The sequence below is a fragment of the Quercus suber genome, unplaced genomic scaffold (genome assembly GCF_002906115.3).
Source record: "Quercus suber isolate HL8 unplaced genomic scaffold, Cork oak 2.0 scaffold_42, whole genome shotgun sequence".
Taxonomy (NCBI): Eukaryota; Viridiplantae; Streptophyta; class Magnoliopsida; order Fagales; family Fagaceae; genus Quercus; species Quercus suber.
Window position 1 is genome coordinate 473,276 of NW_027069507.1, and position 72,089 is coordinate 545,364.

Below are 72,089 nucleotides of genomic sequence, written 5' to 3' on the forward strand. Positions count from 1 at the left end.
ACGCCTCCTTAAGCTATATCCAATTTCCAGTTCAGATACAACTTGGCGGAGTCTTTCCGCTAACATGAAGGTTACCTTCACCTCGGACTTTGGTGTCCTCGGACGTGTGTTATGCCGCTGTATATAATATCTATTCGTTTCTTTCATATTACCCATTTGATAAGAATAAAACTTTTTTAGGCTGTCCTCGGATAACTACGTGTTCTCGGATTGGGCCTTTGGGCCTCGAGCCCACTTCTGAGGACTACTATACCTTTTTAACTAACAGGCCCCACAGGTATAATGCCTAAAAATAAAAAAACCTTAAACATATCTTATAAGCTAGATAATTGAGTGAATGTTTTTGTCTAATTTTGTCACGTAAGTAAGAATTATAATGGTAAAGTTATGGAAGGATGATACGTTTACAGTTTTTTAAGAAGTAAACATAAATTTTTCAAGTTAAGAGTCTTGTAGTTCAACTAACATTTTAAAATGTTTTTAATAAAGACATTCAAGGTTCAAATCCTCCCTCCCATATTGTAACTATTGAATTATCAAGAAAAAATAAATAAATTTCAAGAATTAAAATAAAATCCAACCCAAATTTGAGGGACTTAATGCTTATTCTTTTTGGTTTTCAAAAGCACTTTGTAAGGTTTTAATTAATGTAATCTAATTGCAGAGTGTAGACAGTATTATAATCCAATTTTATTTCATTTTTTTAGGTTTTTTTAATTAATTCAATCTTTATGCAAACAGAAATTTAATTTAACTGTAATATTTATGTAACCTATTTCTATGGTAATTTAATGTAAGAAGATGATATCAGAGTTACGTTGACACTTGACACAGTAATATCATTTTTATAAAGTTTTCAAATAATAGACGAATTCAATAATCTTGTAATTCAAATGATTGACACTTTTTGATGTCTCCAGTCAAAAACATATAAGGTTCAAATATCCTGTTTGGTTGTAACTATAGAATTTAGGACCCACCAAAAAAACACAAAATCCCACCCAAAAAAAAATCTATAGAATTTAGGGAAAAAAAAAAACAAATAATTGCTGAAATTACCAAAAGCCTTGTATATTCTTGTACTTGTACCTCAATATTTCTAATGGAAATGTCTAGAATTTAAGTCTCACTCTTAGTATTGTAACTAATTTATCAAAGGAAAAAATTTAACAAATAAAAAGATGGACTGAAATTAATTCAGTCCACCCATGCCCAACCCACATAATAATTTCTTCAACAAAAGATCACATGAGATGACCGTTGGTAATGAATTTTGTCACCAAATGATGACATTGCGACGAGAACCGAAATTTGTTGAAAAATTCACTAAAACCTGATTTTAAGGGAAATGAAAAGGTCAAGATTGGATGCTCAGGTTTGACAACTGACAGATTAAGAACTCCCACCATAACTACACACATGTAATTATGTAAATAACTCCAAAAATAATTGAGGGTATGATTGATATGAAATTGTCACAACAAACCTGCAGATGACAATTACTCTGCAGAAATAGTGTGTTTTGATATGGAAATTGTCACAACAAACTACAGATTAAAATTACACTCCTCAAGAAGTGCGGTTTGATATGAAATTACTCTCCTGAAAAAGTGTGGTATGATATGAAATTGTTATAACAAACTACAGATTGCAATTACTCTACTCAAAAAGTACTGTGGTTTAAATTATAGGGTTCTACAAACTGTAGGCCATTTTTTTTTTTTTTTTTTTTTTTTTTTTTGGTGGTCTTCTTAAATTCTCATCCAAGGTATTATGCTTATCACACATCATAATTTTTTTTTTTTTTTTGATGAACTTATCACACAATATAATGAACATAGCGCCAATAGGAAAGAAAATGTTCCGAGCATATATATTTATATATCCCTATTTTGTGTGGCAATTTTTGAGCCAACATTGGTTGGCCCCACAAGAGCAAATGGAACATTAGTTGGGGACCACACTTATATCGACCCCTTTTCTTTTTTTGGGCCTCACTTGGATTAAGATATAAAATAAACCTATGGTTGTCTTGCAAAATCAAAATAATCTAAGATGATTGAAATTTTTTGGTCACTATTGTCACGGACACCATGCAAGAACCATATAGTTTACATGGCACACTTGTGATTTCCAAAGGGACTAAAAGTTTTCTCCTTTATAATAAATTGAACTTGTGGAAATTTAAACTTCAAAATTCATTATGTGTATGTATATGTAATATATTGTTCTATGATTTTGTCCTGATCATTCAGCTAATACTTCACACACACTATATATGGAATCCGTTAAAATAAAATAGAACTCCATGAGACTAAAGTGACCCACTTACTCAACAAGTTGAAGAATAAGTTCTTGATTCAAGATTCAAGAATCAAGAATCAAGAATCAAGAATCATAATTGTCTGTGAATATTTGAAACATAAAATGAATGAGAAATGGAAATATGGAAGAATCTTAAATGCCTGGAAGAAAAACTTATTAATATCTTTATTATTTACTTCTACATATATATATATATATATATATATTTATGTTTGATTAATTTGTATTGAAAAGGAGAAATGGAAGGAAAACAACTTGTGATTGACGGTGAACTATTACAGGTAATAGCAACAAGGAATACCCGTGATCGCAGTAATAGGCTTGAGAATATGTGCTGGCGTATTTGGCATCTCGCTCGCAAGAAGAAACAGGTGAGAGAGAATAAATGAAATTCCAAGTCTGGTTTTATAAAGCTCATAAGGATTATCACGCCAATTTATCACTAATCTTGTCGAGTTGAGTACTTTTGAGTATTGCCTCATCTTCACGTTACTTTTGTTAAAAGAAGAGAGGTGGTAATTAATGGGAAAATGACTCTGGTATTACGACTCTCTTACATAAGGTGGATCAAATGTTCAAGACTAACATGGGAAGAAGACACGTAGTATATATATTTGAATGTACCAAATAATTTCACATTTATAAAATGGGTCTACTATTGCAAGTAATAACGATGATTGATGGCTAATTGCTACCTAAGTAATTATTTTATTCTTAAAAAAAGAAATTTAAGTAATTATATAGTACTCAACAAAATGGTATTTACTCCTCTCACATAAACAATAAGTTATATTAAGTCAATTTATGGTGGGATCACCATCCATATAAGAGAGAAAATACCATGTCCCTAATGCTACTTGAATATTGGAATTTTACCTTTTTTGTACAAAATATCTACTTTAAACATTACCCTACTACCCAACTACAAACTGCATCCACTTGTGAAGGAATTGGCAACAAAAAAGCAGGGGTTTTGGGTGATCATATCCATAGTATATCTTAATTAAATTGTTAAACATGTTAATTTCTCCATACTACACATTCCCTCAATTTCTTCAATTTTTTTATTAGACATGAGACAAAAAATATTTATTTGATTTTATGTAGTTTATATAGACTTTTTAAGTCCATTAAATACTAGAAATGTCACGTATCTCATATCTAGTTAAAAAGTAAATAGAATTGAAAGATTTTAAATCGGAGGAGAGCCTCTTCCAAAAATAAAATATTAAGAATTCTATGAATTTGAAGTAAATGTATTTTCCATGTGTAGATAGCATGGGACGATGCAAAAAAGCTAGCAAAGCGGCGTATAGAACGAGAACAAGGCCGTAATGATGCAGCAGATGACCTTTCAGAGCTCTCAGAAGGTGAGAAGGAGAAAAGTGATACCAATGTCTCAGAATCAACCAAGGATTTTTCTAGGATCAACTCTGTTATGCATCTTTGGTCAGAGGATGATAAGTCTAGGAGACTTTACATTGTCCTCATCAGGTATCTAGCAATCTCAGTTAAGCTTGTTTAATTCTAATTAATATTGTAGTTGTACACATGCAGTCAATTTAGTGCCAATAAGTTATTTCCATCAATGATCTTCAAAATAAAAATAAAAAGCAAGTTGATTTGAGGAAAATAATATATAGAAAAGATTGTATAATTTGGTTGTAGGGAATAACTTTTTCAAATTTTCATATTGTATTTGTTGCTCTTGTAGTATTCATGGGTTGATACGGGGAGAAAATATGGAACTTGGAAGAGATTCTGATACTGGTGGTCAGGTAATCTCAACTCTAAACTCAAAAAGGGTAAAAAAAAAACCTTTAGCAATTTTATTTTATTCCTGAGGGGGTCTAAGTCTAACATCGGTTTGTGTTTTTACATGATAAATTTAGGTGAAATATGTTGTTGAACTTGCTCGAGCACTGGCCAACACAAAAGGGGTCCATCGTGTTGATCTCTTAACTAGACAAATCACCTCACCAGATATAGACTTTAGCTATGGTGAGCCCATTGAGATGATATCATGCCCATTTGACGGAAGTGGTAGCTGTGGAGCCTACATTATTCGCCTACCTTGTGGGCCTCGTGATAAGTAATTGCAATTTTTTTTTTGGGTTTAATTCAACATTCCTAGTGAGTTAGGGATAGTTTGGTATAGCGTTTTAAGTAACAGTTTTCAGTTTTTAAGTAACGTACTTATTTTCACACACTTTTTCACCTATACGTATTTTTAAAAAATACAAACAATGTTACTATAACAACATTATTAAACGGACTCTTAATTTTTGAAACATACTAATCCAACCCATACAATTATACAAAAGAAAAAAGAACGGTAATTGTTGGAACATTTATACGTGGCAGGTACATACCAAAAGAGTCACTTTGGCCTTATATACCTGAATTTGTTGATGGGGCTCTAAACCATGTAGTGAACATGGCAAGAGCTCTAGGTGAACAAGTGGGTGGGGGAAAGCCAACATGGCCTTATGTGATTCATGGCCACTATGCTGATGCTGGAGAGGTGGCCACTCATTTATCCGGGGCCTTGAACGTCCCGATGGTGCTAACAGGTCACTCATTGGGTCGGAACAAGTTTGAGCAATTGCTTAAACAAGGGAGGCTTTCTAGGGGGGACATAAATTCAACCTACAAAATTATGAGGAGGATTGAAGCTGAGGAACTGAGTCTGGATGCGGCTGAAATGGTGGTGACTAGCACAAGGCAAGAGATTGAAGAGCAATGGGGATTGTACGATGGCTTCGATCTCAAGCTCGAGAGGAAGCTTAGGGTTAGGAGACGGCGTGGAGTGAGTTGCCATGGACGAAACATGCCAAGGATGGTGGTATGCACATTCTCTTATTGCTTGTGTTTCTCCCACAATTGAAGGAATTGACTTCATTTGCAACTCATTTATAGTCATATCATAAACCAAGTACTGGAAAATGTATATGTGCCTGCTTCTTTCAAGAATGATAGTGAAATGTGGTTATAACATACTTAAAAATGGGTCTACACATCCATACTACTAATGTCAATGTGGCATTAGGTTATACCACCGGGAATGGACTTCAGCTATGTCACAACTCAAGATTCATTGGAAGGTGATGGTGATCTAAAGTCATTGCTTGGCCCTGACAGATCCCATCAAGGCAAAAGGCATCTACCTCCAATATGGTCAGAGGTTGTGATTCTTCTCCTAATCTCCCTTACTAGTATTCAAATATTTGTATGCCTTCCTTTAGTTCTGGATGTTACAGTCTAGACTAGAGTACAGAATGCAAATAACCATTTTTATGCATGGGTTGGGGCATTTCGTTGAACTGAATTTTGCAATGCAGGTCATGAGATTTTTCACAAACCCTCACAAACCCATGATACTTGCATTGTCACGTCCTGACCCCAAGAAAAATGTCACCACATTGCTCAAGGCTTTTGGGGAATGCCAACAACTCCGAGAGCTAGCTAACTTGGTAAATTCTCCTTTTCATTTCAGCTAATTTTGTAGTGATTTAAACATGGCTTCATTACTATCAGCATAATAATTTGAGCTAATAGTTCTTTCTGGTTGCATATTACTCTTCCAGACGCTGATACTCGGCAACAGAGACGACATTGAAGAAATGCCTAATAGCAGCTCGGTTGTTCTCACAACAGTACTCAAGCTCATTGACAAGTACGATATGTATGGCCAGGTTGCCTATCCCAAGCATCACAAGCAATCAGAAGTTCCTGATATTTATCGTCTGGCTGCAAAAACAAAGGTAAATTCTGCGTTATAGACATATCTAATGAACACCTGGGATGGTCATGGACAAGGATTTTGTTTACACTTAAATTGTTTTCCACCTTGGCTGTGATGAATGGTGGGCTCTGATTGACCCCTCAAATAGCCTATAATATGGCTTTCACAGTTTATATATCACAGATGGCCTATCAAACCTTATGGCAAAGGCCATCCAATGGCATAGATAGAGCCTAAACTAGTGTTTAAAATCTGCCACACCTTAACCTCTCATGTTCTTCTTGCAAGTTGCAACATTAAATTTGCTAACAGTAAGACTTGGCGGATTTGTCTCTTGAAGGGAGTTTTCATCAACCCAGCTCTCGTGGAACCTTTTGGTCTCACACTAATTGAGGTAAGCCTTGGTCTATATACTTGAGTTATAGCAAGCTTTCACTAACTGCAGTAACATCAATTATATGCTGCAAGATTTTGATCCTAAAACACATTAACTACATAAATATATTACTTATGTTTTCTGCTATACACTATCCTGCAGGCAACTGCTTATGGTTTACCAGTGGTCGCCACCAAAAACGGAGGGCCTGTTGATATTCTGAAGGTAATGAACCACCATATGTCCTATTTCCGAACCTACTGGAACTATATAGATACACAATTGTGTTTCTTATTCCAAGTTGGCTTATAAAATTTTTCATTATTACAATTTTACACCCTAAACTCGAAACTAGAATACTTATTTTTAATGAAAACCTTTACAAAACGTGGGAGAAGAAGAGTACCCCAAGGTTGCCCAAAAATGGTAATCATGAACAAAATGTGGGATGCAGATTACAAGCATCTTCATCTCTGTCTCAATCAGATAGCATGTAGTCAAACCTAATCTGTTAATTCTCTGAAGTTCCTATTTATGATTAGAATTCCATGACACTATGGAATGTATTTGCTTAGGTCTTTGGCTTATGAATTATGATCATTTCACCAAAAAATATAAGGCTTTTTTCTGCCAGGTATTAAATAATGGCCTCCTAGTTGACCCACATGATCAGAAAGCCCTATCAGATGCGCTACTAAAGCTTGTTGCAGACAAAAACCTCTGGCTTGAATGCCGGAAGAATGGCCTAAAGAATATCCACCATTTTTCATGGCCAGAACATTGCCGTAACTACCTCTCACATGTTGATCACTGTCGGAATCGCCACCCCACTGCTCGTCTTGAGATAATGCCAATTCCTGAAGAACCGATGAGTGACTCTTTGAAGGAAGTGGAGGACCTTTCTTTGAGATTCTCCATAGAAGGAGACACAAAGATCAACGGAGAACTTGATGCAGCAACCAGACAAAAGGAACTCATTGAAGCCATAACCAGAATGGCTTCCTCTAAGGGTAATAATCCCAGTGTCAATTACTACCCTGGTAGAAGGCAGTGGCTATTTGTAATAGCCACAGATTGTTATAATAGCACTGGAGATTGCACTGAAACCTTGTCGGCAACTATGAAGAATGTTATGAAAGCTGCAAGCTCGGGTATAGGCTTGGGTCGGATAGGCTTTGTATTATCAACCAGTTTGAATTTACAAGAGACCATAGAAGCCTTGAAATGCTGCCAAGTAAATATAGAAGACTTTGATGCATTGGTGTGTAAAAGTGGAAGTGAAATGTATTACCCATGGAGAGATACGGTTGCTGATGCAGACTATGAAGCCCACGTGGAGTACAGATGGCCTGGTGACAATGTTAGGTCTATGGTGACAAGGCTTGCCAGGATAGAAGGTGAGGCTGAGGATGACATCATGGAGAATGTGAGTGCAGGAGGCTCTAGGTGCTACTCTTATAGTGTGAAACCAGGAGCCAAGGTGAGAGACCCTTTTTTTTTTCTTTTTTCTTTTTTTTTTTCAAAAAAAAAAAAAAAAAAAAATTTTTTTTTTTTTTTGAGAATAAACGGCAAGGTGAGAAACTTGAGATAATAGAAAACAGAAAACTAATGTATAGAAGGTGGTCCCTTAAATGACACATTTTGTTAAACCACAACATTTCTAACTATAATTCTAATTATAAATGGCAGACCCGAAAGATAGATGACCTCCGCCAGAGGCTAAGGATGAGAGGCTTCCGATGCAACCTTGTCTACACACGTGCCGCATCAAGGTTAAATGTGGTGCCCTTGTTTGCATCAAGAATTCAAGCACTAAGGTCAGGTCCTCTTTGCTTACTATATAATGTAGACAATAAATTTATGCATGCATGCAATGCGAGAGCTTTTTATGTATTATATACAAAAATCTGCATAACAAAAAAATTGCAGTACCAAAGAAAAATTAAAAGAGAAGTTTCCTGTCATGTTTGTGTGATATACAGGTACCTTTCAATTATATGGGGAATTGACCTTTCCAAAGTGGCGGTGTTTGTGGGGGAAAAGGGGGATACAGATTATGAAGACCTGCTTGCTGGCCTCCACAAGACAATTATTCTAAGAGGCTCAGTGGAGCATGGCAGTGAGAAGCTTCTTCGCAGTGAAGACAGTTTTAAAAGAGAAGATGTAGTTCCACAAGATAGCCCTAATATCACCTTCATAGAGGAGAGTTATGAAGCCCATGATATCTCGGCAGCCTTAGAAGCTGTGGGGATCAAGTGAATAAATTTTCCCTTTGTTTCTCCCTTCTCAAAGGATTATTGTGACTACTATCGGCTTTAGGGCCTTTTGAAGAATACAGTTATATAGATATAACCCAAAGGCAAGAATGTAGATACAGTATGCAAGAAGAATATAAATATCAACTTCTTGTGAAAAATCCAAATTTGTATAAGAATAAACATCTAAGCTTTTCAGAAATTTCATCATCTTGTTCATTTGACATGATCATTGTTTTGATTCATAGATACAACAAAAAAGGCACCTGTAAATCAAATATTATCCTTTAGACATTTAAATGAATTCTGGCTGCACATTTGCATGTAAAGTTTTGTGCCCATTTTGTGCTTGAATGTAAGATGTATTATGCATAATCTTTCATAATCTAGAATCATAATAATAGGATAACTAATGTGTAGTGTTGGCAATGTTCTGTATTCCACAAAAGAGAGATCAAAACTTTCCTTGGTCATGTATCGGTATACTTAGTAGAACCCATATTTCACTTCACCAAAGTTAAAAAAACAAGCAACCTTATGATATGAAAGCATTTTAATGAATTGAATTATTGATATGTTTTAACCGGCAATATTTACCATTTCAAAGAAGGCATTCCATTGTTTATTTTCACAAAGAAACTACTCAAACTACTTAAACTCACTCTTCGACAACAATAACAGGTTTATCACAGTTGACTTGCAGTAGAGAATCAAATTCCATTCTGTTAGAATTACCTATACAGCAAGTCACATATTCTAGTGGTCTACTGATTTCTTTTCTTAGCCTTTACAGTTCTCCAATGTTCAAGCCGTTCTTGTTTTGTCATACACAACAGTCCACACCCACCTTGTATTCCTTTCCACATGCACATGTAATGATATGAGAAATTCCCTGCAGAAGGCAAAGGCTTCCATGAAAGAAAGGGGACAATTTCATATTGAAAATGCAAAATTGAGTCTATTAATAAAGTAGAAATGGAATCATCATCCGGAAAACGTATATTTTTTTTTTTTTAAACCTTGTAAATGGTGGTGACTAAACTGACTATCAATATCAACATTCCTTTCTTTTGATATTATTCATTGATTTTCAGAGCCTTGACATTACCAAGCAAACACTAACTCTAAATTTATTCAGAAAACAAAAAAAGGCGCACTCCCATACACAGGAAGTAGAAGCACACACTATCTGCTAAATGAGTCCTATCTTTACCCATCAAATCAAAATAGAATCCTTTCATCTTTGGACCTAGCTTTGGCAATATTTATAGGCCATTTTACCAAATGATCAAGTTGTAACAAATTTTTGACTATTTTCAGTAGAGTAAAAAAGCACCTTCAGTGTTTCAATTTGGCTTGGTAGAGTCTGCAAGTACTCAATTACTCCAGCTTTGTCCAATAAAAGGGCGTTGTGTTCCTCTTCCAAAGTCTTTATATCCATTGTTCTTAGCTCTGGCTGTATCCATCCATACATTAATAAAATATGAGCATACGTGAAGTACCACTGCTCAGAGAGCAAATATTTTGGCATTGAATAGGCAAATTCCACAAACATTTCTGAGACCATGAACAAAAGTGCAACGCAGCCCCATTTGTCCCAAGTAAACAACTAACCTCAAAATCATTTGCCTTGAACTTCACTTGCTCAAGAAGCTGCTTCATCTGAAACACAAAAAAAATGCATGTGTTTAGGTTGCCTCTGATATGTTCTACCTGCTATTCTTTTTATTTTTTCTTATTTTGTTTTAGGGGGCACAGGGGGAGTTGGAGGGTGAGGGAGAGAAACTGCACAATGCTAAAATTTTACTGGAAACTCCATCTATTTATGGAAATTATACGTATTTTATTCCACTAGAAGGCAGAAATTACTTACAGTCTTACACTACGAAGAATTATCTTTATTGTTCAAGAAAATTATTAAAACTAAAATTAGGAAATTAGAAATAGTCACAACTTAAATTATAAAGAAGCACCCTCATCTAAGTGCTCTTTGAATGTTAGAAGTAGGGGACAGTTCAACTAACAAAATTTGATACCCATTTATTTCAATTTGAATTGAATGAATATACAACACAATATACTCATTACAAAATTCAAATCAAATTCACTTGATAGGCTTCAAACCTCCCACATGCTACACCCAAACTAATTAATTGTCTCTTAAATCTGCAAAATATGGAATCAGTTTTCCTTTTTTTTTTTTAAATGATTAAGAGTAGATTTTACTTTTTTGCTAAGCAATTAACCAGATGTGAGAAACAAAGATAAATTAGAGTACATTCCAATCAACTTGAGTCAACTAATTTAAACTAACAGACAGCTCATTCCCTTGAAGCAGAATTAATGATTTTTTTTTTTTTGGGGGGGGCACTTTTCTCATATCCTCCCCCACACAACACCACCCCCNTCCAACCCCTTAGCAATTTTTTTTTTTAATAAAAACAACTTAACACAATTTTATTCTACTTAATTAAATTATCCATCTCTTACAAGGAATAAAAAAATATATAATTAAAATCCTTCAAAGATATTCAACTTTACTTCAAAAATTAATCATAAATTTTAATGTTTTCATGGTTATTATTTTATTAAATTTCTTATTTAATTATTAAATATATGTTTGAGAATCATTAAATCTCCCTCACATATATAGATATATTAGTCAATTCTGCTAGTTTTATAAATTTAATATCTATATTTAGGCTTTAATTAATTATTAAATTAATTATGACATCATCACGGTTCGACCTTGGTTCAACCTCGGTTCGACCTTAAAAACCTTGAATCTCTCCCTTTTACGATTCAATAAACGGTCCAAGTTTCAAAATCTTGCAAATTAGGTGACATCTTATATAATTACATACACATACACACTCTATCTACCGTTTGCTTTTTGTTCTTTTGGTTTTTCTTTTGAAATAAATAAAAATATTTTTTAATGTAAATTATGAATACAACTTAAAAATATATTTATTTATAATATCTACAAATTTATGGGGAAGAACACCATTATATATAGGTAAATTGTAAGGAGAGCTCATCATTTTAAGCCACTCATTTTAATTATGGAAAACCTATTTTATCTCTTTTTCCTTTTTCATCCGTCGTCTTTTCACCTCAAATAAACATATCATTAGAGCATAAATAGTCATCTCAAAGATAGGCTCCATGCTTGTTTGCCACAAATTTAAACTTAAACACATGATAGTCAAAATGGTTATTGAAGCAAATTTTGACGGTCAACAATCATCATTTTAAGCCACTCATTCTAACTATAAAAAACATTTTATTTAATCTTTTTATTTTCATCCTTCCTCTTTTAACCCCAAATAAACATAACATTAGAGCAAAGATAGTCATCTCAAAGATAGGCTTAATGCTTGTCTGCCACAAGTATAAACCTAAGAGTAAGACTTAGGTACAGTACTTATGTGCTATTCTTTAGGTTCCCTTTTAAGATTCTGCCATATAGATTTTTTTTTTTTTTTTTCATGGGATGGAAGTATATTTTTTAGTGAATTAGCCACATGGCAAAATCTTAAGAGGAAAATCTAAAGAATAATATCTAACGTACTATACCTAAATTTTGTCCTAAACCTAAACACATGATAGTTAGGAATGGTGATTGAAGCAAATTTTTTGATATATAGCCAAAAATGACAAGAGACCACTGGATAAGGATACTAATAATTTACCATCATAATTGTACTAGGGACAAGGAAGAGCCATAAATTTGGTTTTTAATTTCAACCATATAACAATTTAGAAAAAGTTTTTGCTAATAATGGACTTGGGCCATTAATGACAATTTCTATTGAAGGCCTATTCTAAAGAGAACCGGAAAATATATGGACTAGGGTATAAAAATACGTACAAATGTGAATACGTTGTATTGTAACTCAAATTCACCCTACAATTTTCATTCTAAAGTATGATAACTTTTAAAGGAATGTGGATATGTTAATACACACAACACACTCTCTTATGCAATATCAATATAAAATATTGACTTTTATTTCACCTCATAATAATGCATAGGATGGTTAAAAATTATTAAATACCTTCACTATAATGAATACTACAATTAGTTAAAAATGAACAAATATCAATATTTATAACATGAAGCAAAAACACACTTATCTTGAGAAAATAACCATCTCACGTCTTTTTGAGTGTTCATCTTTATCTAGGGATGATATGGTTATTGGCAATCGTTCTACATTTTGTTGGATTTTAATTTTTTTAATAAAGTTTGTGGAGGTTACGATGCACAAAACAATAACTAAGGTATAATTATGATATGTTGATGAAATGATATTCAATTATTATTATGTTGCATGCTCTTTTTTATGGGAATTATGTTACGAATTATGCACGAATCGTGTTATTGCCTAAAAACACAAGCCAAAAAGATTAATGAAGGCTAAGAGCATCCATAGCAATGGAGCTAAAAATTTAGCTATTTAGCTCCACCAAAAGTTACTTTATCTATTTTACCTACACACATGCTACAGCAGTGGATCTATTTTAGCTTTCAACACAATAAAATAATATAAATATCACAATAAAATAATATATCTACTACAATAAAATAATACATCCTAGTATCCTACTATCAAAAAAACACCACAAACAACACAATCCACAAACACTACCAACCAAGAACAACCACCCACAACCACCCCCACAACAACTAGCAAGCCAAGACCACTCACAACCATTGCCAAAAATCCAACGGGTGTTGTGTCATGGAGGTTAGCAGTAGCACCCCTCCCTTGCAACAATTGGCAAACTGCTTGTTATAAGGTGCTCCTGGCATAAGACCAATTATCACTGGCTGCTTTTTACAACAATGAGGAAGTACTCCACCTTTAAATCTTAAGCAATTTCCCTGTTGGGTGGCTTCTGCTCCCCACATATCCCATATTGACTCGCCGCCTTGCCATATCCAACTCAATTTCCAACCAGGCATCTCCACATGTCGGAATAGTTGGAAGTTGTAGAGTGATACCCTTACCTGCAAATCAATAAGTTGACATCTGATCCGCGAGCCAAAAAAAAATGATTTTGTTCATGCAATCTATATACTAGGATTAAGTTTTGGTTTATCAGAATAATAGCTTAAATTTTTCGGTACAGTACTATATATATTTTTTTTGTCCTCATAGAAATACATGTAACATAAGATTGTAGAGGCTTGAAACACTTCGACTCTGGTACCCTAACCATTCATAATGTGACACCTTAAGAGTTGACATTAAGAAGAAAATCATAGTATTCAATTTATTTTTATTAATTTAACAGGACAACATTGGTATTGGAGTGGGAAAACCTAATTCTTATGAATGGGCTTCCAGCCAAGTAATTGAAAAAACATCTAACCTTTCAGCAGCCTGACCTAATTAAGATAAAACATATGATCAAATCATAAATATATATATTAAAAAAAAATGAAGAACTTACATCATACTTTGCTTCATTGTCATTATCAACCATGAGATCCCATGTAATTGTCATATTGGCATTAGGATCCAATAAATCATATCCATCTGCATTTCAATATAATTTGGCCCAAAAAAAAATTTAAAAAAAAAAAAAAAAAAAAGTGAAGATAGCTGCTTACAAGAAGGTGAGATGGAACAAGCGAGAAAGAAGAAGATCAAAATCAAGACCATACTCAATTGATCTTTGTTCACCCAAACAAAAACGGGTTCACTTCCAAAGCCCAATATATAAATTGTATTTCTCCCTCTTCAAATCTGTGCTAAATCATAAATGGCACAGTGCTCCACATATATAAGACAGGTGATATGTGTGGAAAATTGTCACTCTTTTTATCAATAAATGTTTGTATCACACTATCACCACTAAAAAAAGAAAGTGAAATATGGTACTGAGACCACAGGAGACAACAAAACCAGAAAAGTAATGCGGCGGGGTATATACTGTACTGTTCATCTATCAGTCTCTCTCTCCTTCTATGGAAAACGTGTTACTCTTCCTAAAACAAAACAAATTAGGAAGTAAATAACAATTAATGCTGTCATGGGATGTTGCCAATTTTGGGTGTTTAGAATTAAGTATATGAATTGACTTTTATGAGTGGGTACGCATTCAAAGCTAACACATATCAGTGATCCGAGGGATTTTAACCGTTTTGAATCTCTCTCTCCCCAAGTAGTATATTATGAATTTATGATCGTAAGATAAAAGAAAAGAATGAGGAAGACTCAAACCATTTTTTTTAGAAGATACTCAAACCAAATTAATCTGCCTAAATAGATTTAGAGAACAAACTGATAGCAAGAATCAAAACCAAAAATATAATAGTTTCCCTCTCTCCTGTACGTTGGAAATTTATTTTGGTAGCTCGTATTCCCCATAGTTTATTTGCTAAACATAAGAGAAAAGATAAACATTAATTTATTTAAAAATAAAAACAACTGATTCTATTGTCTTTTTGAAAAAATGTTTGACAAAAAACAGACAAATTTTCCAATCATAACTTGTTATATTAAGCATTTTACACCATATTTTATATGTATGTTAGCATTTTATACCGATGCCCATTCCAAATTCCTTGTTGGATGGGTCCTTAAAACACCAAGGTAAGGTTGGTTGGGAGACTTATTAAGGGGCTGCACCAAGCTGAGGTGGACATTATTGACGAAGCAATGTTATAAACAAAACTATTTTACGTTTTTTTTTTTTTTTTTAAGTTGCACACTACTATATATTATTGGTGCGATAGTCACTTCACAAGTATAAATATTTGTGAGGTATGAAAGGTAATAGCTGGAGTTCAAATCTTCAAGAGGGAGTTTTATACACACATATATATATATATTTAAATTATGTTAAAATAGAATTTTTATGTTGTAAAAAAAAAAAAAAAAAAAAAAAGTTGCACCAAGCTGGTGGACATTATTGATGAAGCAATGTTAGAAACAAAACTATTTTACGTTCTTTTAAGTTGGTAATTGGTGACTAGTGCATCACTTTCATAAGATGTTAAGTTGTGACTAGTACAACATCATTATCATAAAAATTTATTATTGACACCTTTATTATTTTGTAAAGGTTAAAGTTTTGCTACAAATTTAGTTGTAATTTAAGACTACAACTTTCTTCTTATAAAAATAAAAAATAAAATAAAATAAAAATAAAAATAAAAAAGACTACAACTTTCTTTAAAAAAAATTAATATTGCTACATAATTTGAAAATCTAACTATTAGATTGCATATTCTTTACACTTTTAACATACATGTCAAATTTTGTGCAAATTAGATCTTATTTATTATATGATCCATAAGCTTATTTTATATATAATTTTATATTACAAAAATCTGCAAATTAAATAATTGATTGATGGTATAGTTATTGATTTTTGATCTTCTGGAAATTTTGCAAGCATAAAGGATATAAAAAGAAAATGTAATCCAATAATAGATTTGTCAAAATTCACATCCAATAAAAATATATTAAGTAAAGTTATAATTTTATACTTCAATCAACTTTGTAAGTAAGCTTTGTAACAACTCTTTTACCATGGATTTCCTCTAATATGGTATCATTCTTAAAATTTTTTTGTTTTTTTTCAATAATGTCCACCAGCTTGGTGCAACTTTTTTTTTTTTTTTTTTTTTTTACAACATAAAAATTCTATTTTAACATAATTTAAATATATATATATATGTGTGTATAAAACTCCCTCTTGAAGATTTGAACTCCAGCTATTACCTTTCATACCTCACAAATATTTATACTTGTGAAGTGACTATCGCACCAATAATATATAGTAGTGTGCAACTTAAAAAAAAAAAAAAAAACGTAAAATAGTTTTGTTTATAACATTGCTTCGTCAATAATGTCCACCTCAGCTTGGTGCAGCCCCTTAATAAGTCTCCCAACCAACCTTACCTTGGTGTTTTAAGGACCCATCCAACAAGGAATTTGGAATGGGCATCGGTATAAAATGCTAACATACATATAAAATATGGTGTAAAATGCTTAATATAACAAGTTATGATTGGAAAATTTGTCTGTTTTTTGTCAAACATTTTTTCAAAAAGACAATAGAATCAGTTGTTTTTATTTTTAAATAAATTAATGTTTATCTTTTCTCTTATGTTTAGCAAATAAACTATGGGGAATACGAGCTACCAAAATAAATTTCCAACGTACAGGAGAGAGGGAAACTATTATATTTTTGGTTTTGATTCTTGCTATCAGTTTGTTCTCTAAATCTATTTAGGCAGATTAATTTGGTTTGAGTATCTTCTAAAAAAAATGGTTTGAGTCTTCCTCATTCTTTTCTTTTATCTTACGATCATAAATTCATAATATACTACTTGGGGAGAGAGAGATTCAAAACGGTTAAAATCCCTCGGATCACTGATATGTGTTAGCTTTGAATGCGTACCCACTCATAAAAGTCAATTCATATACTTAATTCTAAACACCCAAAATTGGCAACATCCCATGACAGCATTAATTGTTATTTACTTCCTAATTTGTTTTGTTTTAGGAAGAGTAACACGTTTTCCATAGAAGGAGAGAGAGACTGATAGATGAACAGTACAGTATATACCCCGCCGCATTACTTTTCTGGTTTTGTTGTCTCCTGTGGTCTCAGTACCATATTTCACTTTCTTTTTTTAGTGGTGATAGTGTGATACAAACATTTATTGATAAAAAGAGTGACAATTTTCCACACATATCACCTGTCTTATATATGTGGAGCACTGTGCCATTTATGATTTAGCACAGATTTGAAGAGGGAGAAATACAATTTATATATTGGGCTTTGGAAGTGAACCCGTTTTTGTTTGGGTGAACAAAGATCAATTGAGTATGGTCTTGATTTTGATCTTCTTCTTTCTCGCTTGTTCCATCTCACCTTCTTGTAAGCAGCTATCTTCACTTTTTTTTTTTTTTTTTTTTAAATTTTTTTTTGGGCCAAATTATATTGAAATGCAGATGGATATGATTTATTGGATCCTAATGCCAATATGACAATTACATGGGATCTCATGGTTGATAATGACAATGAAGCAAAGTATGATGTAAGTTCTTCATTTTTTTTTAATATATATATTTATGATTTGATCATATGTTTTATCTTAATTAGGTCAGGCTGCTGAAAGGTTAGATGTTTTTTCAATTACTTGGCTGGAAGCCCATTCATAAGAATTAGGTTTTCCCACTCCAATACCAATGTTGTCCTGTTAAATTAATAAAAATAAATTGAATACTATGATTTTCTTCTTAATGTCAACTCTTAAGGTGTCACATTATGAATGGTTAGGGTACCAGAGTCGAAGTGTTTCAAGCCTCTACAATCTTATGTTACATGTATTTCTATGAGGACAAAAAAAATATATATAGTACTGTACCGAAAAATTTAAGCTATTATTCTGATAAACCAAAACTTAATCCTAGTATATAGATTGCATGAACAAAATCATTTTTTTTTGGCTCGCGGATCAGATGTCAACTTATTGATTTGCAGGTAAGGGTATCACTCTACAACTTCCAACTATTCCGACATGTGGAGATGCCTGGTTGGAAATTGAGTTGGATATGGCAAGGCGGCGAGTCAATATGGGATATGTGGGGAGCAGAAGCCACCCAACAGGGAAATTGCTTAAGATTTAAAGGTGGAGTACTTCCTCATTGTTGTAAAAAGCAGCCAGTGATAATTGGTCTTATGCCAGGAGCACCTTATAACAAGCAGTTTGCCAATTGTTGCAAGGGAGGGGTGCTACTGCTAACCTCCATGACACAACACCCGTTGGATTTTTGGCAATGGTTGTGAGTGGTCTTGGCTTGCTAGTTGTTGTGGGGGTGGTTGTGGGTGGTTGTTCTTGGTTGGTAGTGTTTGTGGATTGTGTTGTTTGTGGTGTTTTTTTGATAGTAGGATACTAGGATGTATTATTTTATTGTAGTAGATATATTATTTTATTGTGATATTTATATTATTTTATTGTGTTGAAAGCTAAAATAGATCCACTGCTGTAGCATGTGTGTAGGTAAAATAGATAAAGTAACTTTTGGTGGAGCTAAATAGCTAAATTTTTAGCTCCATTGCTATGGATGCTCTTAGCCTTCATTAATCTTTTTGGCTTGTGTTTTTAGGCAATAACACGATTCGTGCATAATTCGTAACATAATTCCCATAAAAAAGAGCATGCAACATAATAATAATTGAATATCATTTCATCAACATATCATAATTATACCTTAGTTATTGTTTTGTGCATCGTAACCTCCACAAACTTTATTAAAAAAATTAAAATCCAACAAAATGTAGAACGATTGCCAATAACCATATCATCCCTAGATAAAGATGAACACTCAAAAAGACGTGAGATGGTTATTTTCTCAAGATAAGTGTGTTTTTGCTTCATGTTATAAATATTGATATTTGTTCATTTTTAACTAATTGTAGTATTCATTATAGTGAAGGTATTTAATAATTTTTAACCATCCTATGCATTATTATGAGGTGAAATAAAAGTCAATATTTTATATTGATATTGCATAAGAGAGTGTGTTGTGTGTATTAACATATCCACATTCCTTTAAAAGTTATCATACTTTAGAATGAAAATTGTAGGGTGAATTTGAGTTACAATACAACGTATTCACATTTGTACGTATTTTTATACCCTAGTCCATATATTTTCCGGTTCTCTTTAGAATAGGCCTTCAATAGAAATTGTCATTAATGGCCCAAGTCCATTATTAGCAAAAACTTTTTCTAAATTGTTATATGGTTGAAATTAAAAACCAAATTTATGGCTCTTCCTTGTCCCTAGTACAATTATGATGGTAAATTATTAGTATCCTTATCCAGTGGTCTCTTGTCATTTTTGGCTATATATCAAAAAATTTGCTTCAATCACCATTCCTAACTATCATGTGTTTAGGTTTAGGACAAAATTTAGGTATAGTACGTTAGATATTATTCTTTAGATTTTCCTCTTAAGATTTTGCCATGTGGCTAATTCACTAAAAAATATACTTCCATCCCATGAAAAAAAAAAAAAAAAATCTATATGGCAGAATCTTAAAAGGGAACCTAAAGAATAGCACATAAGTACTGTACCTAAGTCTTACTCTTAGGTTTATACTTGTGGCAGACAAGCATTAAGCCTATCTTTGAGATGACTATCTTTGCTCTAATGTTATGTTTATTTGGGGTTAAAAGAGGAAGGATGAAAATAAAAAGATTAAATAAAATGTTTTTTATAGTTAGAATGAGTGGCTTAAAATGATGATTGTTGACCGTCAAAATTTGCTTCAATAACCATTTTGACTATCATGTGTTTAAGTTTAAATTTGTGGCAAACAAGCATGGAGCCTATCTTTGAGATGACTATTTATGCTCTAATGATATGTTTATTTGAGGTGAAAAGACGACGGATGAAAAAGGAAAAAGAGATAAAATAGGTTTTCCATAATTAAAATGAGTGGCTTAAAATGATGAGCTCTCCTTACAATTTACCTATATATAATGGTGTTCTTCCCCATAAATTTGTAGATATTATAAATAAATATATTTTTAAGTTGTATTCATAATTTACATTAAAAAATATTTTTATTTATTTCAAAAGAAAAACCAAAAGAACAAAAAGCAAACGGTAGATAGAGTGTGTATGTGTATGTAATTATATAAGATGTCACCTAATTTGCAAGATTTTGAAACTTGGACCGTTTATTGAATCGTAAAAGGGAGAGATTCAAGGTTTTTAAGGTCGAACCGAGGTTGAACCAAGGTCGAACCGTGATGATGTCATAATTAATTTAATAATTAATTAAAGCCTAAATATAGATATTAAATTTATAAAACTAGCAGAATTGACTAATATATCTATATATGTGAGGGAGATTTAATGATTCTCAAACATATATTTAATAATTAAATAAGAAATTTAATAAAATAATAACCATGAAAACATTAAAATTTATGATTAATTTTTGAAGTAAAGTTGAATATCTTTGAAGGATTTTAATTATATATTTTTTTATTCCTTGTAAGAGATGGATAATTTAATTAAGTAGAATAAAATTGTGTTAAGTTGTTTTTATTAAAAAAAAAAATTGCTAAGGGGTTGGACCACACGGTTCATGTAGAACTGGTGGCAAGAACCGTGAGGTCCAACCCCGATTTTAGGGGTTCATGGAATTGCCACATATGGTTGGTTCTCTATGTTTAAAAAACCGGATTTCAATCCAGTTCCTGGTTTTCCCAGTCCAACCTCCCGGTCCGGTCTAGGTTTGAAAACAGTGCTAATTTGATGTCTTCTCCCACCCTTCATATTAGCAAGCATTATTATGCAATAGAAGGAATGATACAACACACCCGTAGTTAATAATATGTTATACAAAAGAGATTAAATTCTATAAGGATGGGGTGTAAAACCTATGTTTTACACCATCCAATAAGTGATTGTCACATCAGCATTTTACTTAAAATTTATTAATATTCAATACATCCTACCACACTTAATAATATCTCGATAGATTCCCAATTTGGTTGGATTTATATATGGGTATTGGAATTGATCGAGTGTGATTGAGTTTATTTTTAAATATGTGATAAGATGATGTGGCATGTTGGGATTGGAGGGGTAAAACATGGGTTTTACACCACGTCCTTATAGAATTTAATCTCTATACAAAATCTAAAGTATAATGCTATAGTTTAGTGATTTTGTTAATTAGTTTCTCAAAAAGAAAAAGATTATGTTAATTATTTCATTTTTTTTTCCTTTTATGTCCATCTTTTAATATTTGCTTTCTATGTTTGCTATTGATGATTCATTCATTTTCCTAGAAATTATTTTGAGTATCATTTTCAAATTTTAATCTTGACTTATTTGATGAACCATGATATTATGTGCTCATTTATTTCCTTGGTTAAATAATTAAGCGAAATAATTTGTTTGATTGTGATAACCATACGTTACAGAGATTTCATTGAAATGCTCAATCCCCATAAGTCATATAATTGGTAATAAGATATTCTTGATATGTTGGAGAACTTATATAATTTATTTTGCGTCACTATCTAAATAATATAAAGATAGTCTTCAAAATAATATCATAATCAAGTGCTCATTTGCTAGAATAATATCACAACTAAATGCTCATTTCCTAGAATCAACTATCAAGCAACATATTTATTGATTAAAATATGAGAAAAACATTGTTGGCTACAATTCTATATATCTATATATATAATAATAATAGAAAAAGCTGAGAAAAAATTCAATTAAATTTTAAATTGGAATTCAATTAGAGTCTAATTTTGCGCCACATGTCCCATCTAATCTAAGTTTTAAATTTTTGTGCCAAGTAAGTTAATTCAATGTAAAAATTAGATTTTAATTAGAGTTTAATTTTGCAACATGTGTCCCATCTAATCTAAATTTTCTAATTTTTGTACCAAATGAATTAATTTAGTATAAAAAACGAGGAGTCCAATATAAGTAAACTATAAAAAAAACATAATTTTTGAATGGTTTTATATTTATGAGCCTTTTTTTTTTTTTTTGTAGAACTAAAAACAATTCAAGTTTATAAGCCATCTATCTCTCTATCTATGAAATATATATATATAATATATATATGAGTGAGTAAAGCTGAGAGAAAATCCAATTAAATTTTAAATTGAAATTCAATTAGAGTCTAATTTTGTGCCATGTGTCTCATCTAATCAAAATTTTTAAGTTTTTGAACCAACTTAATTTAAAATAAAATGACAAAAAAAAAAAATCCTCTTGTAATAAAGATTCTTTTTATCCAAATTAGATTCTTATTTATCTTCGTCATTTTCCTTCATCGTTCTTCATTTTGCCATCAACATCCCCTTCTTCATTAGTACTTGCCTCAGACCCAATCAATCTGCATTGTAGTATAGGACATTAGATTCATTATTTATCTAATACTTTTAGGTGAAGATGATCATAAAGTTACATGAGGATATTATGCTGTCAAAAACATCTGTTTCTTATACGTATGGAAAACTGCTGCCACAATATCAACTGCCACCACAACTCTATAAGATATTGGATTGGCATGTAATTTTAATTTGGCATCATATTAGATTTTTTATAAATTTTTTTTTTTATATGTGTTAAAATTTTCCATTATACTTGCTTTTCATTTCTTTTAGTTTTTGGTACTTCTCTTTCAATCTCTTCATCCACGAAGACTACGATTTTTTTTCATCCTGCTTGAATATATACTATAGAATTATAAATAGACTACGTAAAAGAGTGTGTTGTGTGTATTGACATATTGTACACTCTTTTAAAAGTTATCATGATTTTAAGTGAAAATTGTAGCGTGATTTTGTGTTAAAATCTCAATGTTTAAATAACATTACACGTATTTCCAAACATTTTTTCACATTACGTATTTTTACAATCTCTCACACTTGTGTGTACTTTTATACCCAACTCCATATATGTTTCGGTTCCCTTTAGAATAGGCCTTCAATAGGTATTGTCAATAATGGCCCAAGCCCATTATCAGTCAAGACTTTTTCTAAATCGTTATATGGTTGAAATTAGAAACCAAATTTATAGCTCTTCCTTGTCTCTAGTATAATGATGGTGGTAAACTATTAGTATCCTAATCTAGTGGTCGCTTGTCATTTTTTGGCTTTCAAAATTTGCTTCAATAACCATTCCTGACTATCATGTGTCTAGGTTTATAGTTGTGGCAGATAAGCATGAAGCATATCTTTAAGATGACTATCTTTGCTTTGATATGCTTTTTTGGGGTGAAAAGAGGAATAATGAAAAAGGAAAATGGTTAAATAAATGTTTTTCATAGTTAAAATGAAGGACTTAAAATGATGATTCTTGGCTGTCAAAATTTGCTTCAATAATCATTTTTGGTTATCATGTGTTTAAGTTTAAAATTGTGGCAGAAAAACATGGAGCCTAACTTTGAGATGACTATTTTTGCTTTATTGCTATGTTTATTTGAGTTGATAGGACGAAAGATGAAAAAGGAAAAGGTAGAGGTTTTCCATAGTTAAAATGAGTGGCTTAAAATGATGAACTCTCCTTGCAATTTACCTATATATAATGGTGTTCTTCCCCCTTCATGCATACATGTCACTTACACTGGATCAAGCTAGTTTTATTTTCTACCAATGGAATCCTCTTCCTCCAAAATGAACTCTGCTCCAAAAAGTATTGAGAAAGAAGAGAATATGTTTGATCTAGAACCTGATAATAAATTCAAACAGATCTTGCCAACCATCCCAATAAAAAAGGGTTCTTGGTCGCTAGATCTCTACCAGTATGAAGGTTTTTGGTACTCTTTATCCCATCTACCAGGAATGTTGTTTGCTCAAGAACATTTCAAGCCTCAACCCAACCAGGTGATCTTGAGTACTTTTCCAAAATGTGGCACAACTTGGCTTAAGGCATTGGCTTTTGCCATAATGACACGATCCTATGAAAGCGAGCCTACAAATCCTTTACTCTCAAGACTGTCACATGATTGTGTACCCTTTATTGAGTTTAATATTCGCTCAAGCCAACAAAGATTGAGTCTAGATGTTCCACTTGTGTCTACACACATTCCCTACACTTCCCTACCAAAATCCATCATAAAATCTAGTTGTAAAATTGTTTATTTATGCAGGGATCCAAAGGATGTATTTGTGTCTATATGGCACTTTTACAACAGGAATGTTACTAGGGTACTTGAGAGCGAGCTTGGAAGCGAGCTTGGAATCACCAGAGAGAAGGCTGTACTTGAGGAGGATGTACTTGAGTCATTTTGTCAAGGATTACTTTCTTGTGGACCATTTTGGGATCATATATTAGGGTATTGGAGAGTAAGTTTGGAATCACCAGAGAAGATATTGTTTATAAAGTATGAAGATTTGACAAATGAAACTGTATATTGGGTAAAGAAATTAGCTCAATTTATCGGTTATCCTTTCTCTTTGGAGGAAGAAGATCAAGGTATTGTGCAAAAGATTATAGATTTATGCAGTTTTGAAAATATGTCCAATTTAGAGGTAAATAAAAATGGAGTGGTGACAGTGGAGATTGGAATCAAGAAAGATGAAGTCAGCACGTACGAGCTCAAAAACAATATGTATTTTAGGAAAGGTAAGGTTGGAGACTGGAAAAATCATCTTACACCTGCGATGGCAATACAAATTGATCAAATAACTGAGAAAAAGCTAAGTAGTTATGGCTTGACATGGAATGTTTGACCTAATGGATGAACAAGGAGTCCAAGCCACATTTATGGCTTCCATCATAATATAATGCAGCACCGAGATTTCCTGTAGTATGTCAACCGAGATTCCATCACCAACATATTATATATTTATGAGTCTTTTAGTAGTTTTTCCTTTGCTTGGGTTAAAAGAGAATGTAATAGAGCAGCCCATAAGGCAACTAGATTGTCTTTTGCGTCCCTATAATGTTTTTATTTCAATAATCACAGTCTGCCTGTCGCCTTATTGTCTGTTTGTAAAGCTGACTGCTGTCTAGTTTAATTCAATAAAGATTGAAGATTATCAACAACAACCAAAAAAAAAAAAAAGGATAAAACTACTCAAGATATCTAATTTAACGCCTACAGCAAAAGAGGAGAGAAAGGAAAATATCAAAATTGCGGGTATTTTTTCAAAGAAACCTACACTTGTTAAAAATGATATCCCACGCTAATATTTGTGCAGCAGATCTACTTATTTGGCCCAATATTTTTGATTGTAGAGGTTTTTGCCGAAAGGTTCTTTGGAAACTTTATCATATGGGCTAGTAGATGTGATCATAAATAATTTGAGAAACCATGTAAATAGAACATGAAGGAATATCAGTTGGTTTTTGACAATTAAAGAGGCTTCAATAAGCATCAATCTCATTTACATGGCTCATAAAAGAAAGAAAGTGATTTGTTGTTTAATGTATCATTGTATTGTAAGCAAGGAAATATTACTCCTGAGACGGATATGCATTTGTCAACAAAAATGAGGATCCTTTTTTTTTTTCTTTCCCTAGTAAGTCATTGTTTTTCTATTAGTTCACCGATGTTGCATAAGTTTTATATGTTTCATATCATACTTTATTATAATTATCAGAATAACCACCTTTCCCATCATTCTAAGAGCTCTAAATATGAATTGCAAAATTCTTGATTTGGTTGTTCAAATTATCATGAAAAGCAAATTGTTTTTATACTTGTGTAGCATTATTCCTTCTATTTGTAAATTATCAACTAAGAAAAAAAATTCTAACATAGGCTACTGTAAGGTTGAATTTAATCAACCATTTAATTGGCTTTATTCCGTGACCAATTTGCTTGTAATTTAGCACTTAGCAACCCTGTATTTAGGTGGGAAAATTGTAAGGGTAGTATGTAAGAAGATGTGAAGAAAAGCTTAAGAGTGTGCAAGAAAAACAGAGGCTCGCGGCTAGAGCTTACGGGTGGATCGCGACTGGCAAGTCGCCAAAGTCTGGCACATGAGAGGCACACTGGGAAGCTGAAGGGTTGCGCCAGCTGTCACGCTACAGGACAAAAGTTCCAGTTTGGCCAGGCCGTTACGTCGCGACTTGAACTCGCGACTTGGACAAGCCGCGAGACCAAGTCGCCAGCTTGCCCTGTTTGGCAAAAACTGACGTTTTGCATTCCCTTCTCACCCTACTACATATACACCCTTATACCCATCATATTGAGAGAGCTTCTAGAGAGAATTTTAAAAGAGAAAACCCTAGAGAAAAACAAGATTGCCTCATCCCCAATCTTCATCTAAAGAGACTCTACAAATTCCTCTACTCTCTTCCTCTCCATTGTCATACTCTTGAGAGGTCATTTACCAAACCCTTATCTCACCACACCCACGTCTGTGAGAAGGTCCATTTGGTGCTTAGGGAAGCAGTTTGGGAAGGAACCAATATACATTGGTTGATGCTATGATCAAGTAGCAGAATTCGGGAAGCTAAAGAAGAAATAGGTTCGGCGTAACATCGTTGAAGCAAGAAGCTTGGAGGGTTTAGGTACTTGGGTAGATTAGGCTTGGAGGATCTTCTACTATTCATGTATCCCAACTATATTCTTTAGTGGATTTTATCACCGCTTGGAGGGCGGCGAAGAGGTTTTACGCCGAGGACTTCGGTTTCCTCTTCGATAACACATCGTATGTTGTCCGTGTGTTTGCATCTCTCTTTCCTTTATCTTTGCCTTATATTTACTGCTGTGGATGTGTCTATATTTGGCTTTGATTGTTTTATCAATTCTGTTATAAGCTTGTTATCATATTTCGCACATTAATTGTTTGATATAAAGCTTGAATTGGTATTTTTGCATCTGGGGGTCTAAACGTTCAAGGGTGTTTCATACCTATATTGAACTTTCAGCTACTATGGGTAAGATAACATTCTACAAGAGGAGCCAACCATTTTTAAGTTTAAATTGAGCTACAAAAGTAGCAACAAGCACTAATAAGTGATAATTCAACTTGTATCGCCAATGTATATATAGGGAAAATAATGCATACGTGGTAGGTTCTTCAAAGAAAAGTTTTTAACCTAAGAGGTATTTATGTGTGGAAGCAAAACATATCTCTATCTATGATTCTATATATATATATATATATATATTTCACTATTGTAAATTTCAAAGTTTTTGTTTTAATATAAAAATATTAAAAATCAACTCATCCCCTCCGATAAGGCTTGGGGTCTCCCATCAGAATCTTAACCCATCAACATCTCTTAACTCCAAAAATCTAATTCTAAGAAAATTATTATAAAAAAAAAAAAAAAAAAAAAACCCACAGCTATTATATATATATATATATATTTCACTATTGTAAATTTCAAAGTTTTTGTTTTAATATAAAAATATTAAAAATCAAAATGAGTACACTTGCTGCAAAGCCACTTCAAATTCCCTAAATATATGACATGAGCCCTGCTATTTCATCCCCTTCGATAAGTCTTGGGGTCTCCCATCGGAATCTTAGCCCATTAACATCTCTAACTCCAAAAATCTAATTCTAAGAAGAAAAAAAATCCACAACTATTGAATTTAAGATTTTAAAGAACACACACACACACACATATATATATATATATACACTATTCAATGATGATAATTATGTTGTTTACTTTATGTAGCAATTATTCAAGATACTATTCAATGATGATAATTAAATAAATAAATAAAAGTACAAAAGTGATAAATTGAAACACAAAATACTATACTATCCAATAGACATTGCAACTTTAAAAGAAAAATATGTAATAAATTGAAAGAGAAAAATTGCTTTTATTCTCTGTAATTGCATATGGTAATTAATTATATATATATATATATTTCACTATTGTAAATTTCAAAGTTTTTGTTTTAATATAAAAATATTAAAAATCAAAATGAGTACACTTGCTGCAAAGCCACTTCAAATTCCCTAAATATATGACATGAGCCCTGCTATTTCATCCCCTTCGATAAGTCTTGGGGTCTCCCATCGGAATCTTAGCCCATTAACATCTCTAACTCCAAAAATCTAATTCTAAGAAGAAAAAAAATCCACAACTATTGAATTTAAGATTTTAAAGAACACACACACACACACACATATATATATATATACACTATTCAATGATGATAATTATGTTGTTTACTTTATGTAGCAATTATTCAAGATACTATTCAATGATGATAATTAAATAAATAAATAAAAGTACAAAAGTGATAAATTGAAACACAAAATACTATACTATCCAATAGACATTGCAACTTTAAAAGAAAAATATGTAATAAATTGAAAGAGAAAAATTGCTTTTATTCTCTGTAATTGCATATGGTAATTAATTACAATAATTTCTAGGCTCTATATCATCTAATTCTTTAATTTTTTTTTTGAACACCCATATTGGTCGTATTGCACAACGAGAGGCTGCCATGGGTGGTTTCACCGCTTATACTTCTTCTTCTCCACCGGCTTTAGAGGATGAGAGTGATGATGGCTCCAGCAGTGATGATGCTGATGAGGATGATGGTGCTAGCTCACCTAGTAATGATGAGATGTCTACTTGATTTACTTACTCTTTGTCACTCGTGAGAACAAGGGGAAGTAGTTTTGATATGAGAGTAGTCATATATATAGGGGGAGAGTTAGTATAGGAGATTTTTGTGATAGGGAGAGTGTTTATACTTTGAGGGATGTAGTCAGGACTTATGTATTTTTCTCTTTTCTTATTTTAGAGCTACATTGTTCTTACATTGTTATAGCAAACCTTGTACTTATGATGTTATATATATGATGAGGTTGTTATTACAGTTCTTTCACCTATCTTTACATGTGTTGTTTCTTTTCTCTCTTTATGCACATGCTTCTTTTATATTGTATGCGATCTTTTATTTCTGTTTTACACTAAGATGCAGTGATGAGTTTTGTTTAAAGTGTTTCAGAAATACAAGTTGTCAAAGTCTTTCTTACCATGAACTCTCTTCTTGTAAAGTTTTTCAAGAGTTTGTGTTAGAATAGATTTTATTGTATTCAACAAGTGAGTATAAGTTGAGTGATTTATGACTTCTCTCATATGTGCATTTGTTTGTTGTGGTTTTGTCACGGATTGCTAAAGGGGGAGATTGTTAAGACATATATGAATTATGTTAGGAACATATGTCCATATAGAATTGGCTAATCCTTTGACAAAACGCATTTTACTTGTAATTAGATAGATCTAGGATATGTTTAATGCTTCAAGGAATAAGGTTTTAAGTTCAAGTGTTAAAGTTAAAGCCATGCAAGTCTATCTAAGAATCAAGTGAAGTAGTGCTGGATTTTAAAACTCAACAGCTAGCTCGGCAGCTAGTATCTATCGAGGTTTAAAAAGCTGTTTCAGCCCGATGCTCAACAGCTGCTCAATAGATAGGGTATCTATCCAGGTTTAAGAAAATTAGTTTTTAGATCTGATTTCACTCCAATCCATGAATAGATGTTTGAGCTTTCTTTTCTCATAACCCTAAACATATATAAGGATTTTTTTTAAAGGCCGACACAGCTGATGCAACTCAATGCAAAAGTTTTTCACAATCATATTGTGAACCAGAGACATATGCCCTAATTCATCTTTCTCTTCAAGAAGATGTTGTGCTTGTACACAATAGGGTTTTGTAACTAAGGAGCTTTGTGATCTTCATCGTGTTGATGAACTGAAGAACTTTGCAACCAACATCTTTCTCAAGTTGGTGAGTAAAGCCGCGTACTGAGATCCACGTATTGAATTGGTTAGTCACGTACTGGGAGCTGTGCATTGAAAGGAGAGATTGTTACTACAGAATAAGTCCAATTGGGCATTGGAGTAAGGGTTCAACTATAAGTTTGTATAAAGTATTGTGATTCCTTTACTTGTAATTGCTTGTTGTGATAATAGTGAATTCTCGGGAGTGGTGACCTTAAAATCAACCGATGGGGTTTTTATCATATAGGTTTTTCCCATTCATAAATAAATTACCGTGTCAATTTATTTTCCGCTGCACTTTAACTTAGTTGGTGATTTGTTTATGCTACCACGTGTATTGGATGCCAATTGAATTAATTAATTAACTTGGCTAATTAATTAGTTAATTCATCACAAAGGGTCAATACATTCTTGGCCTTTCACTTGAGAATAGTTTCTTCCCAACATTATTTTAAAAATAAGAAGTGTTACATTCACAATATTTTCAAAATATTTTTACAACAAATCATAGGTGGTTTGTTGTTATTAGTTCAAATTTGAATTTACCACTGAAATTACTTTGTTGCCCCAATAATAACAACTAATAACAACCTGCTATTTATTATTTGTTATGAAAATATTGTGTACATAGTATTTCTATTTTAAAAGTTATACATAATAATATTATTTTTCTAAGAAACCCCACTTTGCAAGCCATATAGGCTTAATTATAACTTGGTTAGGCCTAAAACCCAACAAAGTTGGATTATCTGCGGACTTATTAAAACAAACGGGCCTAAGATGTGGGTTAGCATGGTTTACAAAGTTGACTCATATGGGCCATATCCAAGTAATAAAATACGAACTGTCCATTGGCAATAATAAAAATTTACGTTTTAGCCTCAAGTGTTTCATAAGCAATCAAGGATATATCACAATAAAACTTTAGTTTTCACTCTTGACAACCCTAGTAGCTGTGACTTCAAGAAAAAAAAAAAGGAAAAAGAAGATGAAGAAGGGGAAATGTTAGTATGAATTCTAGACACTGATATATAAAAAATAAAAATAAAAAGAAAAGAAAAAAAAGAGAGAGAAAGATAGGTATATAAATCTAAGCAAGTAAGTATAAATTCATTTCATTATCTACTTGCTTGTTCTCATGATTTTTCTTAGATTCACTTTCTTCTGTGTTGGAGAAGGTTTTTATGTTTTGGCACAATGAGATAATAATCCTATATATCTTAGGTGTGTTTGAAACCAAAAATGAATTCTTATTATTGTAACTATTGATGGTTGCTTTTGAAAATCTATTTAAATGCATGTATGTTTTTCTTTTACCTTTCGTAAACAGTGGGTTGATTTGGACATGTTTAGGAAAAGAAAGGGACAAAGAAGGTGGGGGGGAGTTTTTCTTTTACCTTTCGTAAACAGTGGGTTGATTTGGACATGTTTAGGAAAAGAAAGGGACAAAGAAGGTGGGGGGGGGGGGGAATGTTAGTATGAAGTCTAGATATAAGCAATAATAAATAAATAAATAAAGATAAAAGAAAAGGGAAAGATAGGTATATAAATCTAAACAAGCAAGCATAAATGATTGCCTGTGCTTATTTCTCATGCTCTTTGTTTGTTTCACTTTCTTTTGTGTTGGAGAAGATTTTTCTTTTTTGGCATAAGGACATAATAATTCTAGATATAGTAGAAGTTATAGATGAGCTCTACATGAACTTAGTTTTAATAAAACTAAAATTAAGGCTAACTTGGAAAATTCCCTATGTATGTTTTCAAGCCAAAATTGGATTCTTCTTGCTAAAGTACTGATAATATATTTTTTTGAAATATAATATTGCTAAATGAGTTTAGTTCTTGGTGCATTTAATGTAACTCTGATAAAAATTACATCACTCGGCCCATCACTTTTTATAAATCATTATTTTCTTGAATTCACATTTTTATTAAATCCTTATTATAGGTTAATCACAATAATTAATTGCTAGTTATTGTTATATTTATGAGTTTATTTATTTAGTATATCTAAGAACACAAAAAAGAAAAAAAAAAAAACTATTGAACATGGGAATGAAGGGAGGTGGGGCATCCTCTTTTTTAAAGTTCATGAGGTGGGACCAATTCTTCTTAAGCCCAATAGAAAAAAGGAGACGCAAATTTAAATCTTAGTTATCAAACAAAAACAGGTCAAGGCACAAAGCCCATGATGCTTGGAAGCCCAAGGTTATAAATCTAGTTGAGCCTAAAAAACTTAACTTTAGAATAATCTAAACTGTATACACGTATGAAACTCTCTCCTAGAAATTTGAACCCTAACTCTTACTTCCCATACCCCATAAACACTTATATTTGTGTAGTGACCTTCGTACCAAAGGTGTACAATGGTAAAAGTGGAAAACAAAACCAAAAAAATTGGGCCATGGCACAAAAAACACCCTGTTGTTAGCCAGGCTCTAGTTTACAAAAGGAAAAAAGAAAGTTTCAAGTATGAAAAACAAGCAACTATAACTATGACCCTGCAAAAGTGAGTACAATGAAAAAAAAAAAAAAAAAAACAGAGGAGCACACTTAAGTGCAAAAGTGCTCAAAAATTTGAAATATTACGACTTAGCCTTTGCTAATCCTCCAAAAGAGTCGTTGCATCCTTAAGGATATCACATGGGTGAGTTTGCGTTGCTTCAAAGTGGAATCGATTCTTGGCATTCCAGATGGACCACGATACCATCACCCACGTCTCCAGTTCTTTCCCGGTGAGCTTCCTAATCATTTGTCTAGCTAGCTAGGTGATAAAAATCCTAAACCATTGCCCTGCATTTTTGTAGTTTACCACGGATAAGTGCCCAGACATTTTGAGCCATTGGACATTCCCTAAATCATGCTTTTTTGGGTGAATTTGCAAATTAGTTTTTCCTGAATTACTAATTGGCGTAAATGCACTTTTAGTCCTTACATTTTGGTTTTTTTTTTTTCATTTTAATTTCTACATTTTAATTTTACCACTTTTAGTCCCTAAACCAATTAATGCGTGTTATTTTTGTCCTTTCCGTCAGTCAACCGACGAAAATAGTTGAGGTGGCAGCTAGAGGAATTAAAATAATAATTAAAAATTATATTTGGTATTAAAAAATGCCACATCAGCATCTAAATTAATTTTAATTAAGTAAAAAAATTAAAAACAAAATGAATTGAGATCTAAGTAGATAAGAACTTGTTCTTCAATGTTCTTATTAAATCAAGAAATAAACCCAGCAATGACATCAAACCTAGAATCAAAGAGTAAACCCAGAATAAAAGAACATGAACATCAAACCTATAAGAAAAAAAAAAACATAAACATCACCAAATCAAAGAGCATAAACAAGATCAAACACAGGAAAACCCACACGAAACCACACCTAAACCAAACCATCCAAAGAATAGAAACCTAGCAAAGCACCCAACTCATCCACTCCCAAACCAAACCATAATCAAAGAAATTTCAAATACCACAACAAGTTAATAACTTAGAAAACAAAAAGAAATTTCAAAATGCAAAATTCCTAGCAAAAACCAAAACTAAATCTCCAGTAAACCCCAAACCCCAAATGTCTAGAAACGATCACCGATCAAACCAACAACAATAACAAACCCTACAATCCCAACTAATAAACCCAGTCGAACCTAGCACCCACCAACATCTCTTTCTCTAAACCCAGATCTGATCAAACCCAGTCAAACCCACCAACGATCATTGACCAAAGCCGAAGAGAAATCCCAGATCCCAGCGAACCCAGTTGAACCCTGCACCCACCATCTCTTTCTCTAAACCCAGAACCAAAGAGAAATCTGACGAAGTAAACGAAAACCGAGCCGACGAGCCAGAGCTTGGGATCGTGAAGCAATGTCTTGCCTTTCACGATCTTCTTGATTGTAAAGGGGATCCAAACCAGGGTTACGATCATGATGAAGCCTAATTACCTGGTGGAGAGAAATGGAGGCCAGTGAATCAGACCGACGTTGTGCTTGGTTTTGGCTTGGACGAAATCGGCCATCAACTCGGTGAGTCACGAGAAATCGCCCAGATCCATCTGCTCCGATTGCTTTGAGGATTGGTGCAAAGTGACGAGGCGGATGTGAGGGAGGGCATTGACGCCGAAGAGAGCGAAGCACTGCTAAAACTCTTTGAACTCGATGTCACAGAAGAAGAGGTTTGGGTTGCTAGGGCTAGGGATAGGGTTGTTGGCGACGTAGGATTCGGCGAGGAGAGAGAATTCAAAGTGGAGGGTTTTGAGCTGGAGCTCTGACTTGTCGTGGAGCTGGGTGGCGTTGAAGAAGATGAGGAGGTAGTAAGGTCTTAGGGTTTTTGTGGAGGTGAGGTAAAGATTTTGAGTTTTTTTGTGTGTTTTTTCTGAAGAAAAATTATGGGTTTTTTGTGTGTTTGATTCAAATCTGATGTATTTTTATGTTTTAAAATTTCTTTTTTATGTTTTAAAATTTTGTTTAGGGACTAAAAGTGGTAAAATTAAAATGTAGGGACTAAAATGGAAAAAAGCCAAAATGTCGGGACTAAAAGTGCATTTACGCCTTACTAATTCTCTAAGGGTATATGAAATTTCTTAGAAGAAATTGTTACTTAAACTAGTCGCGAACTAATGTATTGCGCTTAATAATATTTTTATGGTGGTCTCTTTCTTCTTCTTTTTCTTTTTTTTCATTTATTTTATTTTTCAATTGGACTAAGGTTTTTTTTTTAAAAAGAAATAAAAATGTATATTTAATGTATTAATTAACTTAAATCATACACTACACTACATTTAATATCCTAAGCAACTTATAAATTACAACCTATATTGGCCAAATCCATCATACAACTACACAATCAATAAATGAACAATAACATGAATTACCTTTTGAATTATTGCTTGAAATTTTCACAATTGTTAGAAGAACTTAAATTCATATTAATAAAATTTTCTTGATAAAATGTCCTCATAAAACATTACAATGCATAAAAGGAAAACCAATTGTTACTTCATTTTGATTCTCTTTGTAAAGACCTTGTTTGAACTCCTAGCCCAAAGGGTACGTGAACTTAGGCCAAAAAAGCCCAAAACAATAAATTTGTAGAGAATGGGTTGGAAAATTGGGCTTTAATGAATTAAGCAACAAGTAATTGGATCTTGGTGACAAAGAAAGGAAGATAACAAGCTTTCAACTTTTTTTTTTTTTTTTTTTTTTTCCTCGGCAGAGTTCGAGGAAACTGATTCTTATGTATTGCTTTTGAAGCTTGATTACAAGTCTGGTTTTAGATTGCTACAATGTTTCTTTCTTGATTTTCCGATCCTCCTTCCATTGAGGGTCTCTTACATTATATAATTCCCTTTTGACGATCTTGATCCTATGCCTGTTGACCACCTAAGCCACTACTTAAGTGCTTGTCCCATTGGACACCCTCTCTGACCCTCTGTGAGTTGGGAAGGCCAAGGCAGCACTGTTCAGGGGTCTTCTCCACATAAATACAGCTAGAAAGTTAGCTGCAGAGCATTCAATACGGTGGCAGCAGTTTTTCTTTAGATATTTTTAGGTTCTCCTCCTTCGTACATCCAAAATGCACATCTCTATCACTGGAGCTCCCTAGAAGGTCACCCTGATTGTTGGAATACATATTTAAGTTGTATTTATCATATCCGAGGAGAAGTTCCTCCTTGGACCACCTTCCACTCACTCCTTACTTATGAGAATCTAAATTGGAATCACCCATAATTGTTTATTCCTCTCAGACCATTTTGTTCTCAGCCTAGGCCCAAAACCCAATATATGATTTAGGCCCTTAGCCCTACAATAGCCCTTCAAAACTCCGGTTTTTTCATTCTCATCTGAGGAGAAAAGTGGGGTTTTTATTTTGAGTTAACACCAACTAATTTCTTGATTCACACGTGTGGGAGTGCTGTTTCACGCGCCCCATAATCGCCACTGATGCTTTGAAACCCGCAAGGCGCCATTAATTGCTCTAGGTGGCGCTTTGTTCCCTAGATCTAATGGTGAGACACAGATCCAACAGTTGATCTTTCTCTTGGAATTTTTAAGCGGGATAACTCCCACTCATTTTCTCCCTCTATATAAAGTCTAGGGAGAAATCATTCTCCCTTCATTTTAAGAATTTTCAAGCCCTCCAGAGATCTCAAGCACTCCAACTCACTAAACCTTCTACACTCCTAAGTTTCCTTAATTCTTTTCCTTAAGAAATTTCCAAAAGATTCTTCTAAAGGTTCAAGGTTTAATACACTCACTTGCTTTCATAAGTATCTATCTCTTTAAAATTTCTTTTTCTCCTCAGCCTTCTTTCTTTTTTAGAAGACTTCCTTCGCGTCATCTTCGTTTGCTTAGATGGGTAGATTTAAGCACTTAGTAGACTCTCCGGCTAGTATGGAGGGTTTTAGTGCCAAATACCATATCCCAAGGGAGTAGGCCTACAATATTATGCCCCGGACCAAGTACTTATAAATAGAGGGGAGGGTGAAGTTGTCATTCCAATGATCGCCTTTATAGAGAAAGGAATGACACTTCCTATAGGTAGGATAACCAAAGACTATTTGCTCAATCACAGGTTGTGTCCCCATTAGTGCGCCCCCAACCTGTTTAGAGTCTTAGGGTGTGTAGATGCTTTGAACAATCTGTTGGAGACATATTTTTATGTCATTGGCATATCTTTTGACAGAATGCATTTTACTTGTATTTGGATAAATCTAAGTAGGTTCAAGATGATCATTACAAGTGGTTAAATTCAAGACATGAAGACTACTTAAGAACTACTCAAGAAAAGTGCAATTTGCAGGTCTCGATACTTGCTCGATAGAATCTTGATCTATCGAGATTCATTAAAGCTCGATAGATGTCTCGATCGATCGATCGAGCTTACGGATTTTCAGATTATAACCACAATGTTTTTATTTTAAAAGGCTATTTATTTATGGGTTTGTATAATCCTTATTGGACTAGGAAAGCCCAAGATTTGTGTAAACCTATATAGAATATGAGAGCCCATTAAGCTCCTATTTAAAGGAGGCGAGAAAAAGAAAAACCTAACCCTAGAGAGCTTCATAAGGTTTTCTTTTTGAAACCCTAGCCTCCTCCTACAGAAGAAAGAGTTCTTACTGCGTTTCTTGTACGCCTTTGGGTTTTGTAACCAAGCAAAGTCTCTTGCACCAACATTGAAGATCTTATTGGTATTTCGAAGTGAAGCTGCTGCAAATCAACTACAACAATCAAAGGGTTGCTGTAGAATTAGTCACGTAGTGGGATTCGTGTAAAGGAGTAAACCATGTACTGGGATCCGCGCATCAAATTGGTTAGTCACGTACTTAGGAGCCGTGCATCAAAAGAGGGAACTGTCATTATAGATCAAGTTCAATCGGGTATTGGGGTAAGGGTTCAACTGTAGGTTGATAAGGTACTTAGGATTCCTTTACTTGTAATCGCTTGATTTGATAATAGTGGAGTTTCGAGAGTGGTGACTTGAAAATCACCCGATGGGGTTTTTGCCGCGAGGTTTTTCCCCATTCGTCAACAAATCACCGTGTTATTTAATTTTCGCTGCATATTTAGTTTTTGGTGATTTGTTTGTGCTTTCACGCAATTGCATGATAAATTGATTAATTAATAACTTGGCTAAGTAATTAATTGGTTTAATCACAATGGGTCATTCAGATTATGGCCTATCATAATTAGATGAACTTAAGGCTCACCTGGCACAATGTCGTTCACATGTACGAGTGCCATTCTCTTGTAAGCGCGGTATATTACCTCAAGTCCTGGTCCGATGTTGTTAGATTTATATCTTGCCTTCCTAAGTCCAACAAGGGCTTGAAGGATGACTATCTGGTCGTCTCTAGGGAGTGGCACAACGGTCTTCATTGCCTAGTTCGGATGGGAACACTTGGTGGGGTACCTTAGGATCAGGTCCCTTGGCAAGGACTTTAGCCTTCTTAGGGTTTGTTTATTTGTTTGTTTGTTTGTTTGTTTGTTTTTTTTTGTTTTTTTTGTTTTTTTTTTTTTTTTAACTCTGCCTCAACATTTCGCCTTCTCAGAAAATATTTTTTTATTGATCTAACAATAATTTCCTCCTCGAATGTTTTAGCAGATAAAAACCACGTCACTTCGAAACTCAGTTTGGTCAACGCACCAGGTCTCAACAAACTACTGAGATCTAAGATATTCGTAAGCGAAGATGGACAGCTACGGGCCACTCATTTAACTTTGGATTATGAGCCTCTGTCTTGCATATTTTAGGATGTAGGCTAGGTAATAAGGGTTGGTGACCCTAGATTAGCACGTATAGACATATCTAAGCCGGGATTTTTGGCTCAGAGAGACCTTCTGCCTGTTGAGTTGCCCTTTTAATGCGTCCCTCAGGAAGTAGCCGCTCCGAGAGAGGGGACAACTTTTACACACTTATCCCTCGAGGCCGAGATCAACCAATTCCACCTTGAGGAGAAAGGTGAAGTGCTAGAAAGGCCGGTAGAGCTCTTGGACTCCGAGGCCAATTTGGATAGATTTTTTGCTGCCCATTCTCTGAGGTTAATAGTTGCTCGAGTTGATACTGGTTCAAAAGACGAAGAAGAAGTTATGAACTTGAAGCAAAGGACCCGCTTAAAGGGTCTACTGACCAACAGGAACAAGGTGTCAACTTCAAAAGAAGTCCCCAAGACCTAAGTTCCTTCAAATCTTCCCCCTCCTCCTCCCCCTGTGTCCGTGGTGGGAGGAGCACATAGAGCTAGGCAATAAGCTAACCGTCACCAAAAGGGAACGTTTGAGTGCTCTGGCTGGTTTGAAAAACGTTGAGGCCTGAGTCGAGGACCAGCATAAGCTGCTCTACACAACGAAACTTGAGTTGGCCACCCAAAAACAGCAGGTTCTGGATCTCAAGGCTGAGCTGCAAAAGGCCAAGGATGTAGCTCAGGTGGCCAGGGAAGCCGCTGAGGCCACAGTGAAGGCATCCTATGAATGTAGGGTGTGGGACACGGAGACCCGGCTGGCAGAAGAGGTGGCCAGAGCGTGCAGAGACTACTGCACCGAGTCATGGGCAGTAGCGCTTAAGCGGGCAGGAGTCCTTGCAAACTCCTAACTGAGGGGGGGCCTAGAACATCTTCTTCCTGAAGGATATTCGAGAAATTCCAAGTACGACCCTTCCTCCCGAGCAGCTCCCTACCACCCAAGCTCCCCTTTTTGGTGTTGAAGCTTTTGAAAAGGCTGGAGTGGGTAAGGAGGCTCAGCCACCGATGAAGGCCAAACCCTCTGAGGATGCCCTTACAATTAGGAATGTGGTCTCCCAGGCCAAGGATGCAGAGCTTAAGTCTTACACTGGGGATTCCCAATCCAAGAAGGCTGATCCTAAGAAGAACCCTCCATAAGTAAAGGCCTAAGTATAGGGTTTTCTTTTGTAGTTTTCTCTATGTATAACTCTTTTCTAATGGCATTCTACCATCAAACATAATATATTTCCTTTTTTGTTTAATGAAAATGTTTTTCTTTTTACCTCTCGTACCTTTACTTTTATGTGCTTCGAAGCTTATTACTGTTATAAGTAGCATTAAATTGCTGTTGCTTGTCTTTAATGAAAACTAACAATAACATATTGCCCATAATTTGAGTAGTTTGATAAAGTATTAGCAATAAAGGGGTATAACGCATATTTGTATTGAGAATTGAACTTCCTGTAATGAAGGTTGAATCTAGTATTGATAGATTCATACTTTGTAAAAAAAAAAAAAAAAAAGGGAGATATTCTTCATTCTGCTCAACACTTGGATAAATAAATAAGGACTTTAACTTACTCAAAGCTAAAAATTCGAGAAGTCGGTTATAATCTTGGATATGTTTTGACACTTAGTGAAAAACAAATAAATATCACAGAATGTTAATTTCCTCAAAGCATGTGATCCGAGGAGCCAAGCATGTCTAAGGTTCTATTTAATCACTCAGAAAGATGTCATAGAGTGTTAATTTCCCTAAAGCATCTGGTTTTCCCAAAGTATCTGGTCCGAGGACCCAGGTATGACTAAGGTTCTGTTTAATCACTGATAAAGATGTCATAAAGTGTTAATTTCCCTAAAGCATTTGGTCCGAGGACCCTGGCGTGACCAAGGTTTTGCAATCACTTATAAAGATGTCATAAAGTGTTAATTTCCCCAAAGCATCTGTTCCAAGGACCCAGACATGACTAAGGTTTTGTTTAATCACTTATAAAAATGTCATTAAGTGTTAATTTCCCCAAAACATCTGGTCCTAGAACCCAGGCATGACTAAGGTTCTGTTTAGTCACTTATAAAGATATCATAAAGGGTCAATTTTCCCAAAGCATCTAGTCCGAGGACCCAGATATGAATAAGGTTCTGTTTAATCACATATAAAGATGTCATAAAGTGTTAATTTTTCCAAAGCATCTGGTCCAAGGACCCAAGCATGACTAAGGTTCTATTTAATCACTTATAAAGATGATAATGGGAAGTATGACGTATCTACACAATAAATGAGCATATGACAAATGAAACTTTCATTAATAATAATACCTTTTGGGTTGTTTACATTATAAGGTCGTTGTATTACACGTTCATCTAGGTTTTCGAGGAAAAAAGCTCCTATACCAGCCACTGAGGTGATACGATATAGCCCCTCCCAGTTGGGCCCTAACTTTCCCCATGCTGGGTTCTTTGCGGTACCTAGAACCTTTCTCAACACCAAGTCACCAGATGCTAACGGTCTCAGCTTCACATTAGCATCATAACCTTACTTGAGCTTGTGTTGGTAATATGCCAATTGGACCATCGCATTTTCTCTTCTCTCTTCAATCAAGTCTAAGCTTTTCTCTAGCAGCCTGTTGTTATTTCTTGGATCAAAAGAACTTTTTTTCAACGTCGAGAAGCCCGTCTCTAGAGGGATGACAACTTCGGCTCCATAAGTCATTGAGAATGGGGTCTCTTCTGTTGACCTATGAGGTGTGGTTCGGTACGTCCACAGGACATGTGACAGTTCATCCACCCACTTTCCCTTTGCATCATCCAATCTTTTCTTGAGTTTGATTACTATGACCTTGTTAATAGCCTCGGCTTGTCCGTTCCCTTGGGGATAGGCTGGGGTAGAATAATTATTTGTGATTCCCAGGTCACAACAGTATCTCCTGAAATACTTGCTATCAAATTAGAGGTCATTGTCCGAGATGAGAGTACAAGGGACCCCAAACCGTGTGACAATATTTTTCTAGACAAATTTCTTGGCATCCACATCCTTGATGTTTGCCAAGGGCTCGGCTTCAACCCACTTAGTGAAGTAGTCCGTGTTGATCAATAGATACCTCTTGTTCCCTGCTGCTTTGGAGAAAGGGCCTACAATGTTTAAGCTCTATTGAGCAAATGGCCAAAGGCTGGACAGAGGATTAAGGACTCCTCCCGGATGGTGTATATTTGGCACAACCCTTTGACATTGGTCGCACTTCCTACATATTCCTGTGCCTCCTTTTGCATGTTCGACTACTAGTATCCTTGAGTGATGGGCCAAAGATCTATCTCTAGTGTGGCTTCCATAAATCCCCTTATGTAACTCCTCATGGAGTAATTCCGTTGCCTTAGGGGGTATGTATAGCAGCTATGGCCCAAAAAATGAGTGTTTATATAATTTTTGGTCCTCGGACAACAGAACCAGGGAGCCTTTCTCCGTACCTTGTCTACTTCCGATTTCTCCTCGGCTAGGATATCCTCCTTCAAGAATAGTACCATAAGGTCCATCTAGCTAGGCCCTACTTTGACTTGGTGAACATGGACTACCTCTCTCCTCACATCTGCAGGCTTGTACAAATCCTCTACAAGGATGACTCGAGGTAAGCTCTGTGCCGAGAAGGTTACAAGTGTGGCCAGGGAATCAACATGTGTGTTTCCATTTCTAGGGATATGCAACAGGTTGAAAGATTCGAACCCTAATTGCAGGTGTCTAACCTGACTCAAGTACCCCTGCATTCTTTCATCTCTCGCTTCAAATTCTCCTTTCACTTGGCCAACGATTAATCTTGAGTCCGAGAGCATTTCTACTGTCTTTCCGTCCATTCTTTGAACCATGGCCATTCCTATTAGTAGAGTCTCATATTCAGCTTCGTTATTTATGGCCGAGAAGTTCAGCCTCAATGACTTCTCAATAGTGACCTTTTCGGGGGATACTAAAACTAGCCTTACTTCAAACCCCTTATAATTTGCTGCACCATCAACGTATACTTTCTAGGATAAAGGACCTTGTTGGGAGATCATGCCAACTAATTTTCCATCCATGTGCTGTGTTTCTACCTCTTCTTTTAACGGGGATTTAGCAAACTTGGCTACTAGATCCACATGGACTTGACCCTTGACAAAGGTACGAGACATGTATTTGATGTCGAAAGCCCCCAGCATTGTCGCCCATTTATCAATCTTCCCTGTATAATCAGCACTTCGAAGTAGAGTTCTGAGCGGGAGCTGAGTTAGGATAATTACTTTATGTGCCTAGAAGTAATGGGGGAGTTTACGTGTAGTATGTACCATCGCTAAAACGGCTTTCTTCAGTGGTAGATAACGGACCTCGACCTCATGTAGTGACTTGCTTACATAATAAACTGGCCTCTGTATGCCGTTATCAACTTGTATCAAGACCAAACTTACGGCATGGAAGGCCACAACAATATAAGCAAACATGACCTCATTCGCCTTAGGACAGGACATGATAGGTGGCCGTAAGAGATAATCCTTAAGCTGTTGGAAGGCTAAAGCACACTCCTCGGTCTACTCAAATCCCTTCCACTTATTCATCAATAGGAAGAAGGGTCTGCATCTATCCGCTGACCGAGAGATAAACTGGATTAAGGCAGCAGTCATTCCAATCAGTTTCTGGATTTCCTTGGGATTCTGAGGTGGTTGTAATTTGTTGATTTCCTTAATCTGATCAGGGTTAACTTCAATTCCACAATGCGTAACCATGTACCCCAAAAACTTCCCCGATCTGACCCCAAAAGAACATTTAGAAGTATTGAGTCGCAATTTGTGTTTCCTCAGAATTTCAAAAATGTTTCCAAGGTCTCCTATGTGCTTAGACACCACCATAAACTTCACCACCATATCGTCTATATAGACCTTAATACTCTTACCCAACTATGGTTCAAACATTCTAGTCATCACCCTTTGATAGGTAGACCCTGCGTTTTTCAAACCAAAGGGCATCACTTTGTAGTGGTAGTTTCCAATGGGAGTGGTATTTGGTGGTATCCCTTGAAGGCGTCTAAGAAGCTCATCCGAGGGTGGCCTACGGTTGCATCCACCAGTTGATCTATTTTAGGCATAGGGAAGGGATCATTTAGGCAAGTTTTATTCAGATCTGTGAAGTTCACACACACTTGCCATTTTCCACTCTTCTTCTTCACCACAACTGTATTGGCCAGCCACTTAGGGCAGAAAACCTCTTTGATAGCCCCTGCCTACTTGAGCTTCTTTGCCTTATCTTTGACAGCATCAAAGTGATTCTTGGACGAGTGCCGAGGTGGTTGCTTCTTGGGGGTGGTAGATGGGTTAGCATTTAAATAGTGGCAGATGAAGCTCAAATCCACCCTCGGGGCTTCGTAAGCACTCTATGCGAATACATCAACATTTCTCTTAAGAAACTTTATCAGCTCTTCCTTCTCCAGAGAAGGAAGCTCAGCTCCAATCAGAAAAAACTTCTCCGAATCATCACTGACAACAACTGTTTCTAAGTCTTCACACTTTACCTCCTCGGCTGATCCATCGACAGATAAATTCAGAGCTGTTAATTGTTATGACTCCCTTTCAGCAGAGACCGAGGACTCAGCCTTGGGTTGATGTAAGATGGTGACTACTAGGCATTGCCTAGCCATGGATTGGCTCCCAACAATCTCTTCAATTTAGCCGCCCGACGGATATTTCAACTTTTGGTGCAGGGTAGAAGAGATGGCTCCCAAAGCATGCAACCAAAGCCTAGCCATAATGGCTATGTAGGGAGAATAAGCGTCCATCACGATGAAGTCCACATCCACTACTTCTAAACCAGTCTGTACAGGTAGTTTAATCTGGCCCTTTGGAATGACGACCTTCCTATCAAAACTTACTAAAGGCGAATCGTAGGCTGTTAGGTCCTCGGGTTTCAAGTTCAATCCCCTGTATAGGTCAGGATACAATATCTCGGCACCATTGCCTTGGTCCATCATCACTCTCTTCACGTTATACCCCTTAATCTTAAGTGTGACCACCAAAGCGTCGTCGTGGGGCTATATGGTTCTAACCTTATCTTCATCAGAAAAGCTCAGCGCCAACTGGATACTCACTTTAGCCCTCTTTGGCTCAGTATTTGAGTCTTCGACAGTCAGCCGAGTGACAAAAATTACCCTGGAAAGGCAGGACCCGGTCCTTCCTAAAATGGCAAAGATGACACTTATCGTGCCTAAAGGAGGTCTCGAAGGAGAATCTCTCCATGGTTCTTGGCCATTCTGATTCCCTTGGCTACTGGAATGATGCAAGAGCTGCTTTAACTTTCCTTCTCGGACCAGTTAGTCCAAATGGTCTTACAAATTTCTACAGTCTTCTGTAGTATGTCCCTGGTCTTGGTGATATTGGCAATAGAGATTTTAATAGCGCCTCATAGGGTTTCCTGCCATCTTGTTCGGTCATTTGAAGAATGACTCATTCTTAATCTTCTCCAGAACTTGATGCACCGGTTCCCAGAACACAGCGTTAATAGCCTGAGTATTGGCAAACCCTGACTGCTCAACAAAGTCCCTTCGAAGCCGGTTGTTGTTGTATTGATTCGACTTGAAATCCCTCCCCTCCTAAGGGATAACTTTAGCCTTACCTTTCCCCTGTTGCTAGTCTTCATCAACCATTTTATACTTGTCAATCTGGTTCATGAGTTGGCGCACACTGGTGACAGCTTTTCCCGTCAAAGATTTCCTTAAACCGTGCTCAGTTGGGAGACCGACCTTAAAAGCGTTGATGGCAATGTCATCAAAGTCACCATCTATCTCATTGTACATCACCCAATATCTATCTGAGTACGTTTTCAGGGTCTCCCCTTCTCGCATGGACAAGGACAATAAGGAGTCTAAGGGCCGAGGGACTCTGCTACACGTGACAAAACGAGAGCCAAATGCCTAAGTGAGCTCCTTGAAGGAACCTATGGAACCCGCCCTTAAGCCATCGAACCATCTCATTGCCACAGGTCCCAGACTGGAGGGGAACACCTTGCACATCAAGGCTTCGTCCTTAGAATGGACAGCCATTCTCTAGTTGAAATGGCTCACATGCTCCACTGGGTTTGTTCGACCATTGTAGATGGTGAACATTGACTGATTGAATCATCGAGGAAGTCTTGCCCCTTCAATCCTGCGCATGAAGGGTGATTAGGAAATTTGATTCAACGCTTTGGTCATAGCATCACCTACCAAACCTTTGTGAGGCGGGCTCTTATACCTTCATTTGTGATAGTACTCCTCCTCGTAGGAGAAAGACTCGCTGGGTGGGGTCCTTGACCTTCGTCTATAACTGGCATCCTCTCCATTATCAAAGGAAAGGTCAAAGCTAGAGGGGGTTCACTTTCGTTGTGCACGGCGCAGTTTTCTCTTTAGATGGTCGACCTCCAGTTGCAGGGCTCTGGTATCTTCCTCACCAGAGAGATGGCTCTTACCTCGAGACTAACTCTTACTGGACTGGACAGTATGCACACTCCCATCCTGATTCCTTCTACGTTTGAGGTTGACAAAGGGATTTTCACGTTGGGATCCTATGAATTCTCCTTGTTGTGGACCTGAACCTACCATGGTTGAACGTTGCACTCACTAGTGCCCAAATAATCTTCCCATAGATGGCGCTAATTGTAAGGACCTCGTTTGAACTCCTAACTTAAAAGGTACGTGGACTTAGGCCCAAAAAGCCCAAAACAATAAATTTGTAGAAAATAGGTTGGAAAACTAGGCTTTAATGAAATAAGCAACAAGTAATCGGATCTTGGTGACAAAGAAAGGAAGATAACAAGCTTTCAATAAGAAAAAATGTCCTCAACAGAGTCCGAGGAGATTGATTCTTATGTATTGCTTTTAAAGCTTGATTACAAGTCTAGTTCTAGATTGCTACAGTGTTTCTTTATTTATTTTCTGATCCTCCCTTCATTGAGGGTCTCTTACATTATATAATCTCCTTTTGACAATCTTGATCCTATGCCTGTTGATCGTCTAAGCCACTACTTGAGTATTTGTCCCAACGAACACCCTCTTTGGCCCTCTGTGAGTTGGGAAGGCCAAGACAGCACTGTTCAGGAGTCTTTTCCACATAAATGCAGCCAGAAAGTTGGCTGTAGAGCATTCAATACGGTGACAGCAACTTTTCTTTAGATATTTTTGAGTTCCCCTCCTTCATACGTCCATAATGCATGTCCATATCACTAGAGCTCCCTAGAAGGCCACCCTGATTGTTGGAATACATATTTGAGCTGTATTTATCATATCCGAGGAGAAATTCTTCCTCAGACCACCTTCCACTCACTCCTTACTTATGAGACTCTAAATTGGAATCACCCATAAATGTTTATTCCTCCTCGGATTATTTCGTTCTCGGCCCAGGCCTAAAGATTTGGGCCCTTAACCCTACACTCTTTTTTATTAAAATTTATTATTAAAAAATAATACATTTTTCTCAGGAATTCAAAAGATAAGTTAGCAAACATATCCCTTTTTAATAAAAGTTATTTATAACATTTTTTTGTATTATTAAAAAGTATATTGAATTTGAAAATTATTATTGTAATTTAAACAAAATTTAAAATAAAAAAAATAATAAAAAAACTCAATTTTTTCTACCTACAATTCTAAAGGTGGCTCACGATTATTGTAACTCTTTTTATTTTTTTATACAAAAATTAAATTTTATATTGATTGTATTCGCCGGTTCATATTATACCTATAATATTTTCTATTGTAAAATATTTTAAAATACGAAGATTATATGATTGACTGAATTAATTATGAGTTGGATTTAATGAGTTAGAGAATGCGTAAAGTTGCACTATTTATTTATATATTAATATTGTTTAAAAAAATGAACAAAAAAAATGACATGACCGATGATATAGCTTAACTTGGGCGCAATAACAACGAATGCTATGTTTCAACTTTTAGATATTTATATATTTTTTGGTATGTAATTTAATTAATTTCAAAATGAGACGAGCTTTATGACATTCTTGTTTCTCTACCTTTCTCTTTTTCAGTTGTTCAATATGTTTCACTTGGTTTTAGTAATGCATTTACAAGTGTGTTTAATTTTATCAGGACGATGGACTTAATGCCTTGTATTCTACACCATCTATCTGTACTAAGGCAAAAATACAGCAAATGAATCATGGGCACTGAAAACTGATGATTATTTCCCTTAAGACTTTTTTCCCTTGTACCTTTAGTTTTATTTTTTTTCCCTTGTCTGAGAAACCCCTTGTACCTTTAGTTGGCTAAGCAAAATTTATTGAAATTTACTGCCATTAAGCATTAATATTAATAAGCAAGATGGCAGACGTAACATAGATAGTGTACTTGATTCTATTTGTGTAAGAAGATTATTAGAGATTTGTGATGGGTTTTCAACATACTCAGCGGCGTTTATATACAAACAGCAGAGCATAACAAATCAAAGTTTGCTAGAACATATTCCGTAATTACCGCTTTGCTTAACACGTATCTCTAACGAAACTCGCTCTCTTATGCAGCTATGCTCAAGCTGATCCGACTTGGCATTCATTAAACAAAAACTGCAGAATTTCTTCTCAGCTCCTTGTCACGTGCTCTTCACTTAATTAAAGATCTTTTATTAGAACGACACCGTTGCACTATTTTGCTTATTTTCACTAATCAAAACGACGGCGTTGCATAGGAACTCTTTCTTTCTTCTGTTTTAACACCATGTCCTTTTACTTTTTTCTCTTTAACCCTTTATTTAATCCTTTTTCTTTTTCATCTACTTTCTTATTCTTTAGTTCTTTTTAATTTACTATATTTTGCCTCATTTACTTACATTTTGACTCATTTATCTAAAGTGCTAACTAGAATATATGTGGGGATTTAAAAGGCTTTAGTATACTCTAAGTTCTGAGCTTATGTTGGATGAAAATGGATTCAAGTTGTAGTCTTCTAGGACTTGAAGCCCTCTTATCACCTATAAGCAGGGGAAAATAAGCAATTTCTTTTGTTTGTTTTCCACTTGATCCTTAGAAGCAACAGGGAAGTGTTCGTTGATCTTTTTCTTTAATTATTAGCCAAGTTGTCATGTACTGGTAGATCAGAATGAGATGTATTATTTGACTAGTTAACAATTTGTGCAGGTATTTAGTATGGATTAAGCAATAAGCATGGCAGGATTACCCTACCCCTCACACACCTTCACTTTCACTTTCCAATTTTTTGGTTTCTCTATGGTAATTAATCATGATTATTTTGGCTATGATACTTCAGGAACATTTTTCATATTCTCAATCATTTATGGTTTAGCTGTTATATTCATTGCAAAGTTGGTACCAGAGACCAAGGGGCAAGCATTGGAAGAAATACATGCATAATATACCAATCCTCAGCACAGAAACTCAAACCCTTAAGACATATAAGAAATTTTTTTTTATCATAGTTCAACTAAAATCTAAAAACCCTATAAAACAAACTTCTACATGTAAATATATACTGTATATCCGGACAAAACGGGCTTTTGCCCTCTTCGGGAAAATTAAATAGTTTTATACCCTCTTTTCCAAACTAATTAAGGAAATGTTTCTCTTTTAAAACTCAATTTATGATAAATTGAGTTAGAAAAAAAAATTCTAAAGCCCTATAGTGACGTTTTAAGAAGCCTATAGCGACGTTTTAAGGACCTATAGTGACGTTTTTTAACTCAACTTCAATGAAATTGAGTTATAGGCAATTTTTTTACCTATAACTCAATTGCATGGAAGTTGAGTTAAAAAACGTCACTATAGGTCCTTAAAAATGTCATTATAAGTCTTTAAAAACGTCATTATAGAGCTTAACTCGATTTTGAGTAAGCCGAGTTTCAAAAGATGAGCATTTCTCTAATTAGTTTGGGAAGGGGGGCATAAGACTATTTAATTTGCCCAAAAAGGGCAAAAGCCCATTTTGTCCCTGTATATTCAGTTGTGGGGTTATATCATGCATCATGATACTCTATCCAGTTACCTATTCTACCCAATAAATCACTTAACATTTCTTCAAGGCAAAGAAAAATGTTATTGGAAGCATTTTGGGAGAAATCAACTTATTTAATTGGTGTGGAAGATCATCTTTCCATTCTCAAGTATTATGAAATTTATGCACACCTTTCTCAAGGTTATTGTAAACATCCTATTATCATCAAAAAAATTTGTTTCTGTTATTTTCATGAATCATGATATCAAATCATCAATTTTCCCTAACTGATTCGGTAATTTTATAGCTTATGTGAAACTTAAAAAAATACCGCAATTGATAATACAAGATTGGAACACAATTTTCCTAGCACATTGGTAGCCTAATGTTTATGAGGGCAAATCATAACCAACAATTTTCCTAGCACATTGACAATAGTTAAGTTGGCATTCCTAAGCTATTTTCTTTTAGATCTGTTATACAAACTCATAATCACTTAGAAGAAAGACTAACCATCCGAAGTCAAAAATCTAAAATCTAAGAATATCACAAACACCACCACGGTGTAGAAAATTGCTAATTTTGTTATATAACTTGGTTGCTTTTTATTGAACTTGTAAACTAGAAATAGTATAATAAGTTTTTCGTAAATTGTCATTTATCCCAATAACTTGATTTTAATTTTAAAAGAATGATGACTCTTAAGGGATTATACAATTGGTTAGGAGCCATGCCTATGAAGCAACTCAAAGTCTAAAGTGATGGGGAAAAGTGAATTTTTATCACTTAATCAATATTTTTTATATGTTCATGCGGCAAGTTAATGTTGTGAGCATTTGAAGGTTCATGTAATAAGTTGTAACAGAACTCTTTGAAAGCCATCTCATGAGTGTATAATACTGATGGTGACTAAAGCCTTTGGCATTCAATTAAATAAAAATAAATAAATAAATAAGAAGAAGACCAGAGGGATATTCTCAAACTCAAACCATCATTGAACATAACTCCAAAAGAGTTTATAAATGCTTTGAATCAAAGTGGGTTGCATGTGGGTTGGCTTTTATGTAAAGCCTTGGCTGATGATTATATTCCCTCTTCTTCTTTTTGTTATTTTTTTTGATTAATTATTAAGAGAAAAAAAAAATCCAAAAGAGAATCTCCCGAGCCCTTATCAATCTTACTACTATTAACATATAAACCGATCCTTAAAATATCAATTTTCTATTCGGGATTGAAATCTAAAGTTCTAATTATATGTGGATTCAAATTCTTTTTTTTTAAAGAAAAAAGTTGCATGTCATTATATTAGGGTTAATTTTTTTAATAGATATATTAAAATTAGCATTTTCTCTCAAAAATATTTTTACTTCTTCAATTTTTAAACTTTATTTTTTTCTCAATAATTGAAGATAGCATGATGCAAATATCTCAATAATAAAGACGACAAAGACAAAGGTAGCATCACATCCCAGAAAAAATTTAATAAGTACCGACAAAAGTGTCCCTTGATGAACCCAAAGTGGGTCCCCGTCAATGCTTCATCTCTCCACTCTCTAAAACTCTTATCTCTATCCGACAAACTCAGAAACTCCACTCTTCCTCTCTTACTTTTAATTCATACATACATACTTCTTTGCCATCCAAAGAGAATTACGAGATGGGCAGAGAAAGCATTGAAGGAGAGCTATCAACTCCTCTAGTTGCCAGTGGTACTAGTAGTGGTGACCATGTTTGTGCCAACACTACTGATTGTGATGATGGTGGTGAGAATCAGAGTGGATGCGGATCTTCCTCAGCCACAGGTGTGGTTGTGGTTAGCACTTTGGTTGCTGTCTCTGGTTCCTATGTTTTTGGCACAGCTGTAAGTCATCTTACTTTAGCATAGAGTGGTCCACACTCTCTCTAGTCCACATGGTCCATGGATATTGTCTGCAAAGATTTTAATGTGTTAATGATGAGTGCAAAATTTTGCAAATCTGTAGAGAACTCAAATTCTATGATATCTTACTAGATGCATTTGAAATGGAGAGAAACTATTGTAACTCAAATCATTGGAATTAGTAATGCTTGAAGAATTGTTAATTTCTGAGTCTTCACTACAGTTTGAAGTGTCACAATGTTTTCTATGCTACTACAGTCTACAGCCAGCCTTCTAGGCCATGATAGAACATATATTAGTTGAACACCAAATTTTTGTAGGGATTTTACATACAAATGCATCTAAATGATTGGGGTGTAGATTTTTCAATGGATTGCAGGCAGAGTCTTTTGTGACATTGGGGAGAATAACTGAATAAGACAATAATGGGATGAGTATGTCCATGTCGGATGCCTAGACGTTTGATATGCTGACTACTGAACTGAAAATGGTGTATAATTGATTTTTTAGGTGGGATATTCATCACCTGCTCAGTCTGGAATCGTGGATGACCTGGGTCTTACTGTGGCAGAGGTGGGTTTAAAACTATAATGTGCATTTTTAGCAAATGATATTATCACTTTAGAACACTTTTAAGCACTTGAACTATCTTGCTATGGAAACATCTTCTGCTATGAATATAACATTTGTACTATTTTAACCATTTTTCCATTTCTATATTAATTTCATTGAAATTTTGTATAAATTTCAGTATTTATGCTTCTATTGTCTGGGATTATGGTGATTTATGACAAGAAATCTTCATGTGGAGATACCAATATTTGAGCTCTACTACATGGAAAAAGAAGAAAGGTTGTGTTCGGAAAATCATGTCCGCATGGCAAGATCACAGACACAGTTCATCACCTAGCTTGTGCTTTTCTGATCGGAGAATTTGAATAAAGTTCAACTATGATTTAGAGAAATGTTAAATTCAATTAAAAGGCATACAACATTTAGGATTAATGACATTTCAAAGTTTGAATGCAGAGAATAATTTTAGTTGGTAGTAAGGACTATATGACATGGAGATACTGATCTGATCTTCATATAGAAGTCACTGTTTCAGCTTTCAAAATGAAGTGAAATGTTGTGTCGTATTGCTTTATGCAAAATTCATTTTGTTGCATTGCTTCATGAACTATCTTTTTCTTGCCTTATACATTTTTGTATATGATTTTCTCAACATCTTTTGGTTATACTGCAGTACTCACTTTTTGGTTCAGTATTGACAATTGGAGCAATGATAGGTGCAATAGTGAGTGGCCAAATAGCAGATTACATAGGTAGAAGAGGTGTAAGTACTTCACCCTGGAATCATCACCGGTGGTATTATTAAGGTTCAAACTCCACAGCTCACCAGTTTTTCAATTTGTTGGTTGTTTTGCAAGGCAGACAATGGGCTTTTCAGAGATATTCTGCCTGGCAGGGTGGCTAGCCATAGCATTCTCAAAGGTTTTGAATCCCATCTCTCTGTTTTATGCAGTTCCAAACATCAATGTTAATGTTACATGCATGACAACCCCTACATTTTATCTGAAAAGATGTTTACATAAGGATAATGGAAAGCATTGAGGCAGCATCATAATTTTGTAGTTGCTCTTACATAAAACTAAAGTTTAGATGATCATACATGATTAGAAACAACTATGTCACAAAATTGTTTCAAGAATTAATTTGTAGCAAGTAGATATGTATCTTAGCTACTTCATAATGTCAAATGTTTGGTGCTTGTTGAAAGGGTGCTTGGTGGCTTGACCTTGGGAGATTGTTGGTAGGTTGTGGGATGGGACTCCTTTCCTATGTGGTAAGTTGTTAAATTGCAATTTCAATGATTTATCTTTCATGCAAACCGTAAAATTAATTGTGTTCCCGATAGCAATCAGGTACCTATATATATAGCAGAAATAACACCTAAGAATCTTCGGGGAGGGTTTACAACTGTTCATCAGGTAAGGCAAAAGTCTCATGAATATGGAAACCGTGTAAGTCATTGCCTTGTTCACCTACTAATTGCTATTCATACAGTTGATGATTTGTTGTGGGGTATCGTTAACATATCTAATTGGAGCTTTTGTGAACTGGCGAATTTTGGCTTTGATTGGTAAGCTTCTCTGCTCTTGTCCTGTATTCTTGTCATTTGAAGGTAGTTTCATAATAAGGCTTCTTCTTTTTTTTCTTTAATTCAGGAACAATACCATGTCTAGTACAACTTCTTGGTCTATTCTTCATTCCAGAATCTCCAAGATGGCTGGTGAGTTATTAAAATTTTATTAGAAGATTTTTTTTGGAAGGTGTTGGGGAGATAACACATTGGGAAGACTCCAATTGAGGAGTTAATATAACATATCGCGACACCACTTAACCCAAAGCTTGAGGAAATAGGTTTATGTTATATTTAATTACTCACTTTTGTCATTATTATTCAATGTGGGACTTCACTACTTTTAACTAAACAACTTACAACTAACCACACCAGTTACACGTAAATATTCTAACAAAAGAAGCTCTTTGGATAATGCATTTAAAAACTAGAAAAAAGAAAAAAGAAAGAGTTAAAGTTTTGCTAATCATTGCCTTTTCCATTATTCTTCTTTTTAGCCAAGTACATGCAATTTGACTAAGATGTCTAAATGCTATAAAGTGGCAAAGCAAATTCAAGCATTGACTGACATGCTCATATGATTTTTTATAGGCAAAAATTGGTCGAAAGAAAGAGTGTGAAGCTGCTCTACAGCACCTTAGGGGGCAGAATGCTGATATTACTCTAGAAGCTACTGAGATTAGAGTAAATTTTGGACTTCAAATGTCAATGAGAATATAACTCTTTGTTTCCTTTTTAACTAGAAAAATTACATACTTCAACATAGTCTTGAATATTTTCCAACAATTTTGCTTAGAAACAAGTATTGACATGGTTTTTGAATAATTTTATAGGAGTACACAGAAACCCTTCAACAGCTTTCTGAAGCTAGAATTCTTGACTTATTTCAATGGAAATATGCTCATTCACTTATTGTAAGCTTTTGTATCATAATCTTTGTAGCACGCTTTTTAACTTTTTAGACAGGTTTGATCTTTTTGGCTAACATAAAAGTGGGTTAGGTTGGAGTTGGCCTGATGGTACTACAACAATTTGGAGGAGTCAATGGAATTGCATTTTATGCAAGTGCTATATTCATAACAGCTGGTAGAAAAAGGATTGTCTTTTTTCTCTCTTATTTTTTTCCCCTTATTTAATGCTACTTATAGTTAACAAGAAATGGAAGTTGAATAGAGGAATACTTTGTCAATGACAGGTTTTTCGGGTAGTGTTGGGACCATAGCAATGGTCATTGTTCAGGTTCTTGACTCTCTTTGCCATATTCCGACCCTTGCTTTTGCTTAATGCTTTTTAAGTGATTTATATGATTTTGTACAGATTCCAATGACGGCATTAGGGGTAATTTTGATGGATAAATCTGGAAGGCGGCCACTTCTATTGGTAAGAAGGTTAAGAAATATCTACTGTGTAATGGAGTTGAATGAAAATAATTTTGAATCCCACTATATTCACAGGTTTCTGCAGCAGGAACATGCTTAGGTTGCTTGCTTGTGGGATTGTCATTCTTCGTGCAGGTATTTTCTACAAAAAAAAACTATTTTTCTTGAAAATTAGTTTCATCGGTTTTGTTGAATATTTCTTAATAGAATAAAGTTTCAATTATGCAGGATCTTCAAACAACGCCAATTTTAGCACTTGTTGGTGTACTGGTATTGCAATTATCTCAAGGACAGTTTTTTTTTTTTTATTTATAAAACATCCAAAGAAAGAACAACCTGTGAAAAATGTTATTTTTCTTTTGTCTCCAACTTTCATCATTTTAATTATGGTCTTTGAGTAATTTTAAGTGTGGAAATCCTATTAAGTTTAAAAGCTCATAAAATGAATGTTGTTTAATACCATTACCATTGGTTGTATTTAACCAATTAGTAGCAATCTAGAAATAGTTTTTGCTGCTTTAAAGGCATGAGCATTTCAGAAGGTCTTGCATAAAATTGTGGATTTTTATGATCTGATTTTGGTCATCTATTACCGCTCTCAATCTATATTCATGGTGCAATTGGCTTGAGGGTCACAATTCCAACATTGTACACCAGTTGATGTTAACTTTTGGTTTGAGCCAAATTCTTAGTGGTTTAAAGATTGGATAAGTTGAATTTATCTGTTTGGTTCTGCAATTAGGTGTACACAGGATCTTTCTCATTAGGCATGGGAGGAATTCCTTGGGTTATAATGTCAGAGGTAAATTTACCTTACCATACTCGAAACACCTTCTTTTATTATCAAAATAATTGCCATGAAGGCCTATGGTTGGCTGAAATAGAGTTGATTCTGTCTCAGATATTTCCCATAAACATGAAGGGCTCAGCTGGAAGCCTTGTTACATTGGTTAGCTGGTTAGGTTCTTGGATTGTATCATATGCTTTTAACTTTCTAATGGATTGGAGCTCAACAGGTAATGCCAAGCTAGTCTTATCTCTCAATATTGTTGTTATATTGGATGCAAACTGCAATATGATCACTTTAGCTTTTAATTTATGTTTACCTTTTGTCAGGAACATTCTTCACATTCTCAAGCATATGTGGCTTAACTGTTTTGTTCATAGCAAAGTTGGTACCAGAGACCAAGGGGCGAACACTTGAAGAAATTCAAGCATCATTGAATCCATTTTCAGCAAAAAAATGAATTTTGCATGCCTGTACGACAGCACCAATCCATGGTCGAATAAGCAAAATAATTTCTAAAACATCAACTCCTCAAAATTGTGGCACTGAGTGCTAGACTAATTGGTGACTGGTTGTCACAATAAGCAAGGTTTTTTTTTCCAAAAGTCAAGATCATCCAAGAATTATTTTCTAAAACTGATGTGGGATTGATAAGCATAGCTTGAAACTCTGCATTGCACTTGGAGAGAAACTACCTCTTCACCTCCTAATTTAGGGAGTGTGAAAGGTAAATCTTGAATTTTTAAACATTTAGAGACCATTTGGCTTGTGGAATCTTTCTTTCCTAAAATCATATCCATGGAAATATAGAATTATCAAGTTTGATTTGTTAGATGCATTCCTATCAAATTCATGAGAATATAACATTTATGTTTCTAGTTAAATCATAATTTTGCGTCAAGAATCTTACAATTCAATTGACACTAGCTAGTGTTTCCAACAAAAATGTTCAGAGTTCAATACATATTAAAAACATAAAAAAAACATGTAATCTAACACTAGTATTTTCAAAATTGTAATTTTATTAAGTGGTATAACATTACTTAGGGTTACAATAGGTGTTGATAAACTAGAATATAATGGATTAACTAATATATTATGCTTATTAGAGGTGCCAGATATTAATGGCAACGTTTGACATGATTAAGCCACACTAAAGATAACATTCAAGTTTGGAATCATCAATACGTTTGACATGATTAAGTCATACTAAATATAACATTCAAGATTTGAATCATCAATTTTTTTAAATGATTGGGTAGAATTTATGCAAAGATGAAGAAGTGGAAGTTACGCAAGATATAGCATTCAAGTTTTGAATAATCAATTTTTTTTAAATGATTGAGTAGAATCAAAGCATAGATAAAGAAGTTCATTTCTTTAAAAGTATTTTTGTCTTTTTTTTCTTTTTTCTTTTTTCAATCTTCTTCCCTTTTCTCTCTTTACGTCAATCTAATGTTTGTGTTTTTCTTTTTTTGACCTCAATGTTTATGTTTTCCAAAAACAAAGAAAATGGAAAGAGGAAACACACACAAAAAGAAAACAATCTGTTACACTTTTAAAGCAAAAGCGTTATACTAGAACCCAAGTTACATATTTATTATAGTTACTAATCTACTTATCTAAAAGAAATTAATTATACATTAATTAATATAAAAAATAACAAAATAAATTCAATTAGTTAAGTCATATGAATAAAGCTAGGCACACAATATATTCACAACAGGTGGTAAACTGCTAATAGTTGGTAAATAAATGATGTCTTTGATGGTCTAGATTAGAATTACTAATAGATTTTCATCTATGTTTTAATATAGTTACACATATAATTAATAAAATATAATACAATATATGATGCTTCTTTTGGGTGTTGAATATATGACATAATTAGGATTGATCTATCATCATCAAATTACTATCTTATTGCCAAAAGGTGTGCATCTCAACTGACACATCTTGATGTTTTCAAAGAATATATCTAAGTAACAAAAAGATAGAGTTTCATGTGTGCGTGTATAACCTAGATAGAGATGCATAAAGAAATATAATAAATGAATGAGAAATAAATTGATTGTATGGACATGTTTACAAAAAAAGAAAGAGGAAATGTTAGTATGAAGTCTAGATATAATAATAATAATAATAATAATAATAAAAGGATTAGAGAAAATGAGAAAGATTAAGTATAAACTTCTAAACAAGTAATCATCAAATTCCTTGCCCAATTTCTTCTCATGAACTTTCTTTTGTGATGGAGGATGTTTTTATGTGCCAAAGGCATAATAAGCCTATAAATAGAAGAAGTTGTGAATGACCTCCACATGAACATATATTTATCAAAATTGATATTGAGACTAATTTGGAAGCTTTCCTAGGTGCGTTTTGAAGTCAATATTGGATTATTCTTACAATAGGTAACGATGGTTGTTTTTGCAAATTTATTTATATGCATGTGTGTTTTTCTTTTAACTTTTCATAAATAATATGTTGATTTGATTGCTTAAATTTTGCTGTATAGATGTTAAATAAAGTAAAATTTTTGGCTTATTTAGTACTTGAATTAACTTTATATTTTGTGAGATATATATTATTGCTAAATGGGTTTGGTTCATGCTACATTTGACTTTGCTTTCATAAAAATTACATCAATTAATTACTTTTTTTTAAATTACTATTTTCTTGGATTCACATTCTTATTAAATATCTATTATAGGTTAATCACATGCAAGAATTCATAACAATCAGTTGCGATCTACTGTTAAATCTATATGGTTATTTGTTTAATATATTTAATAATTCAAAAAACTATAAGATCTCTTTATAAATTAATGAGTTTCTAATGCCTAATTGCTACGATTTTCAGAAAGAATGATAGATCATAATACTATTTGGTAAACCTGATAGTTTGGAAAGAAATTCATTCCAACTATGAGTTAAGCAAAATATTTTTTAATATTCCAAAAGTAACAATCCCTTCTCTCATATAAATGCAAATTCTCACCAAGAATTTAATTAGTGTGACCTACTATTATGTGGGAGGAAGGAACATTAACCTTAGTATAAAGAATTTGACATGAGGACCCTAATAACATCTCATTTCTTTTGTAATGTAAAGAATAACTTATACATATTGCCTTTTAAATATTCATTTTATCTATTATTAATAATCTTAGTTGAGAATTCATAATTTTTTTAAATGCTCATTTTAAAGAACTTTTATCTATCTCAATATTTAAAACTTTTCAATATTGTCTTCCACATTTTACATTGGGGAAAAAAAAAACAATAAACATTTACTTTAGGGAACTAAATCACTAGCTCTATTTAATATTTATTAACAGGTGACAAGATAGTGAAAATACACCTCCACCCGGTCCACCCCCAATTTGACAAACCATGAGTTTTATTTTTAACTAATCACTTCTTCCAAATCCAGCAGCTTTATTTTTACAAAACTCCAACCAAGCCCAAATACTGAGCATCCACCTCCAAATGAATCAAAATGCCTCCCATCTTACTTATGCAAAGAAATTTATTTTAACATTAGATTTGATGAAAAATATTGAATACTTTTGGAGCAATAATCATTTTCCTCAAAAATGGTGGGTTCCTACCATGAATTTAAATAGTAGTACTCTCTATTATATAAAAGGAAAGAGCATTACTCTCAACATGTAGAATATTTACTTAGGCTTAGAAAACTATTATTATAGAATAAAGTTATTTAGTAGAACAACTTTTGTAAAATTAACTAAGTCTAACTTTTTTAATTATAATGAATATTTATTGACATTTTTTTTTGAGGGGAAATATTTATTGACATAAACAAAACAAACTGAAACAAATTCCACTTCTCTAACATAATAATAATAATAATTGTGGTATCAATTAATGACATGATTGGAACTTGTATTGTGCAAGAATAATGTCTCTATTTTTTTTTTTTTCCTTAGAATTAATGTCTTATTATTTATCCCTACCCTTTAGGCACCTTTTCTTTAATTCCATAATTTTATATTGGAGTGTGAGACCACCAAAATTAGGGAATATTTGGTTAAGAACTTTTAGATAGAGACCCAAATCAAATCCAAATTCTTTTGTAAAGGGTTGCTTAAACCAGTTATGTTTATCAAATATTCATGTTTTACTTTTATTTTTTTAATGGAAATATTCATGTTATACACTTATACTAATACCCTTAGTTTTCTATCTTTTAATTATTTTAAAAAAAAAAAAAAAACCTTTAGATTGTAAGTAAGCATTTTATTTTATTTGCTGGTAACTTCTATTTTCTATTTATATATATATATATATTTTTTTTTAAACTGCAAATAATTTTCGTATAAAACAATGAGTCATAAACTATTATGATTATTTTTAGGAGATAACATATGTCTCGTCACATGTATTGCGAATGACTCACTTGATTGATTGGGTTAATTAAGTTATGTGCACTGCACATCACTAGCTTTATTTAATCTCTTCTCTATATATTAACCGGATTCAAAAAGTTAGTTATTGTCCTTTTTTTTTTTTAATTTCAAAAATACCCCTAATTTAATTAACTTATCCTCATTCTTAAAACATAGAAATAAGGTTAAAATCGTAAATTGATAAAAAAAAAAGACCTACCCATGTTCTATAAAACTACCCCATGTTCTATAAAACCTTCCACTACTCCATATACACAACCAAAACTATCCCCATATTCTTATTAAAAAAAAAAAAAAAAAACTAGCCCGTATTCTTTAAAAAAAAAAACAACAACAACAACCTTACAAAAAGAAGAGCTTCATTCTTCATTGTATGCGCAAAGGGCATGTGATGAAGCTAGTATTTATTAACTGCCTTTTTTTGTAATTAATTTTTTTTATAGACTTTATTTTTAATTAATCACTTCTTCCAACTCCAACAACTTACTTTTACAAAACCCAAATCAAACACCTGATGTGCGTGCAAGTGCAACACTCACTTGAACCCAAATGCTAAGAGCATCCACCTCCGAATGAACCCAAATGTTAAGCTCATCCACCTCTGAATATTTCTTTGTTTGAATTTGATCCTCCTCCCCTGTCCTTTTTTTTTTTATATATACAATTGCCCAAAGAACAATCTAGGTGTTAAAGATATTATTTGTCCTATTGGAGATTGAAACCTCTCTTCTTTAGGCTCCCCTTTTAATTAACACAAATCTTGTTGAGCATTATTCCAGTTCGTATTTCTATTTAAGGGTTTTTTAAATTTTGAAGTCTTCTCCCTCTAGTTTTTGCTCCCTTTCTAATTTCTATCCTTCAAATTTGTATCGGCTCCTTTTGAGTCAAATTTGTTTTCACCAATGGTCGTATTTGTTCCTTCAACTTGGGTTTGAGGGAAATTGGCTTCACAACTTCTTAGGAACTTTTTTTTTTTTTTTGTGATAATTAATTACTAATGAGAAGATCTTGTGTATTCCGTATGTAGGGGGGGAAATTAACAGTTTGACCCAACTTTGATGAGAGTGGGCTAAAATGGAGGCCCAATACAACTAATTTGTAGAGGTTGATGGTCAAGGACAAACCTTTAAGCCCTGGTAGCCACGGTTTAGCAATTAGAGAAAGAAGATTGGCAAGGATAACAATTTTAGTTAAGAATTATAGTAAGGAAAGAGAAATTCTTATTTAAATTCTTCCTCGGGTTGGCCGAGGAGTGAAGTTCTTTAGGAATACACTTCTCGATTTTACAATGATTCTTTTTTCTCTCTATTTTCCTATTTTTCTCCTTCAACTTTTTCTAACACCCCTTCAAGGAGGATATTCCTTCCTATATATATCTGCTTGGATTGCATCCCAGCCTTTCACTTGGATGGCCGTTGATCCCTCTTTAGATACTTGTCCCATCATTGCCTTGCTGGTGGCGGCAGAGTAGGTTGCAGGCTGTGGGGCACTGTTTAGAGGTCATTCTGTCATTAATGCAATAGGTTGAGTTGATATGGTGAATTAATGTGGAGGTGATGGATGATTTATCTAGAAGCTTCCTCATTCCCTTGCTTGCATGTCACTACTACCTTCCTCGGCCTTCAACCTTATAGCCTTGGTGGTTTATCTCTAGTCTCCCAAGAAGTATCTGCTCCTTGAGCGAGTTGTCCTTCTCGGTTTCCTCTAAATGGGTTATCTTGACTAAACTGGGCCTAGTTTGATGAATAGTTGGGCCCAGTTGCCCCTTAGGTGGACTCCACTTGATGATTCCCTCTCTTCGGGCTTCTCCCTCCCACATGGTATATAGCATTATAAATTATCCAAGCCAATTCAAGTATTAAAAATATTATAGTTAAATTTAAAAAGAAGAAAACATTATTAGTGCATGAATTTTTTGATTAGTTTATAAAATAGAGTCAAATTTATTAGTTAGGCCTCGGGCCATTTAAGACCTAATGAAACAACTTGTAAAGAGAATTTAATTTACAAACCCTGAAGTCTAGCTTTGAATTAGATGCCTAATTCTAATAATTGGGCTTTAAGGCCAAATTTGTGTAAGTAGAGAGATTCTGGTAGCGAACCATTTTAGAGGTTGTTAGTAGAACCATAATTGGATTGATAAATTGACACCTTTTGCATCAATAGGGAATATGTTTGCAGGCTACATTGCACTAATTTTTATGGTTATTAAATGGGTTTATTAGGGATTTTGTTCTTAGAACAGGGAGGACTACCCTTGTTTTTTTTTTTTTTTGGATCTGGCAAGGAGGACTACCTTGATGTTGTACCAAAGGGGTTAAGTTTTTCAATACTATCAACTAGTATTATTTTACAAAGAAAAATGTTAACTCTGGACTTTCACTTATTAAGAGGGTTTACCCGAAGTTTAAATAAAGGACTAGAAATGGTAATATACTAAAAATATATATATATATATATATATATATTATATATTAAAAAGGGGTGGATCTGTCCATCTACTTGTTGGTTAAAGCTAAACTCGTTCACAGATTCATCATTAAAAAAAAAAAGAAAAAAGAAAAAGAAAAAGAAAAAAACTAGTTCAAGTCCTTGTGTTGCATGGATTTAGTTGTGAATTTGCAAAATTTAGAATTTTATTGAGAAATAATGAATTAGATTGAATACAAGCGATATGCATGGTAATCAGGCAAGGTATCCACTTAGCACAATTTTCATGTCCTTTAAAGCCATCTTGGGTTTAAAGACGAATTTGGGAAAATTGGAATTGGTACTAGTTGGACGGGAGTCGGACATAGAGGCTTGGCGTCTATATTATTATTTATTGGGGTGTAAAACATCAAGGTTACGAATGAATTAGATTGAATATAAGTGGTACATATGCTAATAAGATAACAAGATATATGACTTGCTTTCTTTCTATTCTTACTTCTAAATTATCATCTCCCTCAAGTTGTGGCATGTGATAATCTCTACACTTTGGTTCGAACCATAAATGAAATAGTTGTATTCTTATGTCTAAATTTTTTGTAGTTGCCACAGCTAATACCTTATATGAGTTGTGTCCCTATCAAAGCATGAGAGGTTAGCTTCCACTTACTAAAATTAGATGTAGATATAATTTGTGAGTTGAAAAAATTTAGGCCAGCATGTATTCATGCAAAGGCACAATAAAACCGTTTTGTTGCTTGAGAATTGTTTTTCCTTACTTGTTTGGGGATCCCTGTTGAAATCTTCAGAATTGCCAAGTTCTAACAACTTCATTTTGTCTAATAGTGCCTAGGGACTTAGCCTTCCCACTTTGGTACTCTTAGAATATAGTGATGTTGGGCTCTTTCTTCTCGTATATTTATGGTGGAGTTCACAAATTAAATTCATTATAAGGTCCGCCATGAATGTGAAAGGAAATGGCACAATTTCACTACACTATAAATTAATAATTTTCCCCCACTTTGATTCTTTCCTTAATCAAGGGGTTATTTATTTTTATACAAATAATAAGATATATGACTTGTGAAGAAGATAATACTATGAACAAATTATTATTATTATTATTTTTTTTAATGTTTGTGTTAGCATGTAATGTATACATGCAATAACATCCATGTTGATAATTTGGAAATGGATCAAGTACCATCGTTGCAATCTGACATTAACATATTTGGTTTCTTTCCCTTGATATGGTGGTAGTATGTCGATCAACAAATTTCTCAGTTGAACCCTACTATATATATATATATATATAATTCGATAGTTGGATGGAAGATTTGAACTCTAAATGTCTCTATTAGAAATACCAAGAAGTGTCAACTAATTAAGTTATAAGTCATGTTATCTTTTGTACTTCAAAACATAAGAGCTTTGTTGGGAGTAATATTTGAGAAGACATGATGAATAGTACTTATGCTCGTTTTTCCCTTCATTTCCCCCTCCCCCTTTTTTTGTGTCTCTTATCCATTTCCCTTCTTTTTGGAAAACTTAAATATTAGGTTGGGAGAGGGAAAAAAAAATGAAAGAGGATTGCTTTCATTACAATGATGCTCTTTTATAATATGCTGATGAGGAATTTATTATTATTATTTTAATGTCATGTCAACTTCAAGTATGCCAAATGTATACACCATTTGCCACGTAAATATTTTCAGTCAGTAAGTTAACTGCAGGGATCAAATTAATTACAAGTTGAAAATAATAGAGACCAAATTAATTGCTACAAAAATGTAGAGACCAAAATGACTATGTCCTCAAAATGTAAAGACCAAAATGGTGTAACGATCAAGTTCGAGTACCGAAATTCAAGAAACAATTGTTCGTTGCAGATTAGATCAGATTAGTTTCTAAAGTGATTTTGCAGGTAAATCTACACTTCCATGTTCTCTTAATTTGATTTGGATTTTCTATACTTTTGTTCTGCTGCTATCTTAGTATTATTTGATTTGGAATAATATATGCATATAGGTTTCATGCTTCAAATTAATATGGTTGCTTTCAACACCACTACCACCAGAGATGGTGGATGGAGGTGGCGTGACCTTTTTTCAATTTAAGCTGAGCTTTCAGTGGAAGTGAAACCAGGATACGGGTCGGGTCAGGTCAGGTAGGGTCGACCACATTTGAACCAACCCCGATTTCTCCCTTTAGACCCACTCGTTCACTTGAATATAGTTTTATTTAAGCCCATTCTCACTAGCGTACTGCAAGCCCAGGCCCATACAACAATGAAATATAATAGTAATAGTAATAGTAATAAAAAACGTGGGCCTATAATAATCAGGTCCGTTTGAGAACTTATAATAAGAAGTTCAAAACTGAATTTTGCCTCTCTTTCTCTTCTTTCTTGCACATTCTCACACTCTCTCTCTCTCATAATGACAACAAATTTCACAATAGAGTAGAGTAGAGAAAATCTAAGTACACAGAGAATTTGATAATAAATTTCACACTTTTGCTGATTTCGCAGTCTATAATTGGTGTGTGCACCAGTAAGATGACAATGATGTTGCCACCGATTATATTCTCCTAACTAAACCAGATGTGAAAAAAATAAAAGTTGCAAATTTTTATTTTTATTTATTTTTGGTTAAAAAAATAAGAATGGGTAGTGGCCCTAGTGGGGGGTTGCAAAATTTGTTGTGGATTTAGCATTGCACATTCTTTCTCACAAACCAATCATCATAAAAAGACTACCTTTCCTACTCTCTCTCTCTCTCTCTCTCTCTCTCTCTCTCTCTCTCTCTCTCTCTCATATTTCCAAGATAGATACTTTCTTTTTTCACTACACTTTGCCCCTTCCCCAAGAAAGTGAAAAATCCATGGCTTCCTTACAAAAGATGTTATGGGAAAGGGTTGAGATTCAGAACCAAGCAGGTGGACCAGGGGCTAGAGTGGGTCACACATGCAATGTTGTTGGTAATTTGAATTTCCTTTATGTTTTTGGGGGCTATGATGCTAATAGGAACTTCACCAACAGTGTATTAATCTTTGATACTAGTAGGTGTTTTTGTAATCTTTCTTCAAAATTCCCGTTCTTGTTTGACACTGCTTGTTTAACATCTATGTTTAATTTCTGTTACCCTTCTTTCTATATTCAATTATGACATTATTGTGTATTTTACAAACTTCTATTTTACTTTGTTTTCTTATCAAATTTGTGCAATATTCATTGTTTCACATTGATTAATCTTTGTTTGGATGCCTTTTTTTTTTTTTTTTTGTATACCCATTTTATCAAACTTCTATTTTTCTTTGTTTTCTTGTAGAATTTGTGGAATATGCATGGTTTGACATTGATTAATCTATATTGGGATGCTTTTTTTTAAAGGGTTTCTTTTCGTTAAATTTTTATGCCATTGTTGTGTATCTTGTTTTCATTTTTTTTTTTTTTTGGTATCTATTTAATTTTATAAATCTCTGCAAACTTCTATTAAAGAAGTTAATTAGATTACTTGCATCTAGCTTTCCTAAATTTTGGATTAGTACTTCCTCATTTTGCCTATCCTATACTGTACGTATTGTGTTTGTGTCAATTTCTACTTTCTATCTGGGATGCATAGACGTAGCAAAACGCCTGCCGCACCCGCGTCTGATGCAGCGACGCACGAGGGACGTTGCTGCCTACGCGTCCATGCCGCGTCTAGCTTTTCTCTCTCTCTCTCTCTCTCTCTCTCTCTCTCTCTCTCTCTCTCGTTTCACGACTTGTGCAGAATCAGGTCGATCCACACCGATTCGAGTCGAATCAGTCCGTATCAGCGGCAGCCACTGATACCGACGCCGAATTGGCCGATTCAAGCCAAAATTTTTTTTTAAAAAAAAAAACAAAAACAAAAGGTACGAAACGCACCGTTTGGCTGAAATAATAATAAAAAAAAAATAAAAAATAAAAAAAGGTGCAAAACGCACCGTTTGGACAAAAACAACAAAACACTATATCATCTTCAGTTCGCAGCTCTCTCACTTCTCACTTCTCATCTTCAGCTCTCTCTCACTCTTTGGTCTCTCATCTTTGTGCTCCATGCCACGGCTCACTGCCTCTGCTCTCCGTCTCCCCTCTCTCACACAATCTCACTCTCAACTTACTCTCACACTCACACAATCTCACTCACATCCTCACTGACCCGGGGACCCACTCTCAAGTCTCAAGCTCAAGTATCAATCTCAAGCTTTCAATCTTAGTTTTTCATAGCTCTCACATGCTCTGACTATTACTCAATGTGTTTGTGATAGTGTGATTTAATTTTTAATTTTTTTTTTTAAATTTTTTATATAAGCTATAATGTAATAATGTTGTGACTTGGGTTTGATTTTTTATTTAGTTAATAGTTATTACTCATTGTGATTTGTGATTGTGAATCAGTGAAAAAGTAATATATATGAGCTGTAATGTAATAATTTTTTATATAAGCTGTAATATAATGTAATATGAACATCATGTTTTAGTTATTATCTACTATTGCTCTTAAATTTGGTATATGTTTATATAATGTGAAAAAGTATGCTTAGCTATATATTAAAAATATAAATAAAAATATTTTTAATAATTTTTTAATCGCCGCATCCCACCGCACCTGCACCCTACTTTTTCAAAAATTGCTGAGTCCCACAACTGCACCCTACTTCATGGCTTTCTATGCCCATGTTTCTTAGATTTGAAATGTCATTTGTTCAAGTTGCTTCCAAGCACCTCATGATTCCAATGGCTTATTATCTACTACCACCTTTTTTGCTTCCTCCTCATCAAAGTAATTGTTTCCATTTTTTTTCCCGCTGAAAATGGCAGGCAGGATGAATATCCATCCCAGTTGGAACTACCAAGTACAAATAGTGAAGCAGAGCCACAACCTTTGGTGAGCTATTCTAGCCACATGTGTCCCATACAGGTGCACTGGCATGTAAAGCAAAATTACAGAGAGTATTGGCGGGTCAAAATCACAGTCACAAATCTAAATTATGCGAAAAACTATTCCCAGTGGAATTTGGCGATGCTCCATCCCAACTTTAGAAATATCAATCAGGTTTTCAGCTTCAATTACAAGCCCCTTAATCAGTATGGAATCATTAGTAAGTTGAACGAAACCTATGCCATTATTATCTTCTTTTATCACCAATAAAACATTAAGATTGGTTTATTTGTTGAAAGATCATGTCAAAAGTTTACTTTAAAAAAAAAAAAAAAAAAAAGATGTCAAAAGTATAATTGTACCAAAAAAAAAATTAAGGTTTTAAAAAGTTACATATAAGCAAATAAATTAATAATCTTGAAAAAAAAAAACTGAACTTACCAAAATTTAATGTATTCATTTCTCTTTTATGTCCTCTTTTTTTCTTTTGTTGTCATAATTAAGCTTGTCAATATATTTCCTTAGATGATACGGGGGTGTTTTATGGGATTCAGTACTACAATGAAATGTTACTTCAAGCAGGACCCAACGAAAATGTACAAATTGAGATGCTACTACAAAAAGATCCAGATATGTTCACTTTTAGAAAAGGATGGGGTTTCCCAAGAAAAGTTTCATTTAATGGTGATGAATGTGTAATGCCCTCTCCAGATCGATACCCTAGGCTCCCCAACAGTGCTCATAATGTCTCAAAAAGGCCTGAATTCCTAATTTTCTTCTCATTTTTGTTGTTTATAATAGTGCTTTGAACAAAAAGTGTCAGCATTAGAGATTAGGACTCATAATTATAGATGATTAGATAAATATACATTTCCTAATGTTGCATTTGCTCAACTTTGTGAAAAAAAGTTGAGATCATGTAGACAATTGTATTTTTTATTATTATTTTTTCAATAGCAATAAGAGAGATTCTTATAAAAACAAACGACCAGGCCCATGGGGCATTCACTGGTTAACAAATTCAAAAATCAAGTTCTCAGCTCACCAAATATAATCAATAATGATTTGGAATTTGGAAACCAATGCAATACATACACAAACACACACAACAGTATTAGAATGGTTAAGGAGTCACTTTACAAGAACAATTCTCCCAAACCAAAGGTAGATCTATCACCCATTTCAATGTCCTACACATGTTACTTCAAAGATTTAGAGAATGTTTAGTTTCATTCATATTTGTAGCATATAGTTTTTGAAGAATATGATGTTACCATCTTAGTATCCCACATGGATTAATTGTAAGTTTAACCATATGTATATAAGCTCTTAGGCATTTCATAAAGAGTTCCAAAACAAGTATGCTACATTGCTACTATACAAATCTACCGGCACTTTAAGAATCTTGTAGTTTATGGCTAATTGTGACCATAAAAACAATACATACTAATTTGGACTGCCTCCTTAAGGGATAACATAAATAATTTTAAAGAAAGAATCACCTTTGCAACAATAATCACACTCAATAAATGAGAACACATAGTTGAGGCATCCATTATCAACAAATTTGCTCATACGAGATCTGAAAATAAGACGAAGCTTCATGCTTAGCACTTTCATTCAATGAAATACCAGTATTTGGATCAATGAGGAAAGGAAACCTGCATGGATTCTAAGAAGCTCTATAACTAGGCAAAATTTTGTAAAGGTAAAGAAGCAAAAGAAGAAGAAACATTATCCTTTGCTCAAAGAATAAATGTCCAAAAATGACATGATGACCTAATACGCATAACTGATTGATACAAAACAAGTTGAATTATGAAATCTGGTAGAGAATCACGTATTGCTATTTACCACTAGATCTTCTAAACATTTCTCTGTGTCTTAGAGAGCCTTTTGGACAGGGATAGACCTATGTTATGTATATGTGCAAATTAATTCAAATTAGGAAACTAAATGACAACAGAGCACCAATAAGAAAATAGTTTCCAAGTTTTACAAACAAGGATGAAAAATAAAGGACATAAAATATATAAAGTTAATCCACAAATATACTAGCAAAATGTCTTCTCTAAAAAAAAATTTACATCCAGCTATACAAGCCAATTTTAGCAAATTATCAAGATTTGCTTGAATGAGTTTGAACTAAGACTTCCACTAGGTGTGTAGGATAATTATCAGCTTGATCATGCTACATCTATATTTTTTTTTCATGAAAGAATGTAACGTTAGCTATATCTAGATAATTGGGATGATGAGTTATATCAAATAACTTATTGGGTTAATTCTATCTAATACTCATAAGGTAAAGTACCAATTTCAGATTCAACAACCTGATCCAAATATCGCACTGAACCGACTAGTACAAAAGTTTCACTAGGTAAGCTCTAGAGCATGCTGAGTTGATGATACAAAGATAATTTTTTTAACAACCTGGGCAGGCAGATAGGAACAATCTTAGATGGAGAAAACACCAAAGATTATTTCTTGATGCCATTACATTAGATGAGACCATCAAAGATGAGGATTAGACCAATAGACAAAAACATGACCATTCCAATATATAAACGACGGCCGTTTTGACTTTTTAAAAAATGGGTAGTCGTTTTGTCGAGTGAAAGTGGAAAAGAAGCTCCGCCGCTTCTACTTGTCATCCTTTTGACGTTTCCACATCAACACCAACAAATCTCTCTCTCTCTCTCTCTAATGGCAATCTCCATGAGATCGGGAAGGAGACAACAATAAGGAGGAGGAGGAGGATTCCGAATAAGATTATCGTCTCAAAGACGATTATTCCGTACAATTATCATAAGCCTTGTCTTCATCGCTGTTGTCCCTCCCATCTTTTTCCATTTCCAACTCAAACGCCTCCATCAGGTACAACAACTAACACTAACATACATACAAAACCCATGTCTTTTTTTAATACTTGAGAAATTAATTGAAATGGGTTTTGCTTTGGTTTATTATAGATACAAGGAAGAAAGTGTGGTTGGATGAAGGATCCACCTCTTGTGTGTGCTCATGGAGGTGACTCTACCAACGCCTTTCCCAACACAGTACTAACTCTCATCCTATGCTTCTATTAGTATTATTATTAGTATTAGGAATGTTGTGTTTGTTTTGCTGATTCATTCCATGTAATGTAAATATTGCATTGCAGATGGATGCGTATTGTATTGCGCTTCATTCTAAAGTAGACTGCACTGAGATTAATGTTTCTCGTTCTTCTAATGGGGTTTTGTTTGCTCTTCATGATAGGTACTTTTCGGATCATCTACATTATTTGCTCTTTCATTTACCATTCTATCTTTACTCCTAACACCCATTAGACTTAGACAACTTAGGTTCAGTTAGGTTCCCCAAGCAAAAACAGTGTTATCTTTGTTAAAGAACAATTGAATTCAATTATGTGATTCAGTACTCTATGCAACCGCGTATTGAATTTAATTGGCAAACATAAGGTAGTATATCACTTATGGTCCATTTGGATTGAGGGAAAGTGGAGTAGAGTTGACCATAAATTAGCCTAATACTCGGCCAACTCGACTCTACTCCCCCTTGCTATCCCTTCAATCCAAACAAATCTTACTCTTAGATTTATACTTGTGGCAGACAAGCATTAAGCCTATCTTTGAGATGACTATCTTTGCTCTAATGTTATGTTTATTTGGGGTTAAAAGAGGAAGGATGAAAATAAAATGATTAAATAAAATGTTTTTTATAGTTAGAATGAGCGGCTTAAAATGATGATTGTTGACTGTCAAAATTTGCTTCAATAACCATTTTGACTATCATGTGTTTAAGTTTAAATTTGTGGCAAACAAGCATGGAGCCTATCTTTGAGATGACTATTTATGCTCTAATGATATGTTTATTTGAGGTGAAAAGACGACGGATGAAAAAGGAAAAAGAGATAAAAATAGGTTTTCCATAATTAAAATGAGTGGCTTAAAATGATGAGCTCTCCTTACAATTTACCTATATATAATGGTGTTCTTCCCCATAAATTTGTAGATATTATAAATAAATATATTTTTAAGTTGTATTCATAATTTACATTAAAAAATATTTTTATTTATTTCAGAAGAAAAACCAAAAGAACAAAAAGCAAACGGTAGATAGAGTGTGTATGTGTATGTGTATGTGTTTATATAAGATGTCATCTAATTTGCAATATTTTGAAACCTAGACCGTTCATTGAACTGTAAAAGGGAGAAGTTCAAGATTTTTGAGGTCGAACCGAGGTTGAACCGGGGTCGAACCGTGATGATGTCATAATTAGTTTAATAATTAATTAAAGCCTAAATATAGATATTAAATTTATAAAACTAGCAAATAAGAAAGTATATATTTAATTAAATTAAATGAAGGAAATTTATTTAATGATTTAATAATTTAATGATTTTCAAGTATATATTTAAGAAATTTAATAAAATAAAATAAAATAAATAATAACCATGAAAACATTAAAATTTATGATTAATTTTTGAAGTAAAGTTGAATATCTTTGAAAGATTTTAATTATAATTTTTTTTTATTCCTTGTAAGAGATGGATAATTTAATTAAATAAAATAAAATTGTGTTAAGTTGTTTTTATTAAAAAAAAAAAATTGCTAAGGGGTTGGACCTCACGGTTCTTGCCACCAGTTCTACATGAACCGTGCGGTCCAACTCTGGTTTTAGGGGTTCATGGAATTGCCACATATGCTCGGTTCTCTATGCTTAAAAGTCCGAATTTCAATCCGATTCCTGGTTTTCCCGGTCCAACCTCCCGGTCCAGTCCAGGTTTGAAAACAGTGCTAATTTGATGTCTTCTCCCACCCTCCATATTAGCAAGCATTATTATGAAATAGAAGGAATAATACAACACACCCGTAGTTAATAATATGTTATACAAAATCTAAAGTATAATGCTATAGTTTAGTGATTTTGTTAATTAGTTTCTCATCATTTTTTTTTCCTTTTATGTCCATCTTTTAATATTTGCTTTCTATGTTTGCTATTGATGATTCATTCATTTTCCAAG

The 72,089-nt window shown here is 34.0% G+C and overlaps 5 protein-coding genes, 1 long non-coding RNA gene and 1 pseudogene across 12 annotated transcripts in view; 5 read left to right on the top strand and 2 right to left on the bottom strand.

The window, feature by feature from the left end:
• Positions 1-2,606: 2,606 nt before the first annotated feature.
• Positions 2,607-8,911, top strand: LOC112016314 (sucrose-phosphate synthase 4; the record flags this gene model as incomplete). Its single annotated transcript, XM_065771314.1, is given in 13 exon segments — positions 2,607-2,696; positions 3,599-3,819; positions 4,040-4,103; positions 4,218-4,417; positions 4,690-5,170; positions 5,375-5,509; positions 5,667-5,798; positions 5,913-6,089; positions 6,411-6,464; positions 6,609-6,671; positions 7,081-7,926; positions 8,136-8,263; positions 8,429-8,911. Coding segments are annotated over 13 exon segments (2,868 nt in total), but the record flags the coding sequence as incomplete, so codon positions are not given.
• A 331-nt stretch (positions 8,912-9,242) lies between these two features.
• LOC112016315 (uncharacterized) lies at positions 9,243-10,824 on the bottom strand. The gene is made up of 3 exons (XM_065771315.1): positions 10,316-10,824; positions 10,038-10,157; positions 9,243-9,593 (listed from the first exon to the last, which is right to left on the bottom strand). The coding sequence occupies exons 1-3, from the start codon at positions 10,361-10,363 to the stop codon at positions 9,525-9,527; spliced, it is 237 nt and encodes a 78-aa protein (XP_065627387.1). The 5' UTR covers positions 10,364-10,824; the 3' UTR covers positions 9,243-9,524.
• A 13,051-nt stretch (positions 10,825-23,875) lies between these two features.
• On the top strand, positions 23,876-24,955 carry LOC112016329 (flavonol sulfotransferase-like). The gene has a single exon (XM_024048873.2). The coding sequence runs from the start codon at positions 23,876-23,878 to the stop codon at positions 24,953-24,955; it is 1,080 nt and encodes a 359-aa protein (XP_023904641.2).
• An 8,670-nt stretch (positions 24,956-33,625) lies between these two features.
• Positions 33,626-37,817, bottom strand: LOC112016330 (probable dolichyl-diphosphooligosaccharide--protein glycosyltransferase subunit 3B; annotated as a pseudogene).
• Positions 37,818-50,631: 12,814 nt separating this feature from the next.
• LOC112016362 (sugar transporter ERD6-like 5) lies at positions 50,632-56,121 on the top strand. 7 transcript variants are annotated; one of them, XM_024048916.2, is made up of 18 exons: positions 50,637-50,962; positions 51,491-51,553; positions 52,227-52,316; positions 52,415-52,474; positions 52,761-52,826; positions 52,906-52,971; positions 53,048-53,123; positions 53,209-53,273; positions 53,715-53,807; positions 53,957-54,037; positions 54,125-54,209; positions 54,319-54,362; positions 54,441-54,503; positions 54,578-54,637; positions 54,731-54,772; positions 55,245-55,304; positions 55,404-55,518; positions 55,619-56,121. In XM_024048916.2, exons 1-18 carry the CDS (start codon positions 50,759-50,761, stop codon positions 55,747-55,749), a joined length of 1,464 nt encoding a protein of 487 aa, XP_023904684.1. In that variant the 5' UTR covers positions 50,637-50,758; the 3' UTR covers positions 55,750-56,121. The 7 variants fall into 7 exon arrangements, with proteins under 7 accessions (XP_065627389.1, XP_023904688.1, XP_065627388.1 ...); XM_065771316.1 differs by lacking the exon at positions 55,404-55,518 and having other exon boundaries at positions 50,633-50,962; XM_024048918.2 differs by lacking the exon at positions 53,715-53,807 and having other exon boundaries at positions 50,634-50,962.
• Positions 56,122-57,616: 1,495 nt separating this feature from the next.
• LOC136066647 (uncharacterized) lies at positions 57,617-67,976 on the top strand. Its single transcript, XR_010628158.1, has 3 exons — positions 57,617-57,703; positions 66,999-67,279; positions 67,585-67,976. It is a non-coding gene; the product is annotated as an uncharacterized LOC136066647 (long non-coding RNA).
• A 1,677-nt stretch (positions 67,977-69,653) lies between these two features.
• Positions 69,654-72,089, top strand: part of LOC136066660 (glycerophosphodiester phosphodiesterase GDPD4-like) — a 5,210-nt gene continuing 2,774 nt past the window's right edge. The window contains exons 1-4 of the mRNA XM_065771345.1: positions 69,654-69,657; positions 69,806-69,936; positions 70,032-70,118; positions 70,223-70,378. Of these exons, the coding sequence (XP_065627417.1) occupies positions 69,654-69,657; positions 69,806-69,936; positions 70,032-70,118; positions 70,223-70,378 (378 nt within the window). The remainder of the gene's footprint in view (positions 69,658-69,805; positions 69,937-70,031; positions 70,119-70,222; positions 70,379-72,089) is intronic.

Excerpts from the sequence above, each read along its gene's own strand:
- LOC112016329 (XM_024048873.2), top strand. The coding sequence starts at position 23,876 with ATGGAATCCTCTTCCTCCAAAATGAACTCTGCTCCAAAAAGTATTGAG.
- LOC112016362 (XM_024048916.2), top strand. The coding sequence starts at position 50,759 with ATGGGCAGAGAAAGCATTGAAGGAGAGCTATCAACTCCTCTAGTTGCC. Across the intron at positions 52,475-52,760 it reads TAGCCATAGCATTCTCAAAG|GGTGCTTGGTGGCTTGACCT; the intron begins GTTTTGAATCCC and ends GCTTGTTGAAAG. Across the intron at positions 55,305-55,403 it reads CTTGGGTTATAATGTCAGAG|ATATTTCCCATAAACATGAA; the intron begins GTAAATTTACCT and ends ATTCTGTCTCAG.
- LOC112016315 (XM_065771315.1), bottom strand. The coding sequence starts at position 10,363 with ATGAAGCAGCTTCTTGAGCAAGTGAAGTTCAAGGCAAATGATTTTGAG. Across the intron at positions 10,158-10,315 it reads TCAAGGCAAATGATTTTGAG|CCAGAGCTAAGAACAATGGA; the intron begins GTTAGTTGTTTA and ends GGATGGATACAG. Across the intron at positions 9,594-10,037 it reads GCCAAATTGAAACACTGAAG|GGAATTTCTCATATCATTAC; the intron begins GTGCTTTTTTAC and ends TGCCTTCTGCAG.